The 71,432-nt window shown below is 42.4% G+C and overlaps 4 protein-coding genes across 9 annotated transcripts in view; 1 reads left to right on the forward strand and 3 right to left on the reverse strand.

Annotated features, from left to right (window-relative positions):
• Positions 1 to 1,889: 1,889 nt before the first annotated feature.
• LOC112226836 (interferon regulatory factor 4) lies at positions 1,890 to 12,236 on the reverse strand. The gene is made up of 9 exons (XM_024391434.2): positions 11,460 to 12,236; positions 10,723 to 10,922; positions 10,128 to 10,314; positions 9,418 to 9,503; positions 9,083 to 9,269; positions 4,900 to 4,992; positions 4,022 to 4,420; positions 3,429 to 3,541; positions 1,890 to 3,078 (listed from the first exon to the last, which is right to left on the reverse strand). Exons 1-9 carry the CDS (start codon positions 11,527 to 11,529, stop codon positions 2,929 to 2,931), a joined length of 1,485 nt encoding a protein of 494 aa, XP_024247202.1. The 5' UTR covers positions 11,530 to 12,236; the 3' UTR covers positions 1,890 to 2,928.
• A 134-nt stretch (positions 12,237 to 12,370) lies between these two features.
• LOC112226837 (dual specificity protein phosphatase 22-B) lies at positions 12,371 to 28,095 on the reverse strand. Of its 3 annotated transcripts, none has more exons than XM_024391435.2 (7): positions 27,994 to 28,091; positions 16,356 to 16,389; positions 16,084 to 16,166; positions 15,198 to 15,247; positions 14,127 to 14,201; positions 13,534 to 13,705; positions 12,371 to 12,895 (listed from the first exon to the last, which is right to left on the reverse strand). In XM_024391435.2, the coding sequence occupies exons 1-7, from the start codon at positions 28,075 to 28,077 to the stop codon at positions 12,743 to 12,745; spliced, it is 651 nt and encodes a 216-aa protein (XP_024247203.2). In that variant the 5' UTR covers positions 28,078 to 28,091; the 3' UTR covers positions 12,371 to 12,742. The 3 variants fall into 3 exon arrangements, with proteins under 3 accessions (XP_024247203.2, XP_024247205.1, XP_024247204.2); XM_024391437.2 differs by lacking the exon at positions 27,994 to 28,091 and adding an exon at positions 17,404 to 17,827; XM_024391436.2 differs by lacking the exon at positions 14,127 to 14,201 and having other exon boundaries at positions 27,994 to 28,095.
• An 8,016-nt stretch (positions 28,096 to 36,111) lies between these two features.
• LOC112226835 (receptor-interacting serine/threonine-protein kinase 1) lies at positions 36,112 to 55,309 on the forward strand. 4 transcript variants are annotated; one of them, XM_024391431.2, is made up of 11 exons: positions 36,112 to 36,224; positions 36,581 to 36,775; positions 37,677 to 37,833; positions 38,053 to 38,190; positions 38,679 to 38,922; positions 43,776 to 43,925; positions 45,881 to 45,957; positions 46,251 to 46,326; positions 52,162 to 52,866; positions 53,039 to 53,191; positions 54,396 to 55,309. In XM_024391431.2, exons 2-11 carry the CDS (start codon positions 36,618 to 36,620, stop codon positions 54,689 to 54,691), a joined length of 2,154 nt encoding a protein of 717 aa, XP_024247199.1. In that variant the 5' UTR covers positions 36,112 to 36,224; positions 36,581 to 36,617; the 3' UTR covers positions 54,692 to 55,309. The 4 variants fall into 4 exon arrangements, with proteins under 4 accessions (XP_024247199.1, XP_024247200.1, XP_024247198.1 ...); XM_024391430.2 differs by having other exon boundaries at positions 36,160 to 36,321; XM_024391432.2 differs by having other exon boundaries at positions 36,159 to 36,775; positions 53,042 to 53,191.
• Positions 55,310 to 63,805: 8,496 nt separating this feature from the next.
• The window catches only part of LOC112227367 (opsin-5-like), an 11,948-nt gene continuing 4,321 nt past the window's right edge, over positions 63,806 to 71,432 (reverse strand). Inside the window, exons 2-5 of the mRNA XM_042308357.1 lie at positions 68,093 to 68,255; positions 67,252 to 67,360; positions 66,142 to 66,537; positions 63,806 to 64,554 (exon numbers count right to left, since the gene is read on the reverse strand). Of these exons, the coding sequence (XP_042164291.1) occupies positions 63,841 to 64,554; positions 66,142 to 66,537; positions 67,252 to 67,360; positions 68,093 to 68,255 (1,382 nt within the window). The 3' untranslated portion in view covers positions 63,806 to 63,840. The remainder of the gene's footprint in view (positions 64,555 to 66,141; positions 66,538 to 67,251; positions 67,361 to 68,092; positions 68,256 to 71,432) is intronic.

Here is a 71,432-nt window from a genome sequence, read left to right on the forward strand (position 1 = left end):
TCAGAAGAATCTCCTCTTTGTAATTATGTAAGTCAGGGCAGTATGCTCGGTTGTCATCGATCACTAGACCAGAAATAGTCAGAAGTTTTAATTTTTTCCCTACTATACCAACGAGGTGCGGATGTTTAGTTTATTTATTTATTTTTGTCCTAAGAACAGATTGTAGTGGTAAAATAAAAAGGGATACATTTTTGGTGCCATTTAGGGGAAGTGGAATTCTAAGCATCACCAGTCAGAAGAGGATCTGCAAAGTTTTTTTTTTATTAATTTGCTATGGCCTCACGCTAGTGTTCCAGCTCAGCCAACGAGCTTTAGCCGTTTTTCAGCCTTGTGTGAATTTTGACTCATTCTATTGTCCAGCCTGCTGTTGTCAATAGTTGTCTCAGTAACATTCTATTAAAATGGATACTTGCATAATGGAGTCTTTCGTTAAGACATGTAGCTAGCTAGCGCAACAATGAACCATAATCTCAATTTATGATGTTACTACTCTGCATGAATCTGCAGGTAGCTAACCAACCAGGTTCAATGTTAGCTAGCTAACATTAGGCTATAACTAGCCAAACAAATGGCTCTGAGATACGAATAATAAGATCATACCGTAATGTTAGCTAGCGAGCCAGCCAGCTAACGTTAGCTAGCTAGCTAAGAGTACACTTTAATAACTTGAAATTAAAAAATGTGAAACCTGTAATATCTGGAAATGTAGCTAGCTAGAATATCTTACCCGTATACATCATGGTTGGACGCTTCTCCCTGTCACAGATGCCATGGTTGCCCTTGGTTTGCAGATTTAATCCAGAGATTTGTGTTTATTCCATCTCCTTAGCTATCATACTCTAATTCCACTGATTTCTAAACTCGGTCCTCCAGAAAGTGGTAAGCAACACTTATGCAATACTACTAAGCAATATATTTTTTTAGAAAGCTGCGTTAGACAAGATTACCTACACATACTAACCAGCTCAAATAGACAGAAGGGTGGTATATGGCAGACCAATCTGAACTCCTCTCTCAGCATGTCCAGCACACTCATTATCTCAGCCAAACATTGGTAGCGGGAAGGTTGCTGTCTTTTCTTTGGCTAAACCAACTAGGCTTGTAATTTAACAATTTTATTCGTATTTACAGATGGCATACATGTTTGTTATTAAGGCACATGAAAGTTCACAAGCTGCAGAAGGCATTTCTGCCAAAATATGCATTTTGATAAAAATAGAAAAAGATTACATTCAAATGGCTCTCGTGTGAAGTAGTGACCCGCGACATATGCCTAGTTTCCAGAAACAGGTCACATATTTGGTAGACAGTGGAAACGCCAACCGGATGCTTCTCATTTATACATCCGGTGAAATATCTGTCTCATTGGTCTGTCTGTGACTGTAGTATAGGCACTGTAGCAAGGCACTGTACATGGATGAACGCTTCACTCCAGACTGGAACCACTTTAACTAACTAAGACATCCTGTGTCTTTTCCATTTTATTTGTAGCTAGCTACACCTTATTTGGCTCGTTGTGTCATGTCACTCTGGTTCACACTGACCGTGTGCAGAAAGTAGTCCATTACAACTTTTTCCCACAGATCTTGTCTATAGTGCCTGCTAAATTCAGGGCAACAATGTTGTTGAGAACAGTAGCAACCCTTTTGCAGTTCTCCATGGCTAACGTTATCTATTTCAAAAAGGCCGCCATAGCATGGATTATCAACACATACTGAGCAGCTTATGTTATGGACAGAAGCGTGCTTCATGGCAGATCAATCCGAACTCATCTCTCGGCATATCTCAGCCAATCATGGCTATCGGAAGGTTCCTGTCTTTTTTCCTGGCTAAACCAACTAGGCTCGTAATTTAACCATTTTATTTGTATTTACAGATGGCATACAAGTTTGTTATTAAGGCACATGAAAGTTCATATGCTCCAAAATGCATTTCTGCCCAAAAAAGTATTTTGATTTAAAAAAAAAAATTTTTCCTTAAAATGCCTCTCCTGTGAAGTAGTGACGTTCAACATATGCCTAGCTTCTGGAAATGGGTCACATTAAGCCTCTTCTCCCTTTCTCCTGAGGGCTACTCCACTTCCTGTGCACCTGTGACTGGTGCTTCCTGCTTCTGTCAGTCGCCCTCTGCTTCACATTGGTCCTCGTCCCCTCAAACCGCATCCTATACACTGTCACAATCTCACATGCAGACACATACATGCACGCCCGCACACACACACACATACACACAAACATACACAAACACATGCATCCCTCTCTCGTTGAAATTAAGTGTTAGCAAGAGAGAAAATGTAGAGGGAGACAAAGAAAGAGAGCGAGATGGGGAGAGAGAGACAGGGGCAGGCTACCTCCGCCCACCACACCACTACCACAGGTCAGGGGGTATTGTGGGTTTCCTACAGATGTCACCGGAAAACACACTATCTCTTGTGATAAGCCTACACACACCACACACTTTGTAGCTATAATGTATCAAGGATCAAGTGGGGACCAATGCTAGGGTCAGCCTAAAACCAATCACTTCAATTATCTACAGCTACCTTGAGCAGGTTTTGCAAAATCAACCAATCAATCAAACACATTCACCTAGACACTGGCATCCAGATGTGATATTGAAACAAAACTATTACAACAGATCAAATCAAAAATACTTAATCAGTTTTTCATATTGTTTAAAAAACAAACAAATAAATTATGATTAGAAAAATAATTGTAAGGCTGTACAAACTAGGGTAGATACTTTCATCTTTGATCATCTTTGGCTCAAACTGTTGACACTGATGATGGAGGCACAGTCCAGTCTTACATTGAAATCACAGTGAGGCATTTTAGTCCAAGACCTGAGTATACCATATACATTACAGTAGTTAAGCTCATTGGTCTATCTACATGCATGTCCATGGCTCCTGAGGCATGTTTGTATGTGTTACTCCTGCATGTGTTGGAGGGTCCTCTGGTAGTCTCCTGGAGCTGGAGGGGAGCTCTCTGTGTGTCCCTGGAGCTCGTAGTCCCTAAGGTAGTGACTGCTGTTCTGCTGGGTGAAGTACAACAGTTCCCTGGCAAACATTGGCTCCACCTGCAACACATACAGAGGTCACAATATGAATGATGAATGACAATGAATAAAGATTGCTCACATTTACCAAATCTCTCCCTACCTCTCCCTCTAGTTTCTGCAAATCTGTAAGGTGTAAGCAATATGCACTGCACTGTTTATATCAATCTGGACCCTGCAGATCTACAAACATTGATGAGTTGGGGTCAAGGGGGAGGGAGCGATTTGGAACCGGTTGATAGAGTCCTTTCTTTCACATCATGACTAACAAGGCTAGACAGGCTATAGAGATGTCATTTAGTTGAAACCTTTCTCATGTTGGACTGTTATTGAAATGCATTAAAACAGTGAAAGTATGTAGTGTACTGTACCTGTGCTGTGATCATCTTGGTCTGGCGTTGGGGATCTGGGTACTCGTCACCGAAACACAGCACCACCTGGTGCCTGGGCATGGGACGGCCATGTTGGGCATACCCCTGCAGCTCTGGAAGGAGGGAGGGAGTGTACAATGAGTTTCTCACTTTATTTCACCCCAAATCATCAGTTTGCCCTCTAACAGCTGAAAACAGCTATTTTGCTCATGAAGGACACACCTTCAGCTGAGGAAGGTTGGGTATTGTGATACAGTAGCACTGCAAGGAATATGCTATGCTGAGAGAATAAGGTTCACAGAATCAGAAAGAGGAGTCAGTGAAACATTTTTCCAGTCATTTGCAAGGAAGTCCTTGGGTGTGAAAAATGAGTGATAAACCTGAAAACGGGGGGTGTTTCATGGAGAGACACCACGGATAGGCCGTCGCGAAGAACGTGACAAGTCTCTTACCCACTGATACCACAGTATGGAGAGGGACTTTACATTCTACAGTACGTCTCCTCCGATCATCTTCATCATCATCATCACCCCCATTATCATCATCATAATCAGCGTCATCATAAGCATCACAATCAAAATACTGTTTCTCACCAGTGAGGAACTGCTGAGTGTCAAACAGCTTGCAGGTCTGTTCTTTCTCCAGTTTGTTGGGTTTGTCCGTGTACGGGGCCAGCGGGCCCTCCCAGTACACTCGGCTCTGGCAAAGCCGCTTGGCATAGAGCCCATCTGACGCCATCCACAGGAGCACGCCCCTCTCCAGGACGTTGGGTAGCTTCTCCGCCCCCCTCCTCTGTGACTCGGGGTAAGGGGACGGGAACAGCACCACTTCTGCACCGCTGTACAGCTTGTCCACAGGGCAGGGGGAGGAGGGAGAGGAAGACGAGGAAGAGGAGGAGGAAGACGAGGTGATCTGGCAGCCTTCAGGACCAGAGGTGGTTACCTTCTTGACCAAAGCCTCACGGTAGAACAGGGACACATGCAGTCGGAAGTCTGGAGGAGAGAGGGGGGAGGTTGTTAGAGAATAAACAAGTGAGCAGAAGTATTCCAAATAAAACAAGATGGACAGCTGTCTGAAAACAAATGTATAAACAGTGTATGTAGAAAGAAAGTGAACGAGGGAAGTTAGCAAACGACTGAACTTTACGACTTACATAATCATTGTACTTTAACTGTAGTGGTCTCTACAGTTACCCATCTAAAACATCAACAGTATACTCATAGAATACACTTAATATGAGAACAAACAACTAACCTTATTAAAACCCAGATTAGGGAAGTAATTGTCCTGTAAATAGCTTCTAGTTTCTAGTGGTTGGTAACAAGAAATAACAATTCAGTACACTCCACTACATCTTACTACTCCTGCCCTTTGTGTCCAGCTGTCATTGCAATGTTCGGTGGTGTAGCAGCAGCTTCAGCAGCAGTAGTAACTAAGTAATGTAGTAGTAATAGAATAAATATGTCTTTACCAGAAAGGGTGGCCATGTTGTGGTCCATTGTAAATGCTGTGGGGTGGGACTCTGAGGAGGAGTATGAATAGAAGGAGCCAGTGAACTGATAACCTGGGAGGAAAATATGAAAGGAGTATTGTTATTAACCGATGAATAAGTGTTTACAGAGTACATTTCATCGCGGATAATGCACTACACCTTGTTGTTATAATTTTATCTCAGGAGGAACCTGACGAGAGCATGTCAAATAAAGCCCTCAATATTTTGTAGAAGTGGCAGCCACCAAAGCCTTCACTGTCAACCAAAAGCTTTTTTTACAACGTGTGATTGTCATACAATGACCTTAGCCTATACAATAGTGCACTGTCTTATATTTATATATATATATATATATATATATATATACCAGTCAAAAGTTTGGACACACATACACATTCAAATATATGTTATATTTGAGATTCTTCAAAGTAGCCACCCGGTGCCTTGATAACAGCTTTGCACACTCTTGGCATTCTCTCAACCAGCTTCATGAGGTAGTCAGTCACCTGGAATGCATTTCAATTAACAGGTGTGCCTTCTTACAAGATCATTTGTGGAATCTCTTTCCTTTCCTTCTTTCCTTCTTTAATGCGATTGATCCAATCAGATGTGTTGTGACAAGGTAGGGGTGGTATACAGAATATAGCCCTATTTGGTAAAAGACCAAGTCCATATTTTGGCAAGAACAGCTCAAATAAGGAAAGAGAAGCAACAGTCCATTGTTACTTTAAGACAGGAAGGTCAGTCAATCATGAACATTTCAATAACTTTGAAAGTTTTTGCAGTCTCAAAAACCATCAAGCGCTATGATGAAACTGGCCCTAATGAGGACCGCCACAGGAAAGGAAGACCCCGAGTTACCTCTGCTGCAGAAGATAAGTTCATTAGAGTTACCAGGCCCAGAAATTGCAGCCCAAATAACTGCTTCACAGAGTTCAAGTAACAACATCAACTGTTCAGAGGAGACTGCGTGAATCAGGCCTCCATGGTTGAATTGCTGCAAAGAAACCACTACAAAAGGACACCAATAAGAAGAAGAGACTTGCTTGGGCCAAGAAACATGAGCAATGGACATTAGACCGATGTAAATCTGCCCTTTGGTCTGATGAGTCCAAATTTGAGATTTTTGGTTACAACCACCGTGTCGTTGTGAGAAGCAGAGTAGGTGAACGGATGATCTCCACATGTATGGTTCTCGCCGTGACGCATGGAAGAAGAGGTGTGATGGTGTGGAGGTGCTTTGCTGGTGACAATGTCTGTGATTTATTTCGAATTCAAGGCACACTTAACCAGCATGGCTACCACAGCATTCTGCAGCGATATGCCCTCTCTTCTGGTTTGCGCTTAGTGGGACTATCATTTGTTTTTCAACAAGACAATGACCCAACACACCTCCAGCCTGTGTAAGGGCTAAATGACCAAGAAGGAGAGTGATGGAGTACTGCATCAAATGACCTAGCCTCCACAATCCCCCAACCTCAACCCAATTGAGATGAGAGCTTTTGACTGTTATTGTATATATATATATATATATATATATATATATATATGCAATACATTTGGAAAGTATTCAGACCCCTTTTGTCCACATTTTGTGATGTTACAGCCTTATTCTAAAGGATTAAATTAACTATTTCCTCATCAATCTACGGACAATAAACAATAATAACAGAGCGAAAACAGGTTTTCAGTAATGTTTGCAAATAAAAAAACAGAAATAGCTTATTTACATAAGTATTCAGACTCTTTTCTATGAGATTCGAAAATGAACTCAGCTGCATCCTGTTTCAATTGATCATTCTTGAGATGTTTCTACAACTTTATTGGGGTCCACCTGTGGTAATTCAATTGATTGGACATGATTTGGAAAGGTACACACCTGTCTATATAAGGTCCCACAGTTGACAGTGCATGTCAGAGCAAAAACCAAGCCATGAGGTCGAAGGAATTGTCCGTAGATCTCAGAGACAGGATTGTGTCGAGGCACAGATCTGGGGAAGGGTACCAACACATTTCTGCAGCATTGAAGGTCCCCAAGAACACACTGGCCATCATTCCATCATTCTTAAATGAAAGACATTTGGAACCACCAAGACTCTTCCTAGAGCTGGCTGCCCGGCCAAACTGAGCAATCGGAAGAGAAGGGCATTGGTCAGGGAGGTGACCAAGAACCTGATGGTCACTCTGACAGAGCTCCAGAGTTCCTCTGTGATGGGAGAACCTTCCAGAAGGACAACCATACCTGCAGCTCTCCACCCATCAGACCTTTATGGTAGACTGTCCAGAAAGAATCCAATCCTCAGTAAAAGGCACATGACAACCTGCCTGGAGTTTGCCAGAATACACCTAAGGGACTCTCAGACCATGAGAAACAAGATTCTCTGGTCTGATGAAACCAAGATTGAACTCTTTGGCCTGAATGTCAAGCATCACGTCTGGAGGAAACCTGTTACCATCCCTACGGTGAAGCATGGTGGTGGCAGCATCATGCTGTGGGGATGTTTTTCAGCGGCAAGAACTGGGAGACTAGTCAGGATTGAGGGAAAGATGAACAGAGCACAGTACAGAGAGATCCTTGATGAAAACCTGCTCCAGAGTGCTCAGGACTCAGGAGTGCTCAGGGGCAGAAAGACAGATTTGTACCTTGTCAGCTTGGGGATTCAAACCAGCAAGGCCAGGGGGGTTGTGGTATATGGCCAATATCCCACGGCTAAGGGCTGTTCTGATGCACGACGCAATGCGGAGCGCCTGGATACAGCCCTTAGCCTTGGAATATTGGCCACATCCCACAGACCCCCAAGGTGCATTATTGCTATTATAAACTGGTTTCCAAAGTAATTAGAGCATTAACAAGAAATGTTTTGTCATGCCCGTGGTCAGCCAATCAGCATTCAGGGCTTGAAACACCCAGTTCATAAATATATGTACACAGTACACTGAAAAAAGTATATAAATGCAGCATTAAAGTGTTTGTCCCATGTTTCATGTGCTGAAATAAAAGATCCCAGAAATGTTCTGTATGCACAAATGTGCTTACATCCCTGTTAGTGAGGATTTATCCTTTGCTAAGATAATCCATTCACCTGACAGGTGTAGCATATCAAGAAGCTGATTAAACAGCATGATCATTATACAGGTGCACCTTGAGCTGGGGACAATGAAAGGCCACTCTAACTAATATGGACAGTTTTGTCACGCAACAAAAAGCCACAGATGTTTCATGTTTTGCAGAAGCGTACAATTGTCATGCTGACTGCAGGCAGGCCCACCAGAGCTCTTGCCAGAAAATGTAATGTTTTAGATAATTTGGCAGTACGTCCAACCAGCCTTACAACCGCAAACCCTGTGTAATCACGCCAGCCCAGGATCTCCACATCCAGATTCTTCAAATGCCCTATGGTGGCGGTGGGGTTATGATATGGGCAGGAATAAACTATGGACAACAAACACAATTTCATTTTATCGATGGCAATTTTAATGCACAGAGATACCGTGACGAGATCTTGAGGCCATTGTTGTGCCATTCATCTGCAGCCATCACCTCATGTTTCAGTATGATAATACACGGCCCCAAGTCGCATGGATCTGAACACATTTCCTGGAAGCTGAAAATGTCCCAGTTCTTCCATGGCCTGCATACACACCAGACATGACACCCATTGAGCTTGTTTGGGATGCTCTGGACTGCATCGACATGTACGACAGCGTATTTCTCTTCTCGCCAATATAGAGCTACTTCGCACTGCCATTGAAAAGGAGTGAGAAAACATTCCACAGGCCACAATCAACAGCCTGCTCAAATCTATACGAAGGAGATGTGTGGCGCTGCATGAGGCAAATGGTGGTCACACCAAATACTGACAGGTTTTCTGATCCACCACCCTACCTTGTTTTAAGGTATCTGTGACCAACAGATTTATATCTGTTTTCCCAGTCATATGAAATCCATAGATTAGGGTTTAATGAATTTATTTCAATTGACTGATTTACTTATATGAACTGTAACTCAGTAAAATCGTTGATGTTTTTCCTTGTTGCGTTTATATGAAGGTTAAATGAATAAATACAAATAAATATAATGTGTATTCTTCTCTCCATTATCTGTTCTTTCCTATAATCAGTGCCCACCCCATAACCATGGCCATGCTATGCCATGTCTCACCGTTATCTGTGTGTGGCCCGGTGTGCCACAGTCGGCTGAGTGGCGATGGGTAGTGGCACTGGCTATACTGCAGCTCAACGTGGGGTGGCTGGTGGTGCTGAGGCTGAGGTTGCTGCTGGTGGTCCTGTGTGTGGCTGTAGTCCTTCCACTCCTTCCTCTCCTGGGGAACTATGTAGCTGCCAGACACCTTGGGACAAAGCCAGGGGGAGACAGCTGTTAGTCAGATAGTGGTGGGTTCCTGATCCACACACAGCAGGAAGAGAGAGCTGTGAAGAACTTTGAAGATCTGAAGACCTTTGAAGGTACATGTCGCAGGGGTAAACAAATTACGTTACCTGGCTGTGTAGAGTTGGGTACAGAGAGTGCATGGGGTAGTTGCTCTCTGAGCTCATATGTAACGTTGTCTCTGCCGTCTTGATCCCTACATAACGGAAATGTAACACTAGACATCACACATAGAACTCTCTATATTCCAATCTACAATGCACAATGCAAAATGATGTGGAGGTCCCTCAGAAATGTGTGTAATCCTCAATAAAAAACATGTCACTATAGTCGACATTATTAGAGCTGTTTCAACAGAGCTCACATGCTATTCAGCCCCTTCAAACAGTTGAACACAACAACTATACAAGCTTGCGATAACAACTTCTGATTCAAGTGTTTGAACCCCCAGGTTGCAGGTTTGGTCATATGAGAGTGACAAAGGGGTCTTCTGTCTAGCCTTCAGCCTTCGTTATTGCAAGGTTAAGTGTGTATGTTGTGCATTCTGCACGGGTAAACCGAAGCCCTCTAAAAAAAGCTCAGAGGCCTTTTTGGTCGATGCATCGGCTTCCTCTCGGCTTCCTGCCTCATTAGACGATGGTGGCAAAATGAAACATTGCTGGCTGTATGTGTGTCTGCTCGGGTATGTTAAGAGTTAGACAGAGTTTTCATTACCTTTGACATATGAAATCTGTGACATCACCTGCCAGTAGCCTATATACATTAATTATGGTACAGTAGACATTTCTGACAGCAGATTACACTTGTGACATGGACTTGCCTCTCTTAGCTCCCTCCGGTATGATTCTGTAGACTTTGTAAGGGTCTGATATATCAAGTTGGCTTCTCTCCACCAGCTCGTCAAAGTCATTACTTTTGTTAAGAGCACATCGCAGTCTAGTCTTCCATGTGGGGGGGTCTGGTTTGTCCACTCCTTCCCTGTGTTTCCCTTTGAACAATGCCCAAGCCTGCAATAATCAACAGCATAATACATTGACTTGATTTATACTTTCTCTCTGCATTCTATTTAAATGTATGTGGCAATAAGTAAGGCATTAGTAGGCCTGCATCAAAATCAACATGCATTGGTCTTTGTCTTGAACAAATATCCATTGCCTTGAACAAAGATGATCACTTGTTATACAGTACAAAAAAACAACAACAGGTAGTCTATAGAAAATAATGTAAATTACACCTACCCAAGTAGACTAGGTCTGGAGAGTGAATTGAGTGACTGAATATGATTGAGTTAGGAATACTTCATGGGGTACCTGCACACTATATTCAATATTCACCCGTTGTATATAGTAACTAAAAAGTAGAAGAAAAAAACTGCAGAGAAGTATGGTGAAGTGAGTGTGTGGGTCCAAACGCACCTTGAAGAGTGCAGCATCCTCGTCTCGATTGTAGTCCTGTTTGCCCGCATGTTTCCACGGGATCCTGAAAATGCTTTTCTCGCCATTCTCCCAAACCAGTCCGGGATAGCTACTGCTGTTAATCTGATCGATCAGCCACTGTCTAAGTTTCCCGTTGCCGCAGCTCACTGACAGACCGCTGTCCCCCTCTAAGTTCATCTCTGTCAAAAAGCACATGCAATAGAAGGATGGGCATGTGCGTTGCAATAAGGTAGGTAATGTGCGTTGCAATAAATCCGTTATCATGCAATGCAAAACAATGTCAGTTGGTGCTGAGTGATGAAGGTTAATGTTATCAGGGAAGTCACACTTTTATTTTTTTTAAATGCCATGCTTTCATGAAATTAAGCTATAATATCACAACTTATTTGATAGTATATATTTGTTGATTAAATATGCACTAACACATTTATTATTATTTATTTTTGAATTGCATAAAATAAATCACATACAAAATAGGTAGGCCTTAATTTAAGAATGAAACCCTTCTGGATGTCTTGGGTTATTTTAATTCAAAGACAATGGAATTCATATTTTGTAGGCTCATAAGTAAAATCAGAAAAACAGTGTTATAATCACATGCATAAAATAAATAACATAATAGTCTTTAAGTGCATCAACATCACTGCATCAACTTCAGAACGTTCCCCTCTCTTATGCTTCCTATACCCTACTGTGAGTGAGAATAAACTCCTTACCTCTAACCATGTGAGCTTCTCTGACAAGTGATGAAATCGATTTACTGACACTGTTCTCAAGTGAGAGCATCGGGTGCCCTATTCATATAGTCAGTCACATCTTGATGTGTCGGTGCCGCGACTGGGAGGAGCTGCAGTTCTCTGAAGCTTATCGAGAACAACCTACAGTCGATGGGGAATCCCTCTCGAGTGGCAAACACAGGAAGCAAACGTCACCATGGAATGGAACAATTACCTGTGTCAATAAAAAAAAAGAAACTCCCTAAAATCGTAATTATGTCAATAGATTCCATTACCATTATGTTTATGCTTTAAATAGTTTTATAAAGTCCTAAAATAGAATTGTTCTTGTGCTGTTGTTTTCATAATGTAGTTATATGGCAATTAAAATGTACTCAATCCTCCTGCAAGTTAATTACAGTAGCCTATGACATTGACGAAAATATGGGATATTTTAGTGGAGTGTGTTTTCATTTCATTCACAAATACAATATAGCCTCAATTTGTTTTACTGTGGTTATACTGCTGCCCTCCAGTGGTTGTGTAATGCGCATAACCTTTAATATCAACTGGGTCTAATTCATAGGCTGTATGCTATATCTATTGGAGAAGAAGGGCTACATTATATGTAGGTGCGTGGGTTGGTAGGCAACAGACAAATTCAAATGCATCCCTTTTCAGAGCCAGTGGCACTCATGCCCAGCTCTCTGTATCCCTCCAATGCTGACAGCGGGGGCTGAAAATGTTGTTTTTTACTGCTGTCATGCAAGGCTTCCTTTGCATTAACACACAAACAGGAAATAGACCCAGAAACAGAGGTAAACAGAGCAGAGAATGTCTGTCTGTCATCACATTGTATCTGACAGCATAGCAGACCTACCGGTAGTTAATAACCATTTCATCTGTCATAATTTCATCTTTAATCCTTTTATTAATGCACAAAAAGCTGACGTGGCTTCAAGTAGGAACAAATGACATGACAACAATATCATACATTTTCGAGGTTTAGAAAAACAAGTACAAATGCTGAAAGTGCCATATATAACTAAACACTGTACATAAATTAGGGGTAATAAAACCAGTGGTATTAGCCATAATAAAACATCAATAAACATTCTCAAAATGGTGCATCCATCGATCCATCCTCCCCCAGTAGAGGGACAACAACAGAGAGAGAGACTGGTCTAACAGCGTACCGACAGAGAAAGAACCCCCCACCCACCCTCTAGGAGCCAGAGTGGTATCATCCCACAGTGTAAGCCTTCAGACCTGGATAAGGGATCTCAGGTACCCTGCAATCCTGGAGGGGTGGACGGCTCAACATTCACCTCCACCCCCACCCCATTGGGTTTGAAACTCTTGGCCAACAGGATGCGAATGTCATCTTCGTCGTTGAAGGGCCTCTCTTTGTATAATTGCCAAAGCCACTCCCTGAACTGCAGAGACATACAACAAAATACAGTATGTCAATATTATTGTCTATTGAGGCAGGTGTATTCTCTTTCTAAAGTAACTACAGCATAGTCTGACTCCTCGCTCTGTAGGCTTTAATGCTTAAAGGCCCAGTGCAGTCAAAAATGGGAATGTTCCTGTGTTTTTTATTCCACATTATGAAGCTGGAATAATACTGTGAAATTGTGAAAATGATGATAATGACCTTTTAGTGTAAGAGCTGCTTGAAAAGACCACCTGAATTATCAGCCTATTTTGGTGGGATGGAGTTTTGATGACATCACCAGTCGGTAAATGAGTTAATAGACAAATAAGAAAGAGTGTTCGAAACATGGCCAGATTACCAAACGGACACCCGGACTGAATGTGATAGCAAAATGTGTGGAATTGCTTTTCTTGTTCCTTTTTGACCATTTTAATTGAAAACAATCACAGTAAGGTACTTAACTGTTACCCGGAAACGACTTGTTACCCGGAAATGATTTGATATTGAGATAAAACGGCTGCATTGGAACTTTAACACATTCCTTTTTAATGATAAGTAACTTTTTATAGAACTTCCATTTTCCTCCAAGAATGACATTTTCCCATCTATCCTTCCTCTATCCCCTTCTGTATTGACCTGGTCAGCGTGATTGGTCTCAAACTCCTGGAGCTGGCGCTGGAAGCCCAGGTTGGGCCCAGCGCAGGGCCGAGCCACCCTCACAGCAGCCAGAGCCTCCTGCCAGCCCAGCCCTGTAACCGTCATGATGTAGGCCACCACCAGGGTGACACTCCGAGACACACCCGCCAGGCTCCATGGAGAGAGGGATGGATGGTGAAGGAGAGATGGATAGGAGTGGGTATGGCCATGATAGAGATAAAATGACATCAGCAGAAGGCCATATTAAAAGACAATACATTGAATTGGAAGTCAAACAAAGGAGGGTATGATGTGGAGGCAACATTAGAGAATGAATATCAAGGAAGGTCTTCCTCTGTATTTCTCAGAAGACCCTCAACCTCACCAGATATACCTCAGATAGCTTAACAAACACAATACATTCAAATCAAGATTGTTGTTTGGGGAAGTTCAAGAATAGCATTCTGCGTTATCTATCTGTCTTCTGCTTACCATCGTCACACATGGGTTCACTTGTGAGCACTCAGTTAAACCCAGAGATACAGTAGCAGTTGGACAAATAAAGTTGTTTTGTATTTGATAAAGCTTCTCACCAGTGGACCAGACAACCCTCTCCTTTGAGACGTGACTCGTGAATGAACATGATGCTCTGTTTAAAGTGCATTCTCCTGAGAATGACACAAATACAGGTTATGTAAGGTCATAAGCAGGTCATAAAAAAGTTACAAACCAGTTGCCATTCCCATAATGGTAACACAATTGTATCAGTTGTGGAAAAGAAAGCACATAGGACAAGTAACACTTAAGTTGCCCAAAAACGTGCCCCCTCCCTAGTCATAAAAACTGGGGTAATGAGTGGTTAAGGGTGTGCGAGCGGTGAGGTATGCGTGATGAGAGGGCCATAGGGGTGAGGATGGGTGTGTTCTACTAGGCTCTAGGACCATCCATCTATCCTCCTGACAAGACCAGGATGAGAAACTGTTGTCTGTCTCCATCTCTGGTTAGTCAGGGCCAGTTTCATATTTTGCCTGCAGGTTTCACACCGCACTGGAGCGTCGAGGAGTGGGGGTAACAGGGGTTAATGACAGCGATATCTGTGTGTGTGTGTGTGTGTGTGTGCGTTTTGGGGAGTGTTGTAAAAATAGAGGCACAGTGCAGATGGGCAAGGCAACACTGCAGTACAGAACCATAGACTTCCTGTTCCTTCCTGCATATCAGAGGACCAGACCTCCTGCATTCTACGCACTTAACCAGAGTAAATGTGTGTGCGTGTGTGTGTGTGTGTGTGTTTCAGCATTATCCGTCCACCTATCTATGTATGTATGTATAATATATGTTGGTATGAGTGCTCAGTACATCTCTGTATATGTTTGTGTCTTAATCTTAGTGTGTAAAAATCCCTCCATGATTTCTCAATAAGAAATAAGAGGCTGAATCACCTTGTCATCTAGTAATTTATTCAGTGCTTTGATTCACAGCTAAATGGTGAGAATGTGAAGCACATCATTTTCATACCAATAGAACATGAACTAGAGACGCCCACACAGAGTGTATCTGCCGGATAGAATGGATATGAATGGTCTACCTCGCTTCAGTCCTGTGCTGTTCTGTTCTGTACCCGGTAGCCTTGAGCACTGTGTGGTGCTGTGTATTTGGGTACTTACAGGTTTTGTGTGGGCAGGTCTGCTGCTGAGATGCACAGATAAGTCATCCCCTGCAGGACAACGGCCAACTGTTAAACGGTCTAACACAATCACAATCTAATAGGCAAAGTCGGACAACAGGATCGTTGGAAACACCACTCACTACACACTATTACATCCATGCTGAATCCTCAGTCTTACAAGTGTTTCTGCAAACAGCAAGAACCATTATGTAAGCTTACACACAAGGGCCTTGCCTATAGGCTGTGTTTGTGAAGGTGTGATTGCAGCTGTAGTGAGGAAGTGCTGGAAGGGGACAGACCTTGCTAGTTGCTAGAGGCAGTAGTAGAATGCGAGAACACCGAGTTCCACACAAGCTCGAGCCAGAGCACTGGGTCAGAAACTCAAATGAAACTCCTCTCTGCCTAATCCCCCACCTACACTCTCCCACAGAGCTCATACAGGCTCCAACAGATGATTTCTATTGAAGTCATGAGAACCTGGTTGGTTTGGGATGGGGCATAGTCTAATGCTACACGCTAAGCCCTACTCTCATACTGCAGTCGGGAATTACCTGACAGACAGGTCCAGGGGAAAACACGCACCATACTCTTCCCATGACTGTCATACGTGCAATTAATTTCCTCAAACAAACTGTGCGCGCATATTTCGATGGTATAAACATGATTGATATGTTTGACATCCATCTAAATTGGATTTTTTTCAAAACTGGATTTTAAGAGTGCATGATACGGGATAAGCATGAATGAACGTGTGTAAATGCATGCGTCGGCTATCATTACATCATGTGTACATTCATTCATATAATGGCCTCATGCGTAAAACATTTCTGAGGTGGTATTTAGCTTCGTTCTAGTAAATGGCGCCCTGGGAAGTGTTTTCTTACCGGCAGGATAGGGGCTGCACTGTCATGGATGGAGAGGATGTGTGTGATGTTGTTCCTCGTTAACTGTTCCCTGTCCCTCGCATCTGTGAGAGGAAAAAAGGTATCGAATGACAAACTAGAAATATTCATTCGAATCTTGAAATATTCATAGAATGTTCTCAAAATGAATGTGCCACTGAAATGTACTGGAAGGGGAAAACAGTGACAGAGGACGCTTGTCTTGTCCTTAGCTCAAGCCTTTGACCAGTAGAGTGGGGGGAAGAAACACATACCTTTGAAGTTTCCCAAGTACAAGTCAGGCAGGACCTATGGGAAGGTAAGCATAGAATATTAATGTGTGACCTCTTGTTTACATTCATTCACTGGTGTACATAAACCTAACATAATTACAGCACGCATTAAAATCATTACCCAAATAGCTTGGCTAGGTAGCCATATTACTAGTCAAAATACAAGCCCCCTGGCTTATTCTACCATTACTGACATCAAAGACGAAACTCAAATATATAGCCTGTGTACTCAAGGAAAGACAACGTGGAGGTGCAGGGACGGTATATTTAGTTTGACACCAAATACCAGAGGAGAGTGAGCTCAGGCAACTGATACGTGTCACTCTGACTCCGCACAAAATAATGGTGATAATAAGAAATGTTAATGTGTGTGTGTGTGTGTGTGTGTGTGTGTGTGTGTGTGTGTGCGTGCGTGCGTGGTAAAGTCTTTATCCCTCATCCCGCAGCTGGAATAACACCGATGAGGGTTGCAGAAATATTTTCCAATTGAAATGAGTTGATGACGCCTGTTGTGTACAACAAGTACCAAGCCAACTTTTGAAAAGGTCAATCGCTAAAGTATTCATGACATGTAGCCTACAGTATGTGATAACACACAGCAATGCATTACACCCAGAACAAGTAATATCACCAAACCATGTGGTTTGTTTTCGATGGAATTTGTCCACTGTGTAGCCAAGGAGTTGGAATATAAAAGCACAACGCCTACAGACCGGGTGTGTGTGAAAGCTGCTTTGAAAAGACACCTAGATTAATTCAAGTGTACAGTACATAGAGCAGCAAAGTGACAATCTTATGGCATAAAGTGGAAATGATATGACGCAAATGTATACCTGATTCAATATAATACATTAGGCGTAATATGTTTTTACTGCAGCAATAGAACGCACACATTAAACACAGCTGACTACGCGTTCTTGATCGACATCGTATAATTAATTGAAACCCTGCGGTCTGCCGAACTAGTGTACGCGAAGACCGAGTATATATGAGCGCATGCAGATAGGCTATATTTCAACAAATAACATACCTTATTGAGCCCATTACCCATTGAAATCAAATACGTCTGTAAAACCAACGAATGGAAGGAAAATTACGTAAACTATTGTTGCACTCTTGTCTCGAGAAGTAGTTCTCCAAAGGCTTTCCCAAAAGCTCCCCAAATTGCGAGCGAGGACCTCACACAGTCCGCAACAGCGTGGTGGTGCCAAATAGTGATGGGTCTTTCACGAACGGCTCTAAGAGCCGGCTCTTGAAGGTGAACGTTGGAAGCTGGCTCGCATATCAGAAGAGCCGAATCTATTTCTAAAAATATATATTTAAAAAAAATATGAATAATCAAAATATTTAAATGAATAGAATTAACTAACTCAAAGATCGAAAAAAATTATAAAATAATATAGGCCTAAATGCTCATGCGCACACACATTCTTTCTGACTGTCTGCTCAGAATCTGTTGTTCCTGTAAATCAGACACGCAGTGTCAACCAATGAACCAAAGATGCGTGAGGGAGGGCCGAGCCGACTCACTCACAGTCACACACTTTAGCAGCCGAGGAAAGAGAGGAAGGACAGCTGTGAAAACAACAGCTGGAAAATTATTCGGAAGCACAGTAGCATTTGGATGCATTTTAATAATGTAGACAATGTTAGAGCAAAGTGTAGAATTTGTCAAAACAAAATCTCATAAAGCTGGTTCTACGCACAACCTACACCGGCATATGCGAACTGTGCACCCAACTGTGAAGCTAGCTGTAGCGGAGCTTCGAGAAACTAGCGGGCCTGCTAGTGATAGTGGTGGAGCCAGCACCTCCACCCACTCAGTCAAGTAGGCCTACTCCGCGACCCACAGCAACGCAGTCTTCAATGGACCAGTTCATGTCAAAGTCTATGTCTGTAGCAAAACAAGGCCAAATTGATATTGCATTGGCTAAAATCATTGCTACCGATTTTCAGCCATTTTCGATTGTGGAGGACAGAGGTTTTAGAAATTATAGCAATAGTCTATAAATCCAATGTACACAATTCCAAGCAGGAAACCCCTTTCAAAATCACTTATTCCACAACTGTACGAGAGCACACAGGCTTCAGTGCAGGAAAGAGTACAAAAAGCGACTGCAGTATGCCTTACCACTGACTGCTGGACATCAGGGATAACCACTTCTTACATGTCAGTTACATGTCACTTCATTGAAGATTTTTTGATGTCTAGCTGTCTACTGGACTGCTTTGAGTTCAGCGACAGACACACCTCAGAGAACTTGGCAGAGGAACTGTTGAGAGTGGCCAGAGAATGGCAAGTAGATGGAAATGTGGTCTGTTGTGTTAGCAACAATGCAGCTAACATAAGCAAAGCCAATGAAAATTTCAAAATGGACCAATCATCCATGTCTTGCCCACAAATCAACCTGATTGTAAGAGATGCTCTGAAGGTGATGAAGCCCACTGTGGACAAAGTGAAAGCATCTGTGGAATACTTCCACAGGAGCACAGTAGGTGCTGAAAAACTAAAGTCTACACAACGCCAGATGGGGATGCCTGAGCTGAGGCCTAAACAAGACTGCATTACAAGGTGAAATTCAACATTTTATATGTTGAAGCGGTTTCTTGAGTCAAAGGATGCCATCATCTCTACCCTGGCCATTGTCAATGCACCTGTTGTTGCTCTGACCGAAGAGGAATGGCAGGTGTTGGAGGAGGTGTGCAGAGTCCTGGAACCCTTTGAGCAGGTCACTGTGGAGATCAGTGGAGACAGGTACCGTAAGCAGTTATTACAACATCATTATTTAATCCAGTATTATATATGTACAGTGGGGAGAACAAGTATTTAATACACTGCCGATTTTGCAGGTTTTCCTACTTACAAAGCACGTAAGAGGTCTGTAATTTTTATCCTAGGTACACTTCAACTGTGAGAGATGGAATCTAAGACAAAAATCCAGAAAATCACATTGTATGATTTTTAAGTAATTAATTTGCATTTCATTGCATGACATAAGTATTTGATACATCCGAAAAGCAGAACTTAATATTTGGTACAGAAACCTTTGTTTGCAATTACAGCGATCATACGTTTCCTGTAGTTCTTGACCAGGTTTGCACACACTGCAGCAGGGATTTTGGCCCACTCCTCCATAAAGACCTTCTCCAGAATCTTCAGGTTTTGGGGCTGTCGCTGGGCAATACGGACTTTCAGCTCCCTCCAAAGATTGTCTATTGGGTTCAGGTCTGGAGACTGGCTAGGCCACTCCAGGACCTTGAGATGCTTCTTATGGAGCCACTCCTTAGTTGCCCTGCCTGTGTGTTTTGGGTCGTTGTCATGCTGGAAGACCCAGCCACGACCCCTCTTCAATCCTCTTACTGAGGGAAGGAGGTTGTTGGCCAAGATCTCGCGCTACATGGCCCCATCCATCCTCCCCTCAATACGGTGCAGTCGTCCTGTCCCCTTTGCAGAAAAGCATCCCCAAATAATGATGTTTCTACCTCCATGCTTCACGGTTGGGATGGTGTTCTTGGGGTTGTACTCATCCTTCTTCTTCCTCCAAACAAGGCGAGTGGAGTTTAGACCAAAAAGCTCTATTTTGTCTCATCAGACCACATGACCTTCTCCCATTCCTCCTCTGGATCATCCAGATGATCATTGGCAAACTTCAGACGGGCCATCACTGGCTTGAGCAGGGGGACCTTGCGTGCGCTGCAGGATTTTAATCCATGACTGCGTAGTGTGTTACTAATGGTTTTCTTTGAAACGGTGGTCCTAGCTCTCTTCAGGTCATTGACCAGGTCCTGCCGTGTAGTTCTGGGCTGATCCCTCACCCTCCTCATGATCATTGATGCCCCACGAGGTGAGATCTTGCATGGAGCCCCAGACCGAGGGTGATTGACCATCATCTTGAACTTCTTCCATTTTCTAATAATTGCTCCAACAGTTGTTGCCTTCTCACCAAGCTGCTTGCCTATTGTCCTGTAGCCCATCTCAGCCTTGTGCAGGTCTACAATTTTATCCCTGATGTCCTTACACAGCTGTCTGGTCTTGGCCATTGTGGAGAGGTTGGAGTCTGTTTGATTGAGTGTGTGGACAGGTGTCTTTTATACAGGTAACGAGTTCAAACAGGTGCAGTTAATACAGGTAATTAGTGGAGAACAGGAGGGCTTCTTAAAGAAAAACTAACAGGTCTGTGAGAGCCGTAATTCTTACTGGTTGGTAGGTGATCAAATACTTATGTCATGCAATAAAATGCAAATGAATTACTTAAAAATCATACAGTGTGATTTTCTGGATTTTTGTTTTAGATTCCGTCTCTCACAGTTGAAGTGTACCTATGATTAAAAAAATTACAGACCTCTACATGCTTTGTAAGTAGGAAAACCTGCAAAATCGGCAGTGTATCAAATACTTGTTGTCCCCACTGTATATAAGCAGTAGATGAGAATATAGTATCAGTAGACAAAACATGAACTAATAAGTTACTGTTCTCTCTTTTCAGCTATGTGACAGCCTCAAAATTGATACTCCTGTGTAAGGGTCTGCAGCGAATCATAGCCAGCTGCCAGAGAGAAGCAAATGTAACCACAGGACATGTGACAGAGTTGATGGACACCCTATGTCCATTAATAGACAGAAAGTTGTACAGAATGGAATATAATCATGTGCAATCAGAAACCGCTGCACTTGACCCCAGGTGTAAGAAGTTAGCCTTCAGTGATGCCAGAGCGATTGATGAGGCTCTTCAAAGAATAACCTCCACAGCAGGGAGGGACAGCCCCAGCAGTCAGCTGGCTCAGGCACCAGGGCAACAGGAAGAAGAGGGATCAGATGGAGCAGAAGCACCAGCAGTAGTGCCACAAACGTCTTCTGTTTGGATGCTGTTTGAGGAGAGAGCAACTGGGGATGCAGCATGAAGGAATCCCTCAGCAGATGCCATAATGGAGGTGCGATCCTATTTAGAGGAGCCCCTCCAAGATCTGCAGATCCTCTGAGCTGATGGAAGAGCAAAGCCTCTTTCTACCCATGGGTTACTATAGTCATGACAGGAAGACTGCATAGTGGCCACAACCCTTCCCTCTGAGAGGGTCTTCTCGAAAACGGGACAAATAATTACAGAGAGAAGAAACCGCATCAGCCCCTCGAAAGTGAGGCAGCTTGCATTTCTGAATGCAAATCTCTGATAAAAGCTAAATATGGTCAGCATTGCTGTATGCTGCTGGTTATAACATGGCAATAAAGAAGAGAGAGAAAAAAGGGACCAGTTTAATGTTTTAAGTGGGATGCTGCAGTTTTGCACATTGTTATTTATTTTTCTTTGATATGGTGCAGTATTCTATTATGCTGTTTAGATTGTATTCGTTTTGAATGGTCAGATTTATATGCACATTGTTTACATACATTAAAAAGTTCAACTTTAAAGGCAAATGTTTAATAGCATTCTTTTTCATAACAAACCATGCATTTTTAAATACATTGTGGTTAAGGTAGAGTATGATTTCATTTAATACTTTAATTAGAATTGCTTTAACACCAATCATAGACAAACTATCGCAAACTGTTTGACTTGATAAAATACAAAACATATTTTGTTGAAAGAGCAGTTTGGGAGCCGGAATGCCCATCACCAGTGCCAAAGCTCCCGATCTTTCCAATGCTTCCTGGGATATGTAGTGTTTTCTTATCTAGAGAGGTCTGCGCTCTGCAAATTAAGGACGGTACTCTTACTCACTTTTTGTTTACCGTCTATGCCATAGACGCTATGGGTAGGCCATACCTATACAGTCAAAGATCTCTCAACCAATGAATGAACGTGTCGACACAGTGTCAAAACAAAAGTATTCAATTTCACAACATACAAATGCATTTTAGTTAAAAGCCACTAGCTCTACGTATGTGTTTATCACTCTTAATTAAATGACTTATTATTTTGGAGATGTGGAAAGTAGTGAGATGCTGCCAATGTCTTTCTCTATCTTAATATGAGACAACTAATGTACACGGAGTGTACAAAACATTAGGAACACCTTCCTAATATGGAGTTGCACCCATTTTTGCCTTCAGAAAAGCCTCAATTAGTCGGGGCATGGACTCTACAAGGTGTCGAAAGCGTTCAACAGGGATTCTGGCCCATGTTGACTCCAATGCTTCCCACAGTTGTGTCAAGTTGGCTGGATGTCCTTTAGGTGGTGGACCATTATTGATGCACACGGGAAACTGTTGAGAATGAAAAACCCAGCAGCGATGCAGTTCTTGACACACTTAAACCGGTGCGCCTGGCACCTACTGCCATACCCCGTTCAAAGGCCATTAAATATTTTGTCTTGCCCATTCACCCTCTGAATGGCACACATACACAATCCATGTCTTAAGTCTTAAAAATCCTTCTTTAACCTGTCTCCTTCCCTTCATCTACACTGATTGTGGATTTAACAAGTGACATCAATAAGGGAATATAGCTTTCACCTGGATTCACCTGGTCAGTCTATGTCATGGAAAGAGCAGGTATTCCTAATGTTTTGTACTCTGTGTATATATTGTGTGATAATTGTAATTACATCATGACCAGAAGCTTAAAAACATTGAGGGTTATTTGCTTTGAATCAAATGCTTACCAAACGTATTAAGAGCTTTGCTGTGGGCCGAAGTGGTTACAATGCTAACTTATACAAAGTAGACATTTAGATAGACAGTGATGCATTGACTACACCCATACATTTAAAGTGCCTTCAGAAAGTATTCACACCCCTTCACTTTTTTCATATTTTGTTGTGTTACAGCCTACATTTAAAATTGATTAAATTGAGATGTTGTGTCACTAGCCTACACACAATACCCCATCATGTAAAATTAATAAAAACTGAAATGTCTTGAGTCAAGAAGTATTCAACCCCTGTGTTATGGCAAGCCTAAATAAGTTCAGGAGTAAAAAATGTCTTAACAAGTCACATAATAAGTTATAAGGACTCACTGTGTGCAATAATATTGTTTTGCATGATTTTTGAATGACTACCTCATCTCTGTACCCCACACATTTCAAACAAAGGTTCAACCACAGAGACCAGACCAACAAAATGTGAAATACGTAAAGGGGCTAGAATACTTCCTGAAGGCATTGTATTGATTAAAGCTGCAATATGTAACTTTTTGGGCAACCCGACCAAATTCACATAGAAATGTGTGTTATATACTGTATCTGTCATTCCCATTGAAAGCAAGTCTAAGAAGCGTTAGATTTGTTCTATGTGCACTATTTCTATGCTGCCTGTTCTTAAGTTTAACTTGTGCGTCTTTTACTTTCTGTTTTATACACCAGCTTCAAACAGCTGAAAATACACGATTTTTGTTTATGGAAAATATATTTCACATCAGTTTAGAAAGTACAAGGATTCTCTACACTATACTTGCTTGTTTGTCACATAAACTGATATTAGGCGATCTATTAGAATTTTAGCAACCAGGAAATAGCAGAGCGATTTCTGCATTGCGCGTCTTTAAACCAAATTGATTAACTCTGTTACATATGGCAGATGATAAGATCCAGTAAAACAGTGGAACGTCAGGGTTACCGTAATGACCATGACTCATGAAAGAGAAGCCAGAGCCATAGCAAATGATGATGTGAAATACTTTGTTGTGGCTTTAGTGTGGGGACAGAAAGAGAATGAAGCTGAGGCCGGGGGCGTTTCCAGCGTACATCATACTCCAGATCTAGGCCTAGGTTCTAACTCCGCATGTTTCAGTCGAGTCACATGTCACCCACACAGTCAGATGGGCAACAATTCAGGTGGTTTCCCATCCTGGTTTCAGAGAAAATCTTATTTTATCAATGGATCATAATCTCTCTTGTTTTGTGACTGCGTTTTTTTTTTTATTCAGTGTGATTTGGCTGTGTTGAGTCATACTGACGGTAAGTGAAAGTGTCTTGTTGTGTATTTGTTACTGTCTGTAAAGTACTCTGAAATAGATTATTTAAAACATTCTGGTTATTTTAGGGTTTGCTATTTTTATGTTGTATTATTATATGACATTTGCTGCCTGTGTGTTTCACTGTCATAAGTGTCGTTGATATACTGTATGTCATTACTTGATAGGTCGAAAAGGTTAAAGTAGTCATAAAAAAGTCAAACTGAGACGGTGTCCAAAAACAAAACCTTCTGGTAACGATCCTTATAAAAAACAATCTAGTGCAGTCTGTCTTTCACAATGCCATGGCTGATATATGCTTGCGCAGCATGACCCATTATCTATTAATGTCCATTGACTTCCAGGAACAGCCAGGCTGTGGTAAAGTGGCCTACATGATTCAGATGACCATGACCCTCTCTCTCTCTGAGCAATCAAGAAAATCTTCACATCCATATTGGATGGTACACGTTTCAAGAATTAGGCTAGCCTACTGTCTCACAGACAGACACATACACACAATCAATATTTCCTCTACAGTGCATTTGGAAAGTATTCAGACCCCTTGACTTTTTCCACATTTTGTTACATTACAGCCTTATTCTAAAATGGATTTAAAAAATAAGAATCATCAACAATCTACACACAATACCCCACAATGACAAAGCAAAAAACATTTTTTAATTTTTAATTTTTTTAATCTTAGCAAATTTCAGAAAATAAATACATACTGAAAGTCTGAGGTCCTGAGTGCTCTTGGAGCAGCTTTTCATCAAGGATCTCTCTGTATTTGCTCCGTTATTCTTTGCCTCGATTCTGACTAGTCTCCCAGTCGCTGCCGCTGAAAAACATCCCCACAGCATGATGCTGCCACCACAATGCTTTAGGGATGGTGCCAGGTTTCCTCTAGACGTGACGCTTGGCATTCAGGCCAAAGAGTTCAATCTTGGTTTCATCAGACCAGAGAATCTTGTTTCTCATGGTCTGAGAGTCCTTTAGGTTCCTTTTGGCAAACTCCAAGTGGGCTGTCATGTGCCTTTCACTAAGGAGTGGCTTCCGCCTAGCCACTCTACCATAAAGGCCTGATTGGTAGAGTGCTACAGATTTTTGTACTTCTGGAAGATTCTCCCATCTCCACAGAGGAACTCTGGAGCTCTGTCAGAGTGACCTTCATTTCAAGTCTCATAGCAAAGGGTCTGAATACTTATGTAAGGTATTTCTGTTTCTTATTTGTAATACATTTGCTAACATTTCTAAAAACCTCTTTTTGCTTTGTCATTATGTAGTAATGTATGTAGATTGATGATGGGAAATCGTTTTAGAACAAGGCTGTATTGCAACAAAATGTGGAAAAAGGTATAGGGTCTGAATACTTTCCGAATGCACTGTATGTGTATGCATGTTTTCTCTCTCTCTCTCTCGCTCTCTCACACACACACACTCACATTCTCACATGCTTTCTCTTACACACATGCACGCACACACACACACACACGCACACACACAAAATATCATTGCGGTCAGCGCCAACAGGTCTTCTAAGCTCCCTAACAATATGATGTTGCAGCAACAGGAAGTGCCACACAACACTCTCTGTTATACTGTAGGCTGGAGAGGTGACTTGAAGCAGTATGCTGTAATACTTAGAAAAAGATAGATCTTTAGAATGACAATCACCCTATAATGTGCAACTCCCAATAGTCAGGAGGTGTGTGGTTGTGCATCGGCCTATGTAGTAAGACGTTATATTCACTTTGGTAGATTAATTGTGAGAAAATGTATTCCACCAGTAGGTGGTGATAGTGGTCTATTTTTACTGCGCTATCTTTATTGTCCCCCACAATCAAATCGGGAAGGAGACTGTGGATGACACAATAGCTCAGACAGCACTGTCCCGATTTAGACAAAAACCTGTCATAGAGATCTGGCATTTACAACATTTACACTGACTGACCAGATAGGGGCACTATAACTCCCCTCACCCCATTTGATCTAAGGTTAGGACACAGAGCACATAAATCCCTCTCCTCACAAGGAACATATTTGCCTCTGGTCCGCCATGATGGATTTTCCGCAATTTTTTATTTTGTGAAAAACACTTAAAACGATACTCCTCTGGCACTGAATGACGGCTCTGCACGACAATTGACACGTGTCATTTAAGGACACATCTCTCTCAAAGCAATATTTCCCAGACTAGTACCTAAAACAACATGGCAGCTATTGATCAATAAATATACACGTGGATGATGCACATTAATGCATATAAATCAGTCACAGATATTCGGATTGTAACAACATTTGTTACATATGTTGCAAACACTGTCAAGACTCAACATATGCAAGAACATCCATAGCTAAGTAATTCCATGAACATGTGAATTGTTTTGGAACCAAAAAAGTTGTTTTAACTGTGACATCATTGTGTGTAACCTAGCCTACGGCACAGGCTAAGAGTCTGTCTTTAACCAAAATGTCCAGCTGCATTCACACTTTAACATAAACCACCCAAAATAAATGGTTGAAATCTGGTCTGGAAGTCTTATAAGCAGATCACAAACAGTTCAAGACGTCTTTTTGGTTGATATCTGGTTTCTGGTTGAAATCTGATTGAACAACTGACCAGTTATATAAATGCTGTTCAATTAATAGACATCAATCTATATAAACATGGGCATATTGTTCGTGGGCCATACACCCATTGCATGTAAGACACTCGAACCATTACAATTATTAAAGTTATTTTTCAGCAGGGTTTGTATGATTCAGCACTTGGCAAACATCAGCTGGCAGAGTGCAACAAAAGCAGATTAGGGTATCGTGGCATAACGTACCCAGTCAACACAATGGGATAAATCCGAGACTTGGGGGACTCGGGGTGCTTCATGCGGACCAAGCTCTTCCAAGGTCCGGCAGAATCATATTTTTCAGGAGTAGGGCAATTTTAGGCTTTTATTCGGCAGGTGTTGAAATACCCATTTTTTTTAAACAAAGAAATGTGATATATTTCACCCCCAAGTCATGGAATTTGCTAGTTCATTAAAAGCACAACATTTGTGACAGTCTCTATGGCCCTATAGCTATCAGAGATGGTCCCTAATTTAGAAAATCTCTGATGCTATAAATGCTTTTGCTTTTGCTACAGGCTATGCCAGTGTTTTACGTAGTTGCAGTCCACCCAATTGAAAAGGGCACACTCACTTCCATAACATTTGTTCTAGGCTACCAACATGTAAGATAAACATGCACAATAATACAGGATACATTTACAAAAAATGCACTGCCATTTTAAAATACAGTAAAACTGCAGTACAATTAAATAATTGGTTGTTTAATTAATGACATCGGATCGCTTGATGTTGGCTTCTGATGGTCATCTTTGATGTGTGTTAGCTAATTGTACTGTTTATTGTGCTGCACATTGTCTTCTGTTCCAATGAATGCTGTTTTGAAGTTCTATTATGATTAACTCAATTTGTTTTCAGAATTCAACAAATAACATGCAGGCCTCTGTCTTTTATTTCAATATCCTACAACAATCCACCAGAATTTACACAACCCTTTTTTTATACCCCTGAATTGGACTAAATAACTATCATGACTATTATTTTTTCCCTTGTAGCTTTTAAGCAATTAACATAATGCATGCGTTCATTTTATTTTTATTTCAATAGCTAAATAGGAGGTAGGCATATCAGTTCCAGATAAAACTTGGATTGGAATATTTACCTGCTGCACAGTAATAGTTCTCTGCATGCAGGCAGCCTGCTTGCTCAAGCACATCGTCAATATTCCATACAGCAGGTTGACCATACAGCAGTTGGGACAGAGTGCCCTGTAGGATACACAACAACACAGCTTAAAAAAGTTTCAAAAAATGTACACAAAACATACTGCTAAGTGGTAGTCCGTGGTTTTCCTGCATTCTTGTTTTACTTTTGTGAGTAAAGTGGTGCTGGGGAGAAGAACGTCAAGGAAAGATTTGCTAGCTACAGTGCCTTCAGAAAGTATTCATGCCCCTTCACTTATTCCACATTTTGCTGTGTTACAGACTGAATTCTGAATGGATTACATTTTCTTTGCCCCCCTTCACCCTACACACAATAACCTATAATGAAAAAGTTAAAACATGTTTTTGGAAATGTTTGCAAATTTATTGAAATTGAAACACAGAACTATCTCATTTACATTAATATTCACACCCCTGAGTCAGTACATGTTAGAATCACCTTTGGCAATGATTATGATTATATTGTCCATTGCCTATGTAAGAAGAGTAGGCCCTTATCACGGCCACCGATATACCCCAACCAATCAATGTAGTTCAATAGACACATGGAGTCTTGAGGTCGGTAAAAAAAAGTTGATAAAGAAAAGTAGGTAACCCCCCCAATTACACATATTATTACAGAACAAAAGCACCACAACATTATCAACTCTGTCAGATAACATGTACATTTTATATTTATTGTCCAAAACAGGACATGGACACACACACCCACACACACAATGTGTAGCCTAATTGATTATAGGATGTCTTACATGGAAGGTTATTGATGTGCTGATCTCTGTAACATGAATACATGGAAATCACGACAGTGTTATAAATGAAGAAACATATCCTATATATAAGATCTACTATCTAAAAATCTCGATTAAGCATCTCGTCAGGAAGTCCCGGTCCCAGTTGCACAGGGCGGAGTTCAGAACCAGGGTCTCGAGCTTAACGATGAGCTTGGAGGGTACTATGGCGTTGAATGCTGAGCTATAGTCAATGAACAGCATTCTTACATAGGTATTCCTCTTGTCCAGATGGGACAGGGGAGTGTGCAGTGCGATGGCGATTGCATCGTCTGTGGATCTATTGGGGCAGTAAGCAAATTGATGTGGGTCTAGGGTGTCAGGTAAGGTAAGGTAGAAAAGATATGATCCTTGACTAGTCTCTCAAAGCACTTCATGATGACAGAAGTGAGAGATACAGGGCGATAGTCATTTAGTTCTGTTACCTTTGCTTTCTAAGGTACAGGAACAATGGTGGACATCTTGAAGCATGTGGGGACAACAGACTGGGATAGGGAGAGATTGAATATGTCCGTAAACACTCCAGCCAGCTGGTCTGCACATGCTCTGAGGACGCGGTTAGGGATGCCATCTGGCCCGGCAGCCTTAGGAGGGTTAACCTGTTTCAATGTCTTACTTACGTTGGCCACAGAGAAGGAGAGGCACAGTCCTTGGTAGCGGGCTGTGTCATTGTGTTATCCTCAAAGCGTGGCACTGTCTTATCCTCAAAGCGGGCAAAGAAGGTGTTTAGCTTGTCCAGGAAGGAAGACGTGGCTGGTTTTCCTTTTGTAGTCCGTGATTGTCTGTAGACCCTGCCTACTTACGTCTTGTGTCTGAGCCGTTAAATTGCGACTCTGTACTGACATTTTGCCTGTTTGATTGCCTTATGGAGGGAATAACTACACTGCTTTTATTTGGCCATATTCCCAGTCACCTTGCCATGGTTAAAGGAAATGGTTTGCACTTTCAGTTTTGCACGAATGCTACCATCTATCCACGGTTTCTGGTTAGGGTAGGTTTTAATAGTCAGTGGGTACAACATTTCTTATACACTTCCTGATAAACTCAGTCACCACCGTATCAGTGTATTCGTAAATGTTATTCTCAGAGGCTACCCGGAACATATCCAAGTCTGAGTGATCAAAACAATCTGGAAGTGTGGATTCCAATTGGTCAGTCCAGTATTGAATAGTCCTTAGCATGGGTACTTCCTGTTTGAGTTTCTGCCTATAGGAAGGGAGGAGCAAAATGGAGTCGTGATCAGATTTGCCGAAGGGAGGGCAGGGGAGGGCCCTCCCCCTCCCTTCGTAGTTAGTCATGAAACATACACCCCTCTTCTTCCCAGAGAGATATTTATTTCTGTCTGCGTGATGAACTGAGAACCCAACTGGCTGTACGGACTCAGAGAGTATATCTTGAGAGAGCCATGTTTCCATGAAACAGAGTATGTTACAATCCCTGATGTCTCTCTGGAAGGAGATCCTTGCCCTGAGCTCATCAACTTTATTATCCAGAGACTGAACATTAGCGAGTAATATACTTGGAAGTGGTGGATTAGAAGTCCACTCCGAATATCTCTTCTCCGCTGCCAGTATTTTAGATCAGTCTCTCGAATCAGTTACATTTCCCTGGGGGGTACAAACAAAGGATCCGATTCAGGAAAGTCGTATTCCTGGTTGTAATGCTGGTGAGTTACCTCTGCTCTGATATCTAAAAGTTATTCCCGGCTGTATGTAATTACACCCAAAAAAATCTGAGCTAATAATGTAAGAAATAACAGATAAAAACAAAATACTGCAAAGTTGCCTAGGAACTAGAAGCACGGCTGCCCTATCTGTTGGTGCCATCTGGACTTCCTGGTGGTGAAGGTAGGAAACAACACCTCCATTTCACTGATCCACAACAATAGGGCCCCACAAGGGTGTGTGCTCAGCCCCCTCTTGTGCTCTCTTTTCACCCATGACTGCATGGCCATGCACAGCTCCAACTCAATCATCCAATTTGCAGAATACACAACAGTAGTAGGCCTGGTTACCAACAATGATGAGACAGCCTACAGGGAGGAGGTGAGGGCCCTGGGAGTGTGGTGCCAGGAAAATAACCTCTTACTCAACGTCAACCAAATAAAGGAGCTGATCGTGGACTTTAGGAAATTGCAAAGGGACATCCCCCCTATCCACATCGACGGGACCGCAGTGGAGAAGGTGGGAAGCTTCAAGTTCCTTGGAATACACATCACTGACAAACTGAAATTGTCCACCCACACAGACAGTGGTGAAGAAGGTGCAACAGCGCTCAGGAGGCTGAAGAAATTTGGCCTGGCATCTAAAACCCTCACAAACTTTTAAATATATTAACACAGCAAAAAAAAAGTCCTCTCACTGTCAACTGCGTTTTTTTTCAGCATACTTAACATGTGCAAATATTTGTATGAACATAACAAGACTCAACAACTGAGACATAAAGTGAACAAGTTCCACAGACATGTCAATAACAGAAATGGATTGATGTGTCCCTGAACAAAGGGGGGTCAAAATCAAAAGTAACAGTCAGTATCTGGTGTGGCGACCAGCTGTATTAAGTACTGCAGTGCATTTCCTCCTCATGGACTGCACCAGATTTGCCAGTGCTTGCTGTGAGATGTTACCCCACTCCTCCACCAAGGCACCTGCAAGTTCCCTGGACATTTCTGGGGGGAATGGCCCTAGCCCTAGCCCTAGCCCTCCGATCCAACAGGTCCCAGACGTACTCAATGGGATTGAGATCTTCGCTGGCCATGGCAGAACACTGACATTCCTGTCTTGCAGGAAATTACGCACAGAACGAGCAGTATGGCTGCTGGCATTGTCATGCTGGAGGGTCATGTCAGGATGAGCCTGCAGGAAGGGTACCACATGAGGGAGGAAGATGTCTTCTCTGTAACGCACAGCATTGAGATTTCCTACAATGACAACAAGCTCAGTCCAATGATGCTGTGACACACCGCCCCAGACCTTGACAGACCCTCCACCTCCAAATTGATCCCGCTCCAGAGTACAGGCCTCGGTGTAACGCTCATTCCTTCGTCGATAAACGCAAATCCGACCAACACCCCTGGTGAGACAAAACCGCGAAGTGAAGAGAACTTTTTGCCAGTCTTTTCTGGTCCAGCGACGGTGGATTTGTGCCCATAGGCAACGTTGTTGCCGGTGATGTCTGGTGAGGACCGGCTTTCAGCCTACTGCGGACAGTCTGAACACTGATGGAGGGATTGTGCGTTCCTGGTGTGTTGTTGCCATCCTGTACCTGTCCCGCAGGTGTGATGTTCGGATGTATCGATCCTGTGCAGGTGTTGTTACACGTGTTCTGCCACTGCGAGGATGATCAGCTGTCCGTACTGTCTCCCTGTAGCGCTGTCTTAGGCATCTCACAGTACAGACATTGAAATGTATTGCCCTGGCCACATTTGCAGTCCTCATGCCTCCTTGCAGCATGCCTAAGGCACGTTCACACAGATGAGCAGGGACCCTGGGCATCTTTATTTTTATGTTTTTCAGAGTCAGTAGAAAGGCGTCCTAAGTTTTCATAACTGTGACCTTAATTGCCTACAGTCTGTAAGCTGTTAGTGTCTTAACGACCTTTCCACAGGTGCATGTTCATGAATTGTTGGGAAGCATGGGAAACAGTGTTTAAACCTTTTACAATGAAGATCTGTGAAGTAATTTGAATTTTTACGAATTGTATTTGAAAGACAGGGTCCTGAAAAAGGGACGTTTCTTTTTTTGCTGAGTTTATATATAAGTGTTTGTTTTGGGCTTCATCCCCATCATGTCTATGACGTACGCTATTTTGGGGAGGTGAAATTAAAAAATATATATATTTCGTATTCCTGCGCCTGTCTCCAATCAGTATTCAATGTGACACTTCCCAACTAGTTTGGACCAGTTGGTTTGTGTACATTGAAGGAGTTGTCTTTCATGGGCTTGCACAATAGTTCAACAAAATGTTTTTGATCGCTTGATGACTCAGTTATTGCTTCCAAATTGCAAAACCTGTTTAGCAAAATATAAAACCCATTGTAACAAACACTATTGCACCTCAGTGCTGATTGGTCCAAATATTTTTGTTTATTTTAGGATTTAAGGTGATTTTGTTTGAATGGGTTATAGCTTTTACCTCTGTAAAACACACCTCCTCTCTCTCCCTTTAATCTCTATCTCCCCCCCACTCTGCTTTCCCATCTATTTCCCTGACAATCCGCTCTTGTAAACCACTACACTGAAGAGTTTTGTGTTGAGTTTTTTTTGTACATGCAGATTGTGTTGTACATGCAAGTTGTGTCCAATAAATGTGTCATTGTGAAAGAAAGGTTTTGTCGTACTGTACTTTAATGTTTTTGAACAACCTAATATTTTGTTTTGCATGGACTTCATTCAATTAGATGTTACCAGTTGAAGTAACTCAGTTAAATTACTCCAATCCAAGAGTTTGTTTTTCTTGAAGCCTAATTATCAATTTTTTTTTTTTTTGTCACGCGTGCCGAATAAATGCTTACTTACAGGCTCTAACCAATAGTGCAAAAAAGGTATTAGGTGAACAATAGGTAAGTAAATTATTAAAAACAACAGTAAAAAGACGATGAAATGCTGTATCGAGGCTATATACAGTAACTAGGCTATAAAAGTAGCAAGGCTACATACAGGCACCGGTTAGTCAGGCTGATTGAGGTAGTATGTACATGTAGATATGGTTAAAGTGACTATGCATATATGATGAACATAGAGTAGCTTGGGGGTAGAAGCTGTTTAGAAGCCTCTTGGACCTAGACTTGGCACTCCGGTACCGCTTGCCATGCGGTAGTAGAGAGAACAGTCTATGACTGGGGTGGCTGGGGTCTTTGACAATTTTTAGGGCCTTCCTCTGACACCGCCTGGTGTAGAGGTCCTGGATGGCAGGCAGCTTAGCCCCAGTGATGTACTGGGCCGTACGCACAACCCTCTGTAGTGCCTTGCGGTCAGAGGATGAGCAATTTCCGTACCAGGCAGTGATGCAACCAGTCAGGATGCTCTCGATGGTGCAGCTGTAGAACCTTTTGAGGATCTCAAGACCCATGCCAGATCTTTTTAGTTTCCTGAGGGGGGATAGTCTTTGTCGGGCTCTCTTCACGACTGTCTTGGTGTTCGGACCATTCTAGTTTGTTGGTGATGTGGACACCAAGGAACTTGAAGCTCTCAACCTGCTCCACTACAGCCCCGTCAATGAGAATGGGTGCATACTTGGTCCTCCTTTTCCTGTAGTCCACAATCATCTCCTTAGTCTTGGTTACGTTGAGGCATAGGTTGTTATTCTGGCACCACCCGGCCAGGTGTCTGACCTCCTCCCTATAGGCTGTCTCGTCGTTGTCGGTGATCAGGCCTACCACTGTTGTGTCGTCTGCAAACTTAATGATGGTGTTGGAGTCGTGCCTGGCCAGGCAGTCGTGGGTGAACAGGAGGGGACTGGAACATGCACCCCTGGGGGGCTCCAGTGTTGAGGATCAGGTTGACCCTCACCACCTGAGGGCGGCCCGTCAGGAAGTCCAGGATCCAGTTGCAGAGGGAGGTGTTTAGTCCCAGGATCCTTAGCTTAGTGATGAGCTTTGAGGGTTCTATGGTGTTGAACGCTAAGCTGTAGTCAATGAATAGCATTCTCACATAAGTGTTCCTTTTGTCCAGGTGGGAAAGGGCAGTGTGGAGTGCAATAGAGATTGCATCATCTGTTTGCATAGTATTTTAGTTTGAAAAAAACATTTAAGTTTTACGGAGGCAAATTGTGATTGTAATCAAATAATACAAGTGTCATTGACCTAATAATTACATTTAATCTAAAGTGTTTATTTGACCTGAAAAAAAAAAAATCAACTAGTTTGCTTGTTACCAGTTGAAGTAATTCAATTAAGTTGATACAACTAATCACTTTTTACAGTGTTGAGACAGGCATTTTTAGTTCTTTATGAAAGCTACATAAGCAGGCAATTAGTATTTCATTTTGGGGGGGTAAGGCGACTATATTGATAAAAGTGACCGAGAGAGATTTACATGGTTATCAAAAAGTGACGCCAGGGTAAGCCTACACAAAATACAGCCCGTATTTTAAGTGTTTCTAAAATTTGCTATGGCAAAAATGAAATGTTTTTTTTGGGGGGGGGAGATTGGAACCATTTCTGTGTTTGACCGCTATAATTTATAGGTATGACTCAAATCAAATTTTATTTGTCACATGTGCCGAATACAACAGGTGTAGAATACAACAGGTACACCTTACAGTGAAATGCTTACTTACAAGTGCCTATCCAACAATGCATTAAGAAACACAAGTGTTAAGACTCTTACTGTGGTACTCTATAGCCGAGCCTGTGTAGGGATGTGTTTTGGATTGGTCTGTGACCAGGGAAGAAGAGTCTAAGTGAGAGGTTCTGTACTGTATACTCTGCCCAAAATCTGTCCACAAAAATAAGCACACGAAGTGTGGAATTTTTGTACGGAGGGCAATGAGAGGGTGTCGAATTTGGTCAACAAAAAATGTAATTGCTAATTTGCTACATGAGTCTTATTTGATCGAATAGAAGTTTAGAAGTTGGTTAAGTTGTCATGAATGCACTGATATAAGTGGACGAACGTGGCATTTAGGCATCTTTGAAAAAAACTACTTTACATAGTATAATATGTATATATTATTGATACTTTGTTTTATTAGTTGTAGCAGTAGTTTTCATTCGTCGTAAGCCTAATATTAGTCGTAAAACTTTTTTAATGATGTTAATGTACTTTAAAAAAAAATTACTATTATTTCATTGTTATTTTTAGACAGTAGTTGGCATATTATTGTTACTATGTAACGTTTTAGCATGGACCTTGCCATTGAGGGCGTCCACCATTTTAAGGTAGTCAACTGGGTGGGAATTCCTATGAATGGGAGCAATCAGACAATGAAGAAAATTGACTACTTTAAAATGGAGAAAGCCTCAATGGCACTGCCTATTCTGTCACAGACTCTAAAATGGCACAGATACAACGATACATTCTCTAACTATCTCAATGGCCTGTTGTTCACATGTGTATCTGCCCTCACAATGGCGAGAATGGTTACACATCTCACCTCCCACCTGCCTTCCATTTCAGAGGACATGTATTTCCATTGTTAGAGCGGTCATTTTAATTTACAATACTTGTTATGTTTATGTGTTTTGTTTATGGATGTGTCTATTTTTGTATTTCGTTTTCCACCTTTTCCCCGCAATGTTTTTTTTTTTTCTCGTTCACTATCCTTACTAGTTGGTGGCGGTAATGCACCAACAACATTGAATGCCAACCGCCCTTAAACCCCGTCGAAGAAGAAAAAGCGAGTTTGACAAATCCCGGAACTATCCGTGGAGTGTGAAAGTAGGATATTTCTCTATAATTTACAGTTTTGTCCAACATTTTTTTTTAAATCATAGTGCATACATAGGCATAACCTATTTACATCGAATGTTAAACGGTATGCGGATCTTCATTTTGTGTACTTTAGAAATTGACAACATTGTCGTTAAATGTGTTGAAGTTAACGTTACTGTCGTGGATTTCTGACTAACGTAACGTTTCACTTCCAGATTCAGTTCTGTAATTCGATTCAACGCCGCTTAATCTCATTAGCCTACTGCTCAGTTCGTTCTGAAATCAACTATTGATACTTTTACATAATGAGATATTGCGCTTTATTATTAACAATGTATGCGCTGGTCTAATCTCAATGCTAGAGGGACATACCGAGGTCGGACCAGGTAGACAGCCACCATGGCTGCAGTGCAGGACTCTATCTACATGAAATCCTCTGACCTTATCAAAAAGGAGCCTCTGGACTACGGCGGCTTCGGTACCGTGTACCTGTGCTATCACAAAACCCTCGGTCAGGTGGTTCTGAAGAGCGTCTACACCGGGCCACCACGCAATGAGTGAGTAGAGGGCCATGGTGGGGATTCCCCAGTGTCCATGACCAGTGTTGTGACTGTCACGCTCCAAAAGTTTCATATTGTTTTCTAATTTAAAGAAGCAACTTTAACGTATATTTTTCTATGCTATCCATGAAGTAAAGTTTGTTTCAGAATATTTTATTTTTAGTTAGATAAAAATATATATATGTTTGAATGATATGCTACTTACTTGCATGGTTTAACATAACTTTTAGATCAGGGATTCCCCTTTCAGCATTTGGGAACATCCCGCGCCACGTCTATTTCTATGCGCCCAGCATTGTTCATGACACAAACTGTTCACACACCTCTTGTTGGTGGAGAGAATTGTGCAGGTTTCAAGCTTATTTCCTGCAATTCTACACATTTTGTTATGTGGTGCAAAGAAAATGTTGCAGTTTTAAAGCTAATTGTCTTGCAAATCTATACATTTTGCCATGTCTAATGTGTATTTGTGTTGGGATAGTTATAAATAGCTCTCTTAAGGTACATAATGACTAACATGACAAGAGGAACTGATGATGCCCTACCCAATTTCGAAATTGCACCCTGTGCATTCTACTATTACAACTTTCAAGAGTAAGTTTAAAGTCGGACTGAGTTCCTTTAAAAACGAACGGGCGTACCCCACAGTTTGGTAACCACTGTTTTAGATAATGTTTTATGAGTTCACACAGAAAAAGAACCAGTCCAATGGGTAGGCTACACTTCTCTATTCCTGTGACACAAATGATGATAAAAACAGAGAAAATGGGTGTCTGTAGTGTGTATAGTGCTCAAGTAGCCTACAGTTAGCTTAGTTATTACATAGTAATACATCTCCAAATTAACACATTTTTCAAACTGGTAATCTTGACAAAGCCTTCCTCCCTGTCTTCCCCAGGGGCAATAAGCAGTCCCTGCTAGAAGAGGGCAGCCTGATGACAAGACTGAACCATGAGCGGGTGGTCAGGCTGCTGGGGGTGATCCTGGAGGATGGGGACTACTCTCTGGTCATGGAGCTCCTCCCTAAAGGCAACCTGCTGGCCATGCTGGACCAGGTGAGAGGAGATCACAACAAAAACAATGACAACTACATTAACAACAATATCTAACTTAGTCTACAGTGTCACTATAGGTTAGTTCCTGAACTCACAGGTTAGCCTCCTTCCTCGCTGCAGAGTTGGGAGGTCTCTGCATCACACTTTGGTCTGTGTAATATCAACGAGCTGTTTTCTCTTTGGGATAACAACTTTTATATATTCCTGTCTTTTCTCCAGGTTTCTGTGCCGATATCTATCAAGGGCAGGATCATATTGGAGATTCTGGAGGGGATGGTGTACCTGATGAAGAACCGTGTCATACACAAGGATCTCAAACCAGAAAACATACTGGTGGACAACGATTTTCATATTAAGGTACAGCACACACTGTATAATATATGTCGTGACTAGACTTTAACATTAATTTGAAGACTGTTATCTAATGAACTATGTTTAATTGTTACCTGATTTAAATTAATCATACTAATATTCTGACATTTCACATTCTTAAAATAAAGTGGTGATCCTAACTGACCTAAGACAGGGAATTTCTACTAGGATTAAATGTCAGGAATTGTGAAACACTGAGTTCCATTGTGTTTGGCTAAGGTGTACGTAAACTTCCGACTTCAACTGTATGTAGAAAATCCATTAACAACGTTAAGAATGTCTACATTGTATTTCTGATAAATTTGATGTTCTTTTAATGGACAAAAAATACGCTTTTCTTTAAGAAACAAGGACATTTCTAGGTGACTCCAAACTTTTGAATGGTAGTGTATGTGTATGGATGTGTGTGTGAAATCCATATATGCGTAATGCATGTACATGTATGAATATGCATGTCTGTAAATGTGCTCCAGATTGCAGACCTGGGCCTGGCCACCTGTCAGACGTGGAGCAGACTGACTAAGGAGGAGTCTCGCAGGCAGAGCCGGCTAGGACGTATGGGGGCTGGAGGAGGGGGGGCCAGGGCAGCTGGTACTCTGTGCTACATGGCTCCTGAGCACCTTGACAGCATCCATACACTCTCCTCTGAGAAGTCTGACATCTATAGCTTCGCTATTGTCATCTGGGTCATCCTCACTGCCAGGGAGCCCTTTGAAAGTGAGTGTTGCTCATTCAGTCTACATAGGCCTGTTGGGGTTATAGTAATCGGATGTGATTTAAGCCATATACAGTGAGTTCCAAAAGTGTTGGGACAGTGACAATTTTGTTGTTGTTTCGGCTCTTCTCCAGCACTTTGGATTTGAAGTGATACAATGACTATGAGGTTAAAGTGCAGACTGTCAGCTTTAATTTGAGGGTATTTTCATCCATATTGTAACGCTTCTCGTTGGAGGAAGGAGAGGAGGACCAAAATGCAGTGGTAAGTGTTTGTCATTTTTTAATTGAACAAACTGAACACTACACAAAATAATAACGAAGAGAAAACGAAACAGTTCTGCCAGGTAAACAAACACTAAACAGAAATTAAACACCCACAACCAAAATGGGGAAAACAGGCTACCTAAGTATGATTCTCAATCAGAGACAACGAACGACACCTGCTTGATTAAAAAAAATACTAGGCCAAACACATAGAAATATAACCTAGAAAAAATAACATAGTTCCTTTGGGGTGGGTAGTCTAAGGTCAGAACGTGACAGTACCCCGGCCGCAAAACCTGAACCTATAGGGGAGGGTCTGGGTGGGCGTCTGTCCTCGGTGGCAGCTCTGGCACGGGACGTGGACCCCACTCCACCATAGTCTTTGACCGCTTAAGTGGCGCCTTTGGAGCAGCGACCCTCGCTGCCATCCTCAGACTGGGGACCCTTGCAGCAGGCCCGAATAGATGGGAGACTCCGGCCGCGCCGTAGTGAAGGGCGGCTCCGGCAGCGCCGGAGTGACGGGCGGCTCCTGACTGATGGGCAGCTCCGGCGGCCCCTGACTGACGGGCGGTTCTGGCAGCTCAGGACAGACGGGCGCCTCTGGCAGCTCAGGACAGACGGGCGGCTCTGGCCTGGAGAGAGAACCTGGAGGGAGGAGACGGAGAGACTGTGTGGGGCTGCCACAGGACCCACCAGGCTGGCGAGACCTACAGGAGGCCTGGTGTGTGGAGGAGGGAGCTCTGGTGCGCAGCCTTGGCACCACTCCTCCAGGCTGGATGACCACTTTAGCCCGGACCATCCAGAGTGCAGGCACAGGTTGAACCGAGCTGTGGGTGAGCACTGGAGATTTGGTGCATACTACTCGCAACTCTCCCTTAGGCTCAATGTCCACATTCGCCTGCATTAACTGTCCTGTAGTCCATCCCAGCCTTGTGCAGGTCTACAATTTTATCCCTGGTGTCCTTACACAGCTGTCTGGTCTTGGCCATTGTGGAGAGGTTGGAGTCTGTTTGATTGAGTGTGTGGACAGGTGTCTTTTGTACAGGTAATGAGTTCAAACAGGTGCAGTTAATACAGGTAATCAGTGGAGAACAGGAGGGATTCTTAAAGAAAAACGAACAGGTCTGTGAGAGCCGGAATTCTTACTGGTTGGTAGGTGATCAAATACTTGTCATGCAATAAAATGCAAATGATTTACTTAGAAATCATACAATGTGATTTTCTGGATTTTTGTTTCAGATTCCGTCTCTCACAGTTGAAGTGTACCTATGATAAAAAATTACAGACCTCTACATGCTTTGTAAGTAGGAAAACCTGCAAAATCGGCAGTGTATCAAATACTGGTTCTCCCCACTGTATATCCTGAGGCTGCATATCGACTGCAGTACTCACGCTGCTAAAACACTCAACCACTGTTACTCCAACTTCCGGGATGCATACAAGGCCCTCCCTCTCCCTCCTTTCGGCAAATCTGACCACGACTCCATTTTGCTCCTCCCTTCCTCTAGGCAGAAACTCAAACAAGAAGTACCCGTGCTAAGGACTATGCAACGCTGATCTGATCAATCGGAATCTGCACTTTAAGATTGTTTTGATCGCGCGGACTGGGATATGTTCCGGGTAGCTTCCGATAATAATTTTGACTAATACACTGAGACGGTGACTGAGTTTATCAGGAAGTGTCAGGAGATGTTGTACCCACTGTGACTATTAAAACCTTCCCTAACCAGAAAACATGTATAGATGGCTGCATTCGCAGATAACTGAAAGCGCGAACCACCGTATTTAACCATGGCAAGGTGACTGGGAATATGACAGAATACAAATGGAGTGGAGTGGAACATTCCCTCCACAATGTAATCAAACAGGAAAAACTTCAGTATTAGAGACAAGGTGGAGTTGCAATTCAACGGCTTAGACACGAAACATGTTGGCAGGGTCTAGACAATCACAGACTACAAAAGGAAAACCAGCCACGTCGCGGTCACACTGACATCTTGCTTCCGGATAAGCTAAACACCTTCTTTGACCGCTTTGAGGATAACACAGTGCCACCGACGCGGCCAGCTACCAAGTACTGTGGGCTCTCCTTCTTCGTGGCCGACGTGAGTAAGACATTTAAACGTGTTAACCCTCGCAAGGCTGCCAGCCCAGACTCCATCCCTAGCTGCGTCCTCAGAGAATGCGCAGACCAGCTAGCTGGTGTGTTTACGGACATATTCAATCTCTCCCTATCCCAGTCTGCTGTCCCCACATGCTTCAAGATGGCCACCATTGTTCCGGTACCCAAGAATATAAAGGTAACTGAACTAAATGACTATCGCCCCATTGCACTCACTTTTGTCATCATGAAGTGCTTTGACAGACTATTCCAGGATCGTATCACCCCCACCTTACCTGACACCCTAGACCCGCTTCAATTTTCTTAACGCCCCAATAGGGCCATAGACGATGCTATCGCCATCACACTGCCCTATCCCATCTGGACAAGAGGAATACCTATGTAAGAATGCTGTTCATTGACTATAGCTCAGCATTCAACACCATAGTACCCTCCAAGCTTGTCATTAAGCTTGAGGCCCTGGGTCTGAACCTCACCCTGTACAATTGGGTCCTGGACTTCCTGACGGGCCACCTCCAGATGGTAAAGGTAGGAAACAGCACCTCCACTTTGCTGATCCTCAACACTGGGGCCCCACAAGGGTGCGTGCTCAGCCCCCTCTTGTATTCATTGTTCACCCATTACTGTGTATCACTGCCTGGTACGGCAACTGCACTGCCCGCAACCGCAGGGCTCTCCAGAGGGTGGTGCGGTCTGCGCAACGCATCACCGGAGGGAAAACTACCTGCCCTCCAGGACACCTACAGCACCCGATGTCAAGAAGATCATCAAGGACAACAACCATTCAAGCCACTGCCTGTACACGCCGCTATCATCCAGAAAGCAAGGTCAGTACAGGTGCATCAGAACGGGGACCAAGAAACTGAAAAACAGCTTCTATCTCAAGGCCATCGTTCTGTTAAATAGCCATCACTAGCACAGAGAGGCTGCTGCCTATACACACAGACTTGAAATCATTGCCCACTAATAAATGGAACACTAGTCACTTTAATAATGTCACTTTAATATTGTTTACATATCTTGCATTACTCATCTCATATGTATATTCTGCATTTTATACTATTCAACTGTATGTTAGTCTATGCTCCTCTGACATTGCTCGTCCATATATTGATATATTCTAAATGCCATTCCTTTCCTCAGATTTGTGTAGGTTTGGTTTATGTTGTGAAATTGAGGCATTCTTTTGTGACTGCTGAATACTAACTATCAATCACTTAGATCATGTGTTTTCAAGTAGAGATACCTTGAGAAGCAACAGCTGCTCTCTATATCACCTCACGATCATGCATTCTTCTCTCTTCTGTAGCAGGCGTAAAAGAAACACAGACCGGACAAGTAGATGCGCAATGGATTATGGTCATTGTAGTTAATTACCACATTGTATGCATCAAACAAGAATATTGGTCTGTTGAAAACTACATCTCCCTACTACATCTCACAGTTCAGACTTAATCTGATGTATCTCTAGAGAAACTGCATTGAACTCACAGGAAAAAACTGAATGAAATGGAATTCAAATAATTGAACCGACTTCAGTCAGTTAGTTTAAAAATGGAAAAATAACTGAAATGTTGGCTAATCGCTCATGGGCGAACCGTTTTAGGGGACCAAAAGTATTGAGACAAATTCACTTATGTGTATTAAAGTGGTAGAGGGTTAAGTATTTGGTCCCATATTCATAGCACACAATGACTACACAAAGTTTGTGACTACAACTTTGCTGGATGCATTTTCTGTTTGTTTTGGTTGTGTTTCAGATTATTTTGTTCCAAATAGGAATGAATGGTAAATAATGCATTATCCTGAATGGACCGTGAATAATGATGAGTGAGAAAGTTAGAGACACACAAATATCATACCCCCAAGACATGCTAACCTCTACCATTACAATAACGGGAGGTTAGAATGTGTTTGGGAAGGTTGATATTTGTGCATCGGTAACTTTCTCACTCTAGAAACATTATATTTTTATTTACAATAAGTAATTACACAATACATTATTTACCATAAATTTCTATTGGGCACAAAATAATATGAAACACAACCAAAACAAACAGCACATGCATCCAACAAATTTGTAGAGTCACAAGCTTGATGTTTTCATTGCGTGCTATGAATATGGGACCAAATACTTAACTTTTTACTACTTTAATATACAACTTAATTTGTCCCAATTTTGGACCCCTAAAATGGGGGGAATATGTTCAAAAAGTGCAGTAATTTCACCTGATAGGGATGAAAATACCATCAAATTAAAGCTGACAGTTTGCACTTTAACCCCATAGTCATTTTATCATTTCAAATCCAAAGTGCTGGAGTACAGATCCAAAACAACAAAAACTGTGTCGCTGGCTCAATACTTTTGGAGACCACTGTATTTTATAGTAAACATTTTATGAATGTTTTCAGTTTTCAAATGCCTGTACAGATGCACTGAATTCATTTTGGACTACTGTATTTTCAGATGCTCGGAGTGAGGACCATATCTGCCAGTGTGTCCGTAAAGGCGATCGTCCGAATGAATACCTCATCCCTGGTGATACTCCTGTAGAGATCATAGAGCTAATGAAGAGTTGCTGGCATCAGGATCCACAATGGCGGCCAACATTCAGAGGTGTGTGTGCATATGTGTGGTGAGATTGAGGTACAGGTATTTCAAATCATGTATTACAGTATACGCACAATGGCAATCAATCAAATTGTATTTGTATAGCACTTTTTACAAAGTAATATCACTGCACAATTCACGAAACCCAGACCTAAATAGCAAGTTCAGGGCAACAGGAGCTTGATATAACTATTTAGGGGGGTGAAGAAGAAACCTTGAGAGGAACCAGACCCTTCAGGGGTCCCCATACACCTGTGACTAACTGGATTTACACTACCGTTCAAAAGTTTGGGGTCACTTAGAAATGGTCTTGTTTTTGAAAGAAAAGCAATTTTGTCCATTAAAGTAACAAAGTAACAATTGATCAGAAATACAGTGTAGACATTTGTAAATGACTATTGTAGCTGGAAACGGCAGATTTTTTAAATGGAATATCTACATAGGCGTACAGAGGCCCATTATCAGCAACCATCAATCCTGTGTTCCAATGGCACGTTGTGTTAGCTAATCCAAGTTTATACTTATTAAAGGCTAATTGATCATTAGAAAACCCTTTTGCAATTATGGTAGTGTAACAGTATAGACTTTACGTCCGTCCCCTCGCCCTGACCTGGGCGCGAACCAGGGACGCTCTGCACACGTCAACAGTCACCCTCAAAACATCGTTACCAATCGCTCCACAAAAGCTGCGGCCCTTGCAGAGCAAGGGAAACCACTACTTCAAGGTCTCAGAGCAAGTGACGTCACCGATTGAAACGCCACTAGCGCGCACCACCGCTAACTAGCTAGCAATTTCACACCGGCTACATTAGCACAGCTGAAAACTGTTGTTCTAATTAAAGAAGCAATAAAACTGGCCTTCTTTACACAAGTTGAGTATCTGGAGCATCAGCATTTGTGGGTTCGATTACAGGCTCAAAATGGCCAGTAACAAATAACTTTCTTCTGAACCTCGTCAGCCTATTCTTGTTCTGAGAAATGAAGGCTATTCCATGCAAGAAATTTCCAAAGAAACTGAAGATCTCGTACAACACTGTGTACTACTCCCTTCACAGAACAGCGCAAACTTTCTCTAACCAGAATAGAAAGAGGAGTGGGAGGCCCCGGTGCACAACTGAACAAGAGGACAAATACTTTAGTGTCTAGTTTGAGAAATAGAATCCTCACACGTCCTCAACTGGCAGCTTCATTAAATAGTACCCGCAAAACACCCGTCTCAACATCAGCAGTGAAGAGGCGACTCCTGGATGTTCCTCTGTCCAGTATCTGTGTTCTTTTGCGCATCTTAATCGTTTATTTTTATTGGCCAGTCTGAGATATGGCTTTTTCTTTGCAACTCTGCCTAGAAGGCCAACAACCCGGAGTCGCCTCTTCACTGCTGATTCCAGCTACAATATTAATTTACAACATTACCAATGTTTACACTGTATTTATGATCAATTTGATGTTATTTTAATGGACAAACAATTAGCTCTTCTTTCAAAAACAAGGACATTTCTAAGTGACCCCAAACCTTTGAACGTGTGTGTGTGTGTGTGTGTGTGTGTGTGTGTGTGTGTGTGTGTGTGTGTGTGTGTGTGCGTACACACCCGTGTACAGACGTGGTATTAAAAGGTGTATTACAGAGCATTTGCAACTTGTACATTCTAAACAAGTGCAATATTTAACCAATGTGCTGTGTCATCATCACAAGTCAACATTGGACCTAATGGATAAATGAGTACTTCAACGAGCATCAATTTTTTAAAATTGAAATTTTTTACCTTTATTTAACTAGGCAAGTCAGTTAAGAACAAATTCTTATTTTCAATGACGGCCTAGGAACAGTGGGTTAACTGCCTGTTCAGGGACGAGTCAATTCAAGTGATCCCTTGGTATTCACGAGTCTAATACACACTCTTATGTGGCTATGTTAGTAATATGACTGCTCTAATTGCTTTCTCTCTCTTTTTCTCGACAAGAGGGCTACAACTTCTTCCTGCCCGTCTACAGGGAGAAGTTGGAGCCAGATGTAGAAAGGGACTCACTTGGTCTCAGAGTAAGTTGATTGCGTGAACAAGGTGATAGCATTGTCATGAGTACATAATTTAATTAACCAAGTGTTTCACAAAACATTGTCGAAACAAATACAGTAACTTAGTGAAAGATATTGATGGGTTCATTGTTTGTGGCGATTCACAAGTTGTTGTTAACTCTTGAAAACACTATCACCTCTGTGAGTGTGTGATTACCTCATTATATTACCACAATCTTACCTCATCTATCATAAAAGGTCCATAACACATTTTAAACTATGTTATGCATCTTGTGATCTGTTTCATTGGCATGTAGGACTTGTACGAGGGGCCTGAGGAGCTGGTAGAGAAGATGAAATCTTTATCGATGCCTCCTGAGAGCCTTACAGCAGGTGAGTGGTCTGAGCACCACGGGAGGCGGGCTTCAAGGCCCTGACCCTTTATAGCTTTCCGCCTTACAACTCCAGACTGCTCGCTTCCTCTTTATACTTGTTAGACTTCAGTGCAGCTTTTGACATTATCAATCATAGTCTGCTGCTGGAAAAACGTAAGTGTTATAGCTTTACACCCCCTGCTATAATGTGGATAAATAGTTACTTGTCTAACAGAACACAGAGGGTGATCTTTAATGGAAGCCTCTCAAACATAATCCAGGTAGAATCAGGAATTCCCCAGGGAAGCTTTTTAGGCCCCTTGCTTTTTTCAATCTTTACTAATGACATGCCACTGGTTTTGAGTAAGGCCAGTGTGTATATGTATGCAGATGACTCTACACTATACATGTCAGATACTACAGTGATTGAAATAACTGCAACACTTAACAAAGAGTTCAGACAGCCATGCATACATACCCCACAAGCCACCAGATGTCTCTTCACAGTCCCCAAGTCCAGAACAGACTATGGGAGGCACACAGTACTTCATAGAGCCATGAATACATGGAACTCTATTCCACATCAGGTAACTGATGCAAGCAGTAGAATCTGATTTAAAAAGCAGGTAAAAATACACCTTATGGAACAAAGGGGACTGTGAAGAGACGCACAAAGGTACAGACACATGCATACGCACGCACACATAGTGATATTGTTGTATGGTGGTATTGAATATTTTGTGATGTGAATATGTGGTGGTGTAGGGATGTTATATGATGTATTGTTTTCTCTTTAGCTCATTTAGTACAAACATAGTTCACTGTTTTATCTTTTGTTTTATATGTAATGTGGCTGCTTTGGTGTGGTTCGTCCTCAGGAAGAGTAGTTGATGCCCTGGCCGTATACCTCTAGACCACTCACAGCCTTATGTCTTACAACTCTACACCGCACACTGTCTACAGTCTCAGCATGGTGTAGACTTGTGTCAAGGTTAATATACTCAGCCTAAGCCCACTGATCCAAGAGTTTGGTCAAAGTCCACTGAACTATTTGGCATGACAACATTTTTTTTTTTTTACTTAAAAAAAAAAATCTTACGAGACAGGATACACTAAGACTAGGGCTGTGGCGGTCGTGACATTCTGTCAGCTGGTGATTGTCAAGCAAATAACTGCCGGTCTTATGTTAATTGACTGTTAATTAACATAAAACGCATAGCCTACAAGCCACTGATGCAGACCTTTTGGAACATCTACATTTTAAAAAGTCAAATCCATGAAATATAGCCTACACCGTCACAATAAATCCATTATTTATTTTAGACAGGTCTAAAGAAACATGATATGAAGAAAATGTAGTCTCTTTCAGAAGAACAGAATAGCATACTCTGAGTTGTCCTTATGTTAGGCCCTGATCTGACTATGCCATATGGCTGTGGGCTACACTAGTTAATTTAGCAGACAATATTTGCTTAGAAGTCTGTGGCATTATTGAACAAAGCTGAATAAAATAGAAAGGATATTTTCTCCAAACGATTTGAGGGAGTGAACACATGACTATTCTGTGGTGAGCGGTTAACAAAGAAACAGGGCCTCCTATATGCTTCATTTAGAGTTATTTATGTAACTTTAGTTGTGATACAAATGTTGGGTTATATATTTTCATACATTCTAAGGCTGCATGATGTGACTAATGATGATTTGACAAAAGTTGCACGAAAGGCATGAGCTCTGCTTTGATTTTTGTGCAGTTTGTACATACTTCATCAGTCTCTCATTCACAATTTGACATGTATTTGATAATACCTTGAATTTCCCGGCTGCATCCCCTTTGTGTGGCTGTAATAGCCCCTAAAAACATCCGTGCCTTTTGCGGCCAGTGGCCATTGTGCCCTTGGGCTGAATATAATAATTATAATTCCCTTCTCCCAGCTGCGTGCCGAAGCACCTCTCACTCACTTGGCTCTCCGTCACGTGATCGGGTCTTTCTCACAGGCTACAAGCAAAGACAGACACATCGGGGACCCAACGGCCTGGATCCTTATCCAATTCCTAGGCACATATTGAAGATTTAGGAAGAACTGTCCCTATTTACAGTACATTTCATCAGCCACCAAGATGAGAAGTCTTAACGAACAGCAAAAGCATTCATTTCTGTCTATTTACTATCCCCCATAGTACAAAAGTCAACCTATTCTATTCTGTGTGAGTAATAAATATTCCAAACATAGTCTGGGACAGTTGTGGGATGCGATAGATCCCAAATTAATACAACCAATAGCATCAAAAAAACTATGTTTAGCTTAAATTATTAATAAACTATTATGCTATTTCATCTTATTATAAGTGTAGCATTGCGCACACAGCAGTAGGCTATAAGCGCAAATGTTCCATTAGCACAAATGCGATTATGCTTTAATTATAAAAGGTGAATTTTTATGGTGAAATTATCTTCCTCAAACTTGAAACTCGCACGGTGCGCATGTATGCCAGTTAGGCTTTACACCAGTTGTAAAGTGGATTAATGTGCTTAATTTTAAGAAGTTATTTGGCCAGTTTAGTTTTGATGCAAGTATCATCAAAACATATAGGCATATGGGCTAGGCTACATGAGGTGTGCGACTATGATTTCTTGCCTTAAGCTGGGCATCATTCACAAGTGTGATGAATGATGTCACACTTATATTGTCACACTATTCTTGATTTTAATCTTGTCTTTACATATTCTAAATAATATAAGGGAAATTTGTTTTGATTTAGAATGGAATATGTTTTGATTTAGAATGGACCATTATCATGCACCTGTCTCAAAACATGCAGCAGAAAAAATGCATGTAATCTATGCACTTAAATAGCGATTGGAAGATGCTTTTCCCATGGTTCATTTTCATGCCAGCCAGGTAGGCTATACTCCAGTTGTGAAGAGAAGCAATGTGCTTAATATTAGCAATGTTGAGAGAAATAAATAGTAGGTCTAGCCTATAGAAAGCTGATGGGATCCTCCTCTTTTTAATAGAGGCCATCACTCCTTTTTCTCAAGCATATTGCAGAGCCTGTAGAAATGTTGCTCAACATGAGCTCATGGGCTCTCATGAAGTGTTTGGATTACATTTGCATTGATGTCAGATTGTTTAGAGCAGTGGTCCCGTACCCCTTAAAACATTCAACCTCCAGCTGCGTATCCCCTCTAGCACCAGGGTCAGCGCACTCTCAAATGTTTTTTGCCATCATTGTAAGCCTGCCACACACACACTATACAATACATTTATTAAACATAAGAATGAGTGAGTTTTTGTCACAACCCGGCTCGTGGGAAGTGACAAAGTGCTCTTATAGGACCAGGGCACAAATAATAATAATCAATCATTTTGCTTTTGATTTAGCTATCTTACATATAAAACTTCATTTGGTCATCGAAAATTGTGAATAACTCACCGCAGGTTAATGAGAAGGGTGTGCTTGCACATAACTCTGTTATGGTGGGTTGTATTGGAGAGAGTCTCAGTCTTAAATCATTTTCCACACACAGTCTGTGCCTGTATTTAGTTTTGATGCTAGTGAGGGGCGAGAATCCACTCTCACATAGGTACGTGGTTGCAAAGGGCATCGGTGTCTTAACAGTGCGATTTGCCAAGGCAGGATACTCTTAGCGCAGGCCAATCCAGATATTTGGCAGTGGCTTCTGATAAAATGTAATTTTCACAGAACCGCTTGTTATAATCTCGATGAGGCTCTCTTGTTCAAATATCGGTAAGTGGACTGTAGGCAGGGCATGAAAGGGATAATGAATCCAGTTGTTTGTGTCATCCGTTTTGGGAAAGTACCTGTGTTATTCCGCACCCAACTCACTCAGGTGCTTCGCTATATCACATTTGACATTGTGCGTAAACTTGAGTTCATTTGCACACAAAAAAATCATACAATGATGGAAAGACCTGTGTGTTGTCCTTGTTAATGCAGACAGAGAAGCGCTCCAACTTCTTAATCATAGCCTCAATTTTGTCCAGCACTTTGAATATAGTTGCAGAGAGTCCCTGTAATCCTAGATTCAGATCATTCAGGTGAGAAAAAACATCACCCAGAAAGGCCAGTCGTGTGAGAAACTCATCATCATGCAAGTGGTCAGACAAGTTAAAATTATGGTCAGTAAAGAGAACTTTAAGCTTGTCTCTCAATTTAAAAAAATGTGTCAATACTTTGCCCCTTGATAACCAATGCACTTCTGTATGTTGTAAAAGCGTTATATGGTCGCTGCCCATATTGTTGCATAGTGCAGAAAATACACAAGAGTTCAGGGACCTTGCTTTAAGAAAGTTAACCATTTTCACTGTAGTGTCCAAAACGTATTTCAAGCTGTCAGGCATTCCCTTGGCAGCAAGAGCCTCTCGGTGGATGCTGCAGTGTACCCAAGTGGCGTCGGGGGGGAAACTGCTTGCACGCGCGATACCACTCCACTATGTCTCCCTGTCATGGCTTTTGCGGAATCAGTACAGATACCAACACATCTTGACCACCAAAGTCCATTTGATGTCACAAAGCTGTCCAGTACTTTAAAAATATCCTCTCCTGTTGTCCTGTGTTTCCAGTGCTTTGCAGAAGAGGATTTCCTCTTTAATTGACCCCCCATAAACGTAACAGACATATACCAGGAGCTGTGGCGAGCCTGGCACAGCTCCTGGTATGTCTGTTGACTCACCCAGCTGTAACGCATAGAATTCACTGGCTTGTATGCGAAGCAGTAATTGTTTCAAAACATCTCCTTCCATGTCACTGATGCTTAGTGAAACAGTTTTGTTTGTTGAAGGCATTGTCTATATAGTTTTTTTGGCCTTTCCCCCAAGTATTGGCCCAGACATATCCGCAGCAGAAGGAATAATTAAGTCCTCCACAATAGTATGGGGCTTGCCTGTCCTAGCCACTCTGTAGCTCACCATATAATACTTTTCTAGCCCCTTCTTATTAATGGTATCTGTTGCTTTTAAACATGTCTTAACTACCCAAAAGTCATCTTAATTCTCGCTCAAAAAATCTCCCGTGGCTTATTCTTCAAATTGGCATGTAATGTTTCTAAACGCCCCTGTCTTTTTTTCGGTGCTTTCCTGGGTAAGGGGGCAGTAGCTCTTCGGCTGCATCAGATTCACAACTGTCAGTGACCATGCTAGCTGGGCTAACAACAAATGTAGAATTGCTGATGCTAGCATTGGATTTGCTCATGGAAGCAGAACAACTTGTGTCATCGTCAGGTGCAGGTGTAGTACTGCTGGTAGTAGCAGTACTACCAGTAGAGCTGGTATGTGTCTCTATGGACGCGGGCCTTACTTTTTTTAACCATTTATCCATTTTCGAGCAAACGGAATGAGCAGCAGCTACGTTTAGCTACATACGGACCGTTAGTGGAATTCCCGCGAGAGAGTAATGGTTAATGTGATTGATGTTAATTATTTGACTAGGCTTCCAGTATTTGACATTGTGTTGTTATTTCGCTGAACACTAGATGGTTTAATTTTATTTTTTGGCAGTGAAACAAGGCTACTCAGGCGAGAAAAAAACCTCACCCAAATGTATTGCCCCATTGGAAAATTTAAATGAACTGTTTGAAAATGTGAAGAAAAAAATATGGATGGAATTCGACTGCACTCATGACTCTTGACCGCCACTGTGGCGGTAATGCGGTCACCGTAACAGCCCTAACTAAGACCCGAACTTGAGATCTTTGCCCGTATTTAGCTTTTTCGTTCAAATCTCTCATTCTCACCAATAAACGATTTAAACGACGTTAAGAGGTAATGCACATGGATCTCAATTTAGAATTCATATTTTTTTTAAATGAACCCTCTACCTCTTCTCACTATAGACCGGCCAGCTCCCTTGCTGAGCTCAGACAGTGCTGGGGCTGTCCGTATAGAAGCTGGTCCAGTGGAGGCCAGCATTGAGGACCTGAACCTCTTCCTTCCCTGTGAGCCCTCCCTAATCCAGCCAGATGCCCGGGCCCTTGGCACCATCAGCACCCCCTCGGGTATGGAGCTCAAACTGGTCACCAGTTCGAGGTCAAACCTGGAGGTCAAATTAGCCCAGGAGTACGAGTACCACAAATTCGGCAGCTACTGCCGGATGGACCAGCCGGACTTCAGCCCCTACCCTCACCCTGCCACCCCACAGCGCCTCTCCTCACAGGACCTTACTTCCACCAGAGGCCTCCCAGACCTCAGGCCCCCTCAGCCCCCAGTGTCCTCTGTCCAGTCTTGGACCAAAACCCAGGCCGTCCAGCCCAGCAGCGTGGAGGTGGACCCCCTCCTCCATCTCTCTGACCTGTACGAGGCTACGGCCCCCTCCGGTACCACCACACCAAGACACCAGCTGTCAAGCCACATCCCTGAGTCCACCAGCAGCCCATCTCTGAGCCAGGGCAAGTACTCCCCCCAGCAGCAATATCCCTACGCCCAGTATGACCGCCTCCAGTCCTGGCCAGCCTACCCAGTGCCAGAGTCAGCTGCCCCAGACCTCACTGCAGGGCTGCGCCTGAACTCAGGTGCCAAGGTTGGACTTTCACAAGACCCAGGTAAGGATGATGCACAAAGATTACAGTGCTTGATACCAGTATGACCATTACTACAGCTAGTCTACAGCTGATGTAGATTCCACAGTCAACATGACAGCTATCTAGCAATTCAATCAGGAAGGCATTTATGAGAAACGTTGCATTTGTGTGTACATGTGCGTGTGTGTTGCAGCAGGCCTATTTATCCAGAACGCCAGTGGGATCCAGATAGGCAGCAACAACACACTCAGCATCAGGGGTCATGAGTCATACAGCAGCTCAGCCAGCTCTCTCTCCAACGGGCCCAACTCACTCTCTCTGCTCAAAGAAAACCTGCAGATGTATGGTAAGAGTAGACTACATCCTGCAAAGAGGAGCCTACTTCCTGAAAATAGACATCAGCTTCCTATTTCTCTATGTCATGTTTTCTACTAGTCACAGATTTTGCATTTGGCCACAATAGAGGGGTTCTATGCTATCTGGTTCAGGAAGGGAACCACAAAATGTACCATAAAACCATTCATCTATGCATTGTTTGTTTACAAATTTACACTGAACAACATTATTAACGCAACATGTAAAGTCTGAGTCCCATGTTTCTTGAGCTGAATAAAAGATCCCAGAAATGTTCCATACCCACAAAAAGCTTATTTCTATCAAATGTTGTGCACAAATTTGTTTATATCCCTGTTAGTGAGCATTTCTCCTTTGCCAAAATAATCCATCCACCTGACAGGTGTGGCATATCAAGAAGCTGATTAAACAGCATGATCATTACACAGGTGCATCTTGTGCTGGCCACTCTAAAATGTGCAGTTTTGTCACACAACACAATGCCACAGATGTCTCAAGTTTTGAGGAAGTGTGCAATTGGCATGTTGACTGCAGGAATGTCCAGCAGAACTATTCCCAGAGAATGTAATGTTTATTTCTCAACCATAAGCCGCCTCCAACGTTGTTTTAGAGAATTTGGCCGTATGTCCAACCGGCCTCACAACCGCAGACCATGTGCATGGTGTCGTGTGGTCGAGTGGTTCGCTAATGTCAACATTGTGAATAGAGTGCCCCATGGTGGCGGTGGGGTTATAGTATGGGCACGCTTAAGCTACGGACAACGAACACAATTGCATTTTATCAATGGCAATTTGAATGCGCAAAAAATACAGTGATGAGATCCTGTTGCCCATTAGAGGCCCATTTTTTATAAGGTATCTGTGACTAACAGATGCATATCTGTATTCCCAGTTGTGAAATCCATAGATTAGTGCCGAATGAATTTATTTAAATTGATTGATTTCCTCATATGAACTGTAACTCAGTAAAATCTTTGAAATTGTTTACATTTTTGTTCAGTATATATTTGGGGTTATAATTTGGTTGGATAGTTAAACTAAGACCATGGGGAATTTATAAATAATATTATTCAACAGTCAATGGGTATGTATCATTAATTGACAGTAAATTATCAAAAACCCTTGTGAATATCACAGAAAAGGGCTTTAACTTTCATGTTATACAATATTTTATGTTGGGTCCTTTCCTGTGTTCAGAGGACCAGGCTGTGACGGAGGAGCACCTGGATCTCCTGAGAGATAACATCGGGAAGGACTGGAAGCGCTGCGCCCGTCGTCTGGGCCTGAGCGAGGTGGAGGTGGAGACCATCGACCATGACTACCAACGTGACGGGCTGCCTGAAAAGGTGCACCAGATGCTGGAGCGCTGGAGGATGAAGGAGGGCTGTGTGGGCTGCACCGTGGGCCGGCTCTGCAGAGCCCTGGAGAACTGTGTTAAAGTCGACCTGTTGAAGAGGCTTCTGCACTCCAGCGGGACCAACAGTTCTCTGTAGGTACAGTAGCCTGTATCAACTGTATTCAATTCCCCCTACCCCTATACCAGAGGGGTTACTATTGACTCCAGCCCCCCACCCTCACCCTTACATTCCTACCAACCAGTCTAACGTGTAATGATTGTGAGTTGAGTTGTTAGTATTGACTTTGAACTACTTACTTACTGTAAGGTAGTCTGGCTGTAATTTTCTTGCCATATGATATGGATATGAGTGTAGCAGCCCAAATACACCATTCCAATCTTTGGGAAATCTGCAGTTGCTTCATCCATTTTTGGACTTAAGTTAACAATATATACCCATTTGATTATTGAAGGAAGAACTTATAAATGCCTCATGAGTTTAGTTCAACTGTTGGGCCACATCAGAGCCCTATACTACAAATCAGGTTTGAGGAGTTGGCGAGGCAACCTTGGTCAAATCCTCGGGATAATCGGCAACAAATTTTTATCCTGTGCCAAAAGTTGAGGAATAATTCAATCAGATACCCTCCATGCAAAGCTTGTCATCATCCCCTCCATTTGAGGAAGCCGACTGATTTAAATGTTTGTATTAATCAAATGTTTTTGTGTGTAAAAAAAAAAAAAAAAAATCTTCATGTTAGACATACAGTTGTAATGGGGCGGCAGGGTAGCCTAGTGGTTAGAGCGTTGGACTAGTAACCGGAAGGTTGCAAGTTCAAACCCCTGAGTTAACAAGGTACAAATCTGTTGTTCTGCCCCTGAACAGGCAGTTAACCCACTATTCCTAGGCTGTCATTGAAAATAAGAATTTGTTCTTAACTGACTTGCCTAGATAAAAAGGTTAAATAAATAAATAAAATAAAAAATGATAGCATTCCCTTTGCAAACTTGTGATTGTATTTTCACATTTGCAACAGCCGCAACCACCAGTGCATTCGGAAAGTATTCACAACCCTTGACTTTGTCAACATTTTGTTACGTAGCCTAGTGGTTAGAGCATTGGACTAGTAACCGGAAGGTTGCAAGTTCAAACCCCCGAGCTGACAAATCTGTCGTTCTGCCCCTGAACAGGCAGTTAACCCACTGTTCTAAAATAGAAATATATCCTCACCAATCTACACATCACATTTACATTAGTATTCAGACCCTTTACTGAGTATTTTGTTGAATCACCTTCACCAGCGAATACAGCCTTGAGTCTTGTCGGGTATGACACTACAAGCTTGGCACACCTCTATTTGGGGAATTTCTCCCATTCTTCTCTGCAGATCCTCTCAAGCTCTGTCAGGTTGGATGGGTAGCGTCCCTGCATAGCTATTTTCAGGTCTCTCCAGAGATGTTTGATCGGGTTCAAGTCCGGGCTCTGGCTCGGCCACTCAAGGACATTCAGAGACTTGTCCCGAAGCCACTCCTGCATTGTCTTGGCTTTGTGCTTAGGGTCGTTGTCCTGTTGGAAGGTGAACCTTCGCCCCAGTCTGAGGTCCTGAGCGCTCTGGAGCAGGTTTTCATCAAGGATCTCTTTGCTCCGTTCATCTTTCACACGACGCTTACTAGTCTCCCAGTCCCTGCCACTGAAAAACATCCCCACAGCATGATGCTGCCACCACCATACTTCACAGTAAGGTTGGTGCCAAGTTTCCTCCAGACGTGACACTTGGCATTCAGGCCAAATAGTTCAATATTGGTTGCATCAGAATCTTGTTTCTCATGGTCTAAGACCTTTAGGTGCCTTTTGGGGTGTCGTGTGCCTTTTACTGAGGAGTGGCTTCCGTCTGGCCACCTTACCATAAATGCCTGATTGGTGGAATGCTGGATGGTTGTCCTTCTGGTTCTCCCATCTCCACAATCGGGTTCTTGTTCACCTCCTTGACCAAGATCCTTCTTCCACGATTTCTCAGTTTGGCCGGGCGGCCAGCTGTAGGAAGAGTCTTGGTGGTTCCAAACTTCTTCCATTTAAGAATGATGGAGGTCACTGTGTTCTTGGGGACCTTCAATGCTGCAGACATATTTTGGTAGCCTTCCCCAGATCTGTGCCTCGACACAATCTTGTCTCGGAGCTGTACGGACAATTCCTTTGACCTCATGGCTTGGTTTTTGCTCTGACCTGAACCGTCAACGGTGGGGCCTTATACAGACAGGTATGTGGCTTTCCAATTGATTTTACCACAGGTGGACTCCAATCAAGTGGCAGAAACATCTTAAGGTTTATAATTGGAAACAGGATGCACCTGAGCTCAATTTTGAGTATCATAGCAAAGGGTCTGAATACTTAAGGTATTAAGGTATCTGTTTTTTATTTTGATTAAATTTTCAAAAATATATCTTTAACTATTTTCGCTTTGTCATTATGGGGTATAATGAGGAGAAAATGTATTCGATACATTTTAGAATAAGGCTGTAACGTAACAAAATGTGGAAAAAGGGAAGGGGTCTGAATACTTTCCGAATACACTGTATATATTCATATTTATAATAAATAATGATTTATAATAACAATCAGAATTTTTGTGTCCAATGTGGTATGCAGATGGAGAAACCACATGCTTCATCACATGTACATAATTTTATAGCCCCTATGCTGTGTCAGTTACAGTAGGCTACAGGTGATTATGCTTATTGGCTAATAGCACATCTAATAAAATAGACCATGTATAGGCTATGTGCATGGTCCATTATGTTTAAATAATTTACCAATATGTTATTTGGCCGGTTTCTAAAGGTGAAAATTATATTTTAGATGTTGCAGCATAATTTTATTTTTGTACATTTTGGAGTAAAATGTCCTTTTAAAAAGTTACCAGAACTGAGCTTTTCATTCCTTCTACATAAAAATGATCCCAGGGAGGACTCCGAACTCACAACTCACGGTTAAACTCACAGTTTACTAAATGTATCAAATTATCCCATTTCCATAAAAGCATGGTCATGCCTTTCTTACATGAAAGGAGAGGTTAGACAATCGATCCGAGATCGACGTAAGTTTGTCATGGAATTTATACTCTTTTTTTTTTTTAGCCCTGGATAAGCACACAAAAGACGGCATTAACGATATCAAATAAAGACTGCACTTCTAAAAGCCTATTTCACACCATAGCCTGCTGCATTTGCTAAATAACTTTTCTTTCATTTAGATTTCCACACAACAACAACAAAAATGTGGCGCTGATTCGCATTGGATGAATGTTTCAGCATTGTCTCAGTGAAGAGTTCGGCCTTTGACTAGACATGTGTGACATGCACACGCAGTTAAAGCCTGCTAGAGTTAAGCAGCAGGCAGACAAGCAAAATCCACCATCGTAGTACAGATGAAGGCTGAGATGGAATGTGGAGCTAACTGAAGCTGGCTAGCTTTATAAAAGTGTAGCTTGCGTCGTAATTTACCACTCCGAACTCCGATTATTGACTTGTTTTACTCCAATGTTTGTAAACAAATTAAATGTAAGCAAAACACTATGTAGCCTCCAAACATGGTTAAAACTATAATTTTGATATTGTGGATGGTCAGTCCTTACATCCATAAGAACACATTCCAAACCTGTCTCCGACACCCTCGTAAACTCCCAATTTAATTGACAGTGTCATCTTCTTTACTTCCACTACCTGTCAGTCTTTCAAAAAGTGAAATCACTTGGATAAAACAAGCCTTTGGACTGGAAACATCTGCTGTGAACTCAGAGACACATTTGTGTCACAGTACGTTCTAAAAATCCAGTACACTCACAATCAGAAATATGTTTTTATTCATATTTTATCTTAGTTGATTTTAATATTTTTTTTATCAGCACCAAAGAAAAACGGAAGTGAACATTTAAAAAGAAATTATAATCCTTCCAGTATAGTGAACCTTGGTCTAGGCGAGCTACGTGGTGTGCAGTCAGTGCATATAGAAATATAATGAACTCATTCTAATTCTATGGCTGTGCAGCATCAACACACCCTGATTCAACCAATCATTCGATCATCAACATTCGAGACCTTGATTATTTAGGTCAGCAGTAGTTCAAAAGCACACCATGTACAGTAGCTTTCCAAGAACAGAACAGAGATGCATGTTTCCTGTGGACAACAATCATGTGACTTGACCAGCATAGACGTCGTTGCTCACCTGCTCTCCGCTAGAGGGCAGCAGAATGTATGTATTCCTTGTCAGGTTTGTCTCATAATCATGCGGAACCAGCCTCATCGAAGGGCTCCAACCTTACACTATTTATCCCATACAGCTGCCAGGCAGGAATTTCCTCCTCCATGCATGACAATTAGTTACCCCAGTGTACGGCAAATGAAACATGAATGCATATGAATTTGTTTGAGGCAATTCCCTATTTGACAGATTAAAGGTCTGCTGATATTGAAACCTCTTGTCTCTAGGCTAGTTTAAATGAACTATTGTAGTGTTTTGTGATACAAAACAGCAGTCATGCCACTGCAGGTCTATTTTCCACCAAAATGTCTGCTCTTGGACATGACCCTGATTGTACGTCAATGAATGTGCTTTGGTGCGTGCTTGTATGTTATTTTGACGCTTGGCAGTAGCAGTTAGTAGTGTGTGTGCGTGCATGTGTGTGTGCACGCTTAAATGTGTGTGTGTGTGTGTGTATGCTCATATGTGGGTGAGAGAGGCATCTCAAAAAGAGCTGGTGTTGTCACTTCACTGTGTTTTTAAATAAAGTCTGTTTCAAGAGAAGTGAATTTTTGTCATAATTGTCGAGAAGCGATCTAATTGTTTGTAGTCAATGATTCACTAAGTCATGCTAGGTGCATAGCCGAAAAGGGGCAATCGGATTGATTCTAGTCCATACAAATCTTCTGAATGTGGATATACCATTCTCCGTTGAAGCACCAAGAAACATTACATGGGGCCAATAGTGTTGTTCCCATAGAGGAGATCCTATTAAATTAATTATTAGTCTTCTTAATTCCAATTCTATGGTTTTTCCTGACAAGGACAAACTCCTGGCCCGGCCCCAGATGATGTACTAGTGTACCCAGACAGCAACAACAGGACTTGGGTACTCACTTGTCATCATGAAGTGCTTTGAGAGGCTAAGGATCATATCACCTCCACCTTACCTGACACCCTGGACCTACAACAATTTGCATACCGCCACAACATCCACAGATGACGTAATCACCATAACACTGCACACTGTCTTATCCCAACTGGACAAGAGGAATACCTATGTAAGAATGCTGTTCGTTGACTACAGCTCAGCCTTCAACACCATAGTGCCCTCCTTACTCATCACTAAACCATGAGGAGAGAGAGGGAGCACACTCTCATCGACTGGGCCACAGTGACGAGGGTGAAAAGCTTCAAGTTCCTTTGTGTGCACATCACTGACAAATGGTCCATCCACACAGATGTTGTGGTGAAGAAAGCACAACAGTGCCTCTTCAACCTCAGGATGCTGAAGAAATGTGGCTTGGCCCCTAAGACTCTCACAAACTTCTAAAGATGCACCATTGTGAGCATCCAATCGGGCTGTATCACTGCCTGGTACGGCAACTGCACCCGGTGTTACCGGAAGGCCAAGAAGATCAAGGACCTCAGCCACCCGAGCCACAGCCTGTTCACCCCACTACTATCTAAAAGGCAGATACAGTACAGGTGCATCAAAGAGACAAGAAAAATAACATTGATCTCTAGGCCATCACTGTTAAAAAGTCACCACTAGTTGGCTTCTGCCCAGTACCCTGCCCTGAACTTTGGTCACTGTTACTAGCCGGCTACCACCCGGTACTCAACGCTGCACCTTAGAGACTGCTGCCCTATGTACATATTCATTGAACACTGGTCTACAGTTGAAGTCAGAAGTTTACATACACCTTTGCCAAATACATTTAAACTCAGTTTTTCACAATTCCTGACATTTAATCCTAGTAAATATTCCCTGTTTTAGGTCAGTTAGGATCACCACTTTACTTTAAGAATGTGAAATGTCAGAATAATAGCAGAGAGAATGATTTATTTCAGCTTTTATTTCTTTCATCACATTCCCAGTGGGTCAGAAGTTTACATACACTCAATTAGTATTTGGTAGCATTGCCTTAAAATGGTTTAACTTGGGTCAAACGTTTTCGGTAGCCTTCCACAAGCTTCCCACAATAAGTAGGGTGAATTTTTGCCCCTTCCTCCTGACAGAGCTGGTGTAACTGAATAAGGCCTCCTTGTAGGCCTCCTTGCTCGCACACAATTTTTCAGTTCTGCCCACAAATTTTCTATGGGATTGAGGTCAGGGCTTTGTGATGGCCACTCCAATACCTTGACTTTGTTGTCCTTAAGCCATTGGGGTCATTGTCCATTTGGAAGACCCATTTGCGACCAAGCTTTAACTTCCGGACTGGTGTCTTGAGTTGTTGCTTCAATATATCCACATACTTTTACTTCCTCATGATGCCATCTATTTTATGAAGTGCACCAGTCCCTGCTGCAACAAAGCACCCCCACAACATGATGCTGCCACCCCCGTGCTTCACGGTTGGGATGGTGTTCTTCGGCTTGCAAGCCTCCCCCAAACATAACGATGGACATTATGGCCAAACAGGTCTATTTTTGTTTCATCAGACCAGAGGACATATCTCCAAAAAGTATGATTTTTCTCCCCATGTGCAGTTGCAAACTGCACAACATGTTGTTGTTGTTCTGGGATTGATTTGCAATTTTCGAACCAAAGTACGTTCATCTCTGGGAGACAGAAGGCGTCTCCTTCCTGGTATGACGGCTCCTTTGTCCCATGGTGTTTATACCTGCGTACTATTGTTTGTACAGGTGAATGTGGTACCTTCAGGGATTTGGAAATTGCTCCCAAGGATGAACCAGACTTGGGATGGCATCATGAGGTGGTAAAATTATGTGGATATATTGAAGCAACATCTCAAGATATCAGTCAGGAAGTTAAAGCTTGGTCTCAAATGGGTCTTCCAAATGGACAATGACCCTAAGCATACTTCCAAAGTTGTGGAAAATGGCTTAAGGACAACAAAGTCAAGGTATTGGAGTGGCCATCACAAATCCCTGACCTCAATCCTATAGAACATTTGTGGGTAGAACTGAAAAAGCATGTGCGAGCAAGGATCCTACAAACCTGACTCAGTTACACCAGCTCTGTCAGGAGGAATGGGTCAAAATTCACCCAACTTATTGTGGGAAGCTTGTGGAAGGCTACCAGAAACGTCTGACCCAAGTTAAACAATTTAAAAGGCAATGCTTCCAAATACTAATTGAGTGTGTGTAAACTTCTAACCCACTGGGAATGTGATGAAAGATATAAAAGCTGAAAGAAATCATTCTGACATTTCACATTCTTAAGATAAAATGTTGATCATAACTGAGCTAAGACAGGTAATTTTTACTAGGATTAAATGTCAGGAATTGTGAAAAACTGAGTTTAAATGTATTTGGCAAAGGTGTATGTAAACCTCCGACCTCAACTGTATATTTATGAGCCACACATTCCATACTCTGACATTGGTCGTTCTAATATTTCTTAATTCCTTTTTATTTTTGGGATTTGTGTGTATTGTTAGGTATTACTGCACTGTTGGAGCTAGGAACATAAGCATTTCTCTACACCCACGATAACATCTGCAAGATATGTGTACATGACCAATTCAATTTAATTTGACTAGTGCCCAGATTTCATTTGGCCAGGCAGCAGGCAACAACAGGAACCTGGGTAGAGCCTATATGCATTTGATTAGAATAACATCAGCTACTGTATTTAGGAGCTTCTCCTCGGAGTGTGGACCCATCCAACCCCAGATCTGACCCCAGATCTGACCCCAGATCCGATCCCAGAGGTCCATCTCTATCTGACTACCACATGGCCGATGGGCTGCGAAACACTCTTTTTTAATTGCATGTTTTAAAAAGGATCAGGGACGAAGAAGATAAGCTCAACATTTTTGAAAGGCATTGATTCATGTTTTTTGTAAACCTTCCCACATCGTGATACTAACATTCTTATCAAGGCTGGAGCCTGTTAATCCGCTTCGCAAACAAGAGAAAATGTATCTCTGCATGTATGATTAATGAATAAATCAGCGAATGCAAATGCTGATTAGCGTCTGTTTTCCACGCAATAATTACATTATATCAGATTTGTGGATGTTTAAATGAACTTTGTTCCAATTGACTCCCCATAATTCAATCTAATTAAGTACAAATATTTACTTTAACCAAGACTACAAAAAAATCTTTGCTCATTAGTTTCTCATATAGGCAGTTGGCATTTAAATGAATGAATAAATCAACAGACTGCTACCCAGAGAGAGAAGGTGCATGGCGAAGTGCTACAGTACTGTTAGTTCAGCTGTGGAAAACAGGGGGGAGATTTAATGGCTAGTAACATGATTGGAAGGAATCAACCGTTTGTAGTTTTGGTCAAATCATTTTTTGAACCTTGCAATGGAGGACATTCCATGCCGATGACTGCCATGCATATTTTACACAGTTTTCACACACAACACGGTTCACAATGTGTCAATACCACACAACACATCTTTTTTGTCTCGTTTGTTTTTTTGAACCCTTTCTTCTCTGAATTTTGACTATCTACAGTCGCTCAATTTATACTTGGTTATTTGCCCTGCTCGCCCTTTCTCCTCTCCCTGTTGCGCTTAGACACACAGTATACTGGAATGCTTATTGTTGAGTGAATATCAGTATCTTCAGCTGCTTTGATTATGACTTTGGTTGATTCTATCGCTGTCTCTCTCATCGATCTCCTTTGTACATAAAGTCAACAGTTTCATGTTGAGTTAAACCATGCTGTACTGAACCAACATAAAACAATCCAGCACCTACTGTATATGTTCCTGTATTAGACAACTGTAAACACCGGATGGAAAAAGGATTGTAGAGGAAGCGGAACTGATGTCAAAGTGGGTTTCGCTTTCCATCGTCCATGTGTCAAACTGTTTATTGCCGCAAACAGTATTGTACCTTGGTTGCTGTCCCGATCCTTCCGAGGATGATGGGGTTCCATTTTGTTCCACTGTGTTCTCCTCCAGCCCACATGAATCCTTGAAGGACAACCTAGGTTTTTACTAAGCGCATTTCAACAAAGTCACTGTCTATCTTGACAGATAAATAAATGTCATTTTAAATATCAACTGAAATATATATATATATATATATATCAGAGATGTAAAAAGTATAAAACCAGAGGACGCATATATCACATTCTAGGGCCAGGCAAATTTTGCGTGTCCCGGCACCATCTCCAAGTTGATCTGAAGGTTGTCGATCTCCGAGGTCCTTTTGCTGCTCATGGTGGCTCGCAGGGACTTCTTGTGACGGGCCTCCTGTTTTTTATGCTTCTGCCTCTGCTTCCGTGTTGGTTTCTGTGTCAGTGGCTGCAGCTGCAGCTGGGGCTCTGTTGAGAGCTGATCCTGAGGTGCGTTAGTGTTGACTGAGGAGCTGGGGGGGTTGGTGCCACCATGGCAATCTCTGGGGTAGTGTCTGAAGCACTCGAAGGCATCGCTGCACTTCTCGCAGGTGCTGCTACAACCTCTGTACCCAGCGAGGGCTTGGTTGGCAGATGATTTGATGATACAGGACTGGTCGTGTCCTAGTGGTCTGCGGAGCGACCGGAGGCTAACCTGGACCACAGAGCCGGAGCGGCACTTCCCCATAGCGCCTTGGGAGCAGGAGCACAGGCAGCCCTTCAGACAGGCCCTGCGAAAGCTCAGCAGGGCCCGGTACATCACCCTGCGGAAGTTGGGCCTGAGCAGCAGGTAGATAATGGGGTTGTATATGGTGGAGGACTTGGAAAACATTGCGAGTATGGCGAACGCCAATGGTGGGATGTTCTCCATGTGACCAAATGCTGCCCACATAGACACCACAGCATAAGGGCTCCACGCTGTGAAGAAACCGATACAGACAGCAACACTCAGCTGGAGGAGAAAGATAAACAATAGGACAGGAAAGGGGGGAAGGAAAGAGTGAGAGAGAGAGAGAGAGCAAATGTTATTTAACAGTTTAACAAGATCTATTGGCAGATGGCGTTTTAGTGCACTAGGCACTCCATTCACAACTGACTGACTCCCGAGGATTGAATGATTGAAATAGGAATTGAGATTCTTTTAACAACACGGTTAGAGCGAGGGATATATTAGGGCCTATCTGACTGCCACTGATTGGATGAAGAGCGTAAGAAGGTATTGGTGAAGCGTTGTCGTATGGATCTCTAAATTTGTTTAATTCTGACTCCTAGGCCCTCCCTTTTCAATATGGAGGATGACGTTGGAATCACGCCTCAGAGAAGAGTCCCCAACCAGAGTGGTTTTCCTGATAATACGATTTGCATCAATCTCCGGTGTGAGTGGATGAGGGGGGGGACCATCACCCCTGGAGCGGGGCTGGTAGCAGGGAGAGATGTGTGTGTGTTGCGTTGCGTTCACGCACATACTGTACTGTACATGACTGGGAGAGGATGAGTACTTTAATAATGCCCCTATGGGGGTGAATATACAGGTACAGAAATAAAGGAGAGAGAGTGAAAGAGAGGGAACAAGAAAGGAGGAAAGTGAGAGCAAAAGGGGAGGGGGAGGACTACATAAAGCAAAGAAATTGAGACAGGTATTTACTAATCCTAATCTATATCCTGCACTGATCTTGCCTGACGACTCAAACTGAATTCTTCCCGCTGATCTATGTTCGCTATACACTTCAGTCTTGAGACTGCCATTGTTGAAGCCATTTGGGGTGATGACGGTCAAAATGACGGGTGTTGTACAAAACAAAGTCATCAGCGATTGGATCATCTCTAACCAATCAGAGTATCAAAGCCAATGACGAATTTTCAAAACGCCGTTTTACGTGTGTTCTGGCTTTTTACTCATTTCTACAGTACACAGAAATTACTCATTTCTACAGTACATTGTTGAATAATAGTGAAGACATCAAAATATGAAATAACACATATGGAATCATGTAGTAACCAAAAAAAGTGTTAAAGAAATCAAAATATATTTTATATTTGAGATTCTTCATAGGAACCACCCTTTTTGCCTTGATGACAGCTTTGCACTTTAGGCATTCTCTCAACCGGCCTTATGAGGTAGTCACCTGTAATACAGATGTGCCTTGTTAAAAGTACATTTTTCACTCACCACCTGGATTCGGTCTTATGTAGCAAAATGTGAAATGTGTTTGTGACATTGGATAAAAGTAGAGACTCAGAACTACAAAATGGTATATCATACACTGTATTTGAGGAACAGTCGGAAAGTCACTCAATTGAGATGGTTTGGGATGAGTCGGACCGCAGAGTGGTTACTACATGATTCCATATGTTATTTCATTGTTTTGATGTATTCACTGTTATTCTACAATATAGTAAATATAAAGAAAAACCCTTGAATGAGTAGGTGTGTCCAAACTTTTGACTACTACTGTATATTTATCCCTTTTTAAAATCAACTGTTGTCAGAACATGCTTTACGGTACAGTACCCCTGTTAGACTCTGTTTAGTGCTCACCTTCACAATAACAGCCTGGATGTTGCTCATCTTGGCCGGCCGGGCCTCGTGATGTTCCATGGCCTTACGAGAGGCTCGAACCGTCATCAGGATGCCCGTGTAGGATACAGTGATGATGCAGCAGGGCACGATGTAGCACAAGATAAAGAGCGCCGTTGTGTAGGAGCGGGCCACGGGGTGCAGGTTGGACAGGCGCCAGTCGATGCAGCAGGCTGTGCCATATGGCTCTGGACCATACTCTCCCCAGTGGGCCAGAGGGGAGAAGGCGAACACCAGGGCCCAGACCCATGCACAGACTATCAGCAGACGGCCATGCCCCGGGTTGAATCGGTTACCTGAATGGATGGGTGGAGAGATGGATAAGGAGATGGATGGATGGACCGAAGGATGGATGGATGGGGAGATGGATGGATGGGGAGACAGATGGATCGATCAATGGTGGGGAGAAGGATGGATGGATGGGGAGATGAGATGGATGGGGAGATTAATGGATGGGAGAAGGATGGATTGGAGAGAGGATGGATGGATGGATGGAGGAGATAGTCAGCTTAATAGGATAGCATGGTCATCATTAGAGATTCTGATAAGCGCAGTTGAGGATTTCTAAAACTGAAAATGTCATAGGGGAATATTTTGACAGGTACACATTTTTCAGAACTGTTTTAAATGCTCCCAGAGTGATTTTCTCAATTTCCAGACCTGGGTATGTTATGGCGCACATACTAAACACATGGATAACTGATCCATTATGTACTAGACCATATTTAGAAAGAACAGCAATGAGAGAATACATTAATAACTCATTTGTTAGAGCGTGCCTCAGCTGGATGGCACAATTTTTGTCAACATCACAAGCCATACTAATTGAGTGTTGGTTAGTCAGTTGCAAGTGGACTTGTCAGCCATCAAAGCAGTGGCTGATGTTTGTTCGGTCACTGAGGAATTATCTACTTCTTTTGATTATCTAGTTCCTTTGAACTTTAGATTTTCGCCCCATCAATAAATCAACAGTCAACTACTTAGTGTCGACTTTTACTAATCCTCTGTCAATTCCATGGACAGGACTAGGGCCAGGCTCTTTGATGACTTACCGTAGAAAGGATAACATACTTTCACAAAACACACCATGCTCAACAGGGTGAGAGTGGTCAGACTGCAGATCCCAAACAACACGCTGCAGAACGCGTAGATCAAACACACCGTTTTCCCAAACAGCCACCTGAGGGAGAGGGGGAGGAACAGAAAGAGAGGGAACAAGCGAGAGCGGTCAGAAAGGCCGTAGAGGGAGAGAGGGAATTAGAGGGATAAATAGAGAAGGGGGGGAGAAATACCGAAAGAGAGAGAGAGTGAGAACACACTAATCATTCAATGTACAGTAAAGCAGGACCTGTTGGAGAGGATAGTTTTTAATCCAAACCCAACACCTTTACTAATCTGCATTTACACAGTGTTGTGGCATAAGGCCAGCGTTAGACATCAAAACCTTTAGTCAAAACACTACAGTTTCCTGCACTGTAAAACAAAAAAAGTAAAATCCTTTTGGTTTTTACATGAACGTAATGTACCTTTATTTACAGTAATGTACAGGCAATTGGCTGCCAGTAAGTTACCGTAACAAAACTACAGGATTCCTTTACAGTGTGTCTGTGAAGTATAGGAGCCAGTCACATGTGAGGTGAAGCATTTCCTCTCCAATGGGCTGCTACTGTGGCTTGGGAACTGCACTGTGCTGGCCTGGAAATGTCCTTTTCACATGATCCTTTCCAGGAGGATCCAGTGGATGAGTAACCAGGTCAGACAGCACAGTACAGCTTGGCTTGACACTGTAAAATACTATACAGTGCCAGACCTGGGTACTCCCTTATTTCACTATTATTTGATGGTTTGTACAGTTCCTGTGGTAGATATTTGCTAGGCTTGGCTCTGTGGTGTAAACATGGGTGTACAGTACTTGTGGTAGATGCTGGAGGTGATGGCCATGGGGTAGAGGGACAGGGTCAGACCCATGTCGCTGATGGCCAGGTTGATAATGAAAATCTCAGCTGGTTTGAGCAGGCGCTTCTTCTTGTAGGAGACGTAGAGCAGTGTGCTGTTGCCAAACAGAGAGCACACACCTGCAGACCAGAGAGAGAGACAGAGACACCACTCAGTACTCTGCTGTGATAATTACCACAGAGACGGACACGCCTCAGGACAACAACTGGAGGGGTATATAAATATGCAGAAATATAAACACTAGAACGGGCACGGCTGTACTGTCGAATGGCCGTGTTCTGTTGGGTATGTCCGTTCTAGTAATTCTATGACTATGCCTGTAATCAGTATAGTTAAAGAACATGTTTGAACTAAATGACATCCCAATGCGGCGGTGTCCCAAAGGAATATTAAGGGCAGTGTTCAGAGTCAATGAATATGGTATATTATTTCCCCAGACTTTTCCTATCAATGGAGCGTAATTACACATTGATGTAACTAATGAACAAGGACACTCCATAAATCTACACGGAACAAAAATATAAATTCAACATGCAACAATTTCAAAGATGTTACTGTTCGTATAAGGAAAATTCATTAGGCCCTAATCAATGGATTTCACATGACTGGGAATACTGATGTGCATCTGTTGGTCACAGATACCTTCCTTCTTCTTCTTTTTTTAAATGTAGTGGTGTGGATCAGAAAACTAGTCAGTATCTGGTGTGACCACCATTTGCCTCATGCAGCGCAAAATCTCCTTTGCATATAATATATTTAATTAATTGATCAGGCTGTTGATTGTGGCCTGTGGAATGTTGTCCCACTGCTCTTCAAAGGCTGTGCCAAGTTGCTGGAAATTGCGTTTGTTGTCCATAGCTCATGCATGCCCATACCATATTTGACTCGATAACATTATGGAAAAAGGGTGGCAATTCTTGCTACAGAGAAAAAGTGGGCTAGTTTACAGGCATTTTGGGCTCGTTTTGAGTGGTCATTGTCTTTGAAATTTTAGTTAGTCCTGACAACCCTGGGCGGAGGAGGCATCTTACAGTGGGTGTACTGTGAGCAAGTGACACTGGGAACAAAGATTTTTATAACTAAACCAAGATAGACCACAGCTTGTCGTTTCCAGTGGGAGAAGATTAAAAGCCAAGCATGAGCTAGCAAGAGCCTATTTGAGTGTTCTAGCATGTATTCGCATATTTCTGTTTGGGAAACACTCTGAAGTGCGCGTGTACAATAACTCAAATCGCCCTTGCACTCCTTCTAAACAACGCAATGTTTTAAAACGTTCTTTGTACTTCTATACTGAACAAAAATATAAAAAGGTACAATGTAAGGTGTTGGTCCCTTGTTTCATGAGCTGAAATAAAAGATCCCAGAAATGTTCAATACGCATAGAATTCTCTCAAATTCTGTGCACAAATTTGTTTACATCCCTGTTAGTGAGCATTTCTCTTCTGCCAACATAATCCATCTACCTGACAGATGTGGCATATCAAGAAGCTGATTAAACAGTATGAGCATTACGCAGGTGCACCTTGTGCTGGGGGCATAAAAGGCCACTCTAAAATTGAGTTGTCACACACCACAATACCACAGATGTCTCAAGTTGAGGGAGCGTGCAATTAGAATGCTGACTGCAGGAATGTCCACCAGAGCAATGTTAATGTTACAATGTTACCATAAGCCGCCTCCTACGTTGTTTTAGAGAATTTGGCAGTACGTCCAACCGACCTCATAACCGTAGATCACGTAAAACCACGCCAGCCCAGGACCTCAACATCTGTTTTCTTCACCTGCGTGATCGTCTGAGACATGCCACCCTGCCAGCTGATGGGTTTGCAAAACTGAATAATTTCTGCACAAACTGTCAGAAACCGTCTCAGGGAAGCTCATCTGCTGTTGTCAACATTGGGAACAGAGTGCCCCATGGGGTTAAAACTTCTTAAGGATCGGTGTCCCACTATCGGGACAACTTCCGGTGAAACTTGAGGACGGGGAATTCAAATAAATAATCATAAATATTATGGATTTTAAACATTTAGGTACATATACAGTGGGGCAAAAAAGTATTTAGTCAGCCACCAATTGTGCAAGTTCTCCCACTTAAAAAGATGAGAGGCCTGAGAAAAAAAAATCCAGAAAAATCACATTGTAGGATTTTTAATGAATTTATTTGCAAATTATGGTGGAAAATAAGTATTCGGTCACCTACAAACAAGCTAGATTTCTGGCTCCCACAGACCTGTAACTTCTTCTTTAAGAGGCTCCTCTGTCCTCCACTCGTTACCTGTATTAATGGCACCTGTCCACAACCTCAAACAGTCACACTCCAAACTCCACAATGGCCAAGACCAAAGAGCTGTCAAAGGACACCAGAAACAAAATTGTAGACCTGCACCAGGCTGGGAAGACTGAATCTGCAATAGGTAAGCAGCTTGGTTTGAAGAAATCAACTGTGGGAGCAATTATTAGGAAATGGAAGACATACAAGACCACTGATAATCTCCCTTGATCTGTGGCTCCACGCAAGATCTCACCTCGTGGGGTCAAAATTATCGCAAGAACGGTGAGCAAAAATCCCAGAACCACACGGGTGGACCTAGTGAATGACCTGCAGAGAGCTGGGCCCAAAGTAACAAAGCCTACCATCAGTAACACACTACGCCGCCAGGGACTCAAATCCTGCAGTGCCAGACGTGACCCCCTGCTTAAGCCAGTACATGTCCAGGCCCGTCTGAAGTTTGCTAGAGAGCATTTGGATGATCCAGAAGAAGATTGGGAGAATGTCATATGGTCAGATGAAACCAAAATATAACTTTTTGGTAAAAACTCCACTCGTCGTGTTTGGAGGACAAAGAATGCTGAGTTGCATCCAAAGAACACCATACCTACTGTGAAGCATGGGGGTGAAAACATCATGCTTTGGGGCTGTTTTTCTGCAAAGGGACCAGGACGACTGATCCGTGTAAAGGAAAGAATGAATGGGGCCATGTATCGTGAGATTGAGTGAAAACCTCCTTCCATCAGCAAGGGCATTGAAGATGAAACGACAATGATCCCATACACACCGCCCGGGCAATGAAGGAGTGGCTTCGTAAGAAGCATTTCAAGGTCCTGGAGTGGCCTAGCCAGTCTCCAGATCTCAACCCCATAGAAAATCTTTGGAGGGAGTTGAAAGTCCGTGTTGCCCAGCCACAGCCCCCAAACATCACTGCTCTAGAGGACATCTGCATGGAGGAATGGGCCAAAATACCAGCAACAGTGTGTGAAAACATTGTAAAGACTTACAGAAAACGTTTGACCTCTGT

This window comes from Oncorhynchus tshawytscha, linkage group LG28, assembly GCF_018296145.1.
Source record: "Oncorhynchus tshawytscha isolate Ot180627B linkage group LG28, Otsh_v2.0, whole genome shotgun sequence".
Taxonomy (NCBI): domain Eukaryota; kingdom Metazoa; phylum Chordata; class Actinopteri; order Salmoniformes; family Salmonidae; genus Oncorhynchus; species Oncorhynchus tshawytscha.

What these genes read in the sequence shown, in the direction of transcription:
- LOC112226836 (XM_024391434.2), bottom strand. Translation starts at nt 11,529, where the DNA reads ATGCTCTCACTTGAGAACAGTGTCAGTAAATCGATTTCATCACTTGTC. An exon ending in ACCCAACTCTACACAGCCAG is followed by an intron (nt 9,270 to 9,417) that starts GTAACGTAATTT and finishes CTTTGTCCCAAG; the next exon opens with GTGTCTGGCAGCTACATAGT. An exon ending in CAACATGGCCACCCTTTCTG is followed by an intron (nt 4,421 to 4,899) that starts GTAAAGACATAT and finishes TCTCTCCTCCAG; the next exon opens with ACTTCCGACTGCATGTGTCC.
- LOC112226837 (XM_024391435.2), bottom strand. Translation starts at nt 28,077, where the DNA reads ATGGTCAACCTGCTGTATGGAATATTGACGATGTGCTTGAGCAAGCAG. An exon ending in GAACTATTACTGTGCAGCAG is followed by an intron (nt 16,390 to 27,993) that starts GTAAATATTCCA and finishes ACCTTCCCATAG; the next exon opens with GTCCTGCCTGACTTGTACTT. An exon ending in GTGCAGCCCCTATCCTGCCG is followed by an intron (nt 15,248 to 16,083) that starts GTAAGAAAACAC and finishes GTTGTCCTGCAG; the next exon opens with GGGATGACTTATCTGTGCAT.
- LOC112226835 (XM_024391431.2), top strand. Translation starts at nt 36,618, where the DNA reads ATGGCTGCAGTGCAGGACTCTATCTACATGAAATCCTCTGACCTTATC. An exon ending in TGCTGGCCATGCTGGACCAG is followed by an intron (nt 37,834 to 38,052) that starts GTGAGAGGAGAT and finishes TCTTTTCTCCAG; the next exon opens with GTTTCTGTGCCGATATCTAT. An exon ending in TGCCAGGGAGCCCTTTGAAA is followed by an intron (nt 38,923 to 43,775) that starts GTGAGTGTTGCT and finishes CTGTATTTTCAG; the next exon opens with ATGCTCGGAGTGAGGACCAT.